The sequence below is a fragment of the Scyliorhinus canicula genome, chromosome 1 (genome assembly GCF_902713615.1).
Source record: "Scyliorhinus canicula chromosome 1, sScyCan1.1, whole genome shotgun sequence".
NCBI classification, from domain to species: domain Eukaryota; kingdom Metazoa; phylum Chordata; class Chondrichthyes; order Carcharhiniformes; family Scyliorhinidae; genus Scyliorhinus; species Scyliorhinus canicula.
In genome coordinates, this window is record NC_052146.1 from 78,051,416 (window position 1) to 78,118,310 (window position 66,895).

General features: G+C 53.7%; 2 protein-coding genes across 2 annotated transcripts; one reads left to right on the forward strand and one right to left on the reverse strand.

Moving 5' to 3' along the window:
- Nucleotides 1-5,139: 5,139 nt before the first annotated feature.
- On the reverse strand, nt 5,140-9,612 carry LOC119968524 (basic proline-rich protein-like). Its single transcript, XM_038801527.1, has 2 exons — nt 9,542-9,612; nt 5,140-6,748 (listed from the first exon to the last, which is right to left on the reverse strand). The coding sequence occupies exons 1-2, from the start codon at nt 9,610-9,612 to the stop codon at nt 5,140-5,142; spliced, it is 1,680 nt and encodes a 559-aa protein (XP_038657455.1).
- A 12,558-nt stretch (nt 9,613-22,170) lies between these two features.
- Nucleotides 22,171-58,103, forward strand: tbx16 (T-box transcription factor 16). Its single transcript, XM_038802782.1, has 6 exons — nt 22,171-22,318; nt 38,928-39,075; nt 39,740-39,842; nt 45,641-45,805; nt 51,438-51,584; nt 58,029-58,103. Exons 1-6 carry the CDS (start codon nt 22,171-22,173, stop codon nt 58,101-58,103), a joined length of 786 nt encoding a protein of 261 aa, XP_038658710.1.
- Nucleotides 58,104-66,895: the final 8,792 nt, after the last annotated feature.

The window sequence follows — 66,895 nt, forward strand, 5'->3', positions numbered from 1 at the left end:
TTTCCAATTAAGGGGCAATTCAGTATGGCCAATCCACCTAACCTGCACACCTTTGGGTTGTGGGGGGCGAAACCTACGCAGACACGGGGAGAATGTGCAAACTCCACACGGCCAGTGACCCAGGGCCGGGATCGAACATGGGACCTCAGCGCCGTGAGGCAGCAATGCTAACCCACTGCACCGCCATGCTGCCCTCTCTGAAAGTACAGTTTATTAAATTGTTGGAGACGGGAATAAAAGACAGGATGATCAACAGACAAGAATCGTCCAATCAGGCATCAAAGATTCGGCTTGCTCTCAATTGGCCTTGGGAAGGTGGGATTACATAGAAACATACTTAGAAAATAGAAGCAGGAGGAGGCCATTCGGCCCTTCAAACTTGTTCCGCCATTCATTATGATCATGGCTGATCATCAAGTTTAATACCCTGATCCCGCCTTCCCCATATCCCTTGATCCCTTTAGCCCCAAGAACACCTCGCTAAGGCCATCCCCACACCTCCACTACTTGTCTTCAAACAATTGCCTAACCTCAAACAGACCATTCTTCGCAGCAAACTATCTAGCCTTCTGGAGAACAGCGGCCACGACACCATACAACCCTGTCACGCCAACCTCTGTGAGACATGTCAGACCATCGATATGGACACTACCATCACGCGTGAGAACACCACGTGTAATGTGTATGCCTCTTCTTTGAATCTAATACTATCTCTAAGTTCTCTTGTAAGCCATGGTTTAGCCACAGTTCCCTTTGTACTCTTGCACCAAATAGAACTTACAGTGCAGGAGGCCATTCGGCCCATCGAGTCTGCACTGACCCACTTAAGCCCTCACTTCCGCCCTAGCCCTGTAACCCAATAACCCCTCCAAACCTTTTTGGTCACTAATGGCAATTTATCATGGCCAATCCACCTAACCTGCACGTCTTTGGACTGTGAGAGGAAACCGGAGCACCCGGAGGAAACCCACGCAGACATGGGGAGAACGTGCAGACTCCGCACAGACAGTGACCCAGGAGGGAATCGAACCTGGGACCCTGGTGCTGTGAAGCCACAGTGCTATAAGCACTGTGCTACCGTGCTGCCCAACTGGGGGGAGTAAATAACTTTTGGAGTTCACCTGTTAGTTCCTGGAATGCCTGTTATTGCCTGTCCACTGTCCTTCCTTTCAGTTACTCGAGGATTGACCAATGAGACTGTGTGGTGGATCAGAATTGGCGACTCTTCCTCAGCTGCCATAGATCCATAAAACCCCAACAGTGCAAAAGAAGGCCATTCGGCCCATCGAGTCTGCACCAACCCTCTGAAAGAGAACCTTACCCAGGCCCACCTCCTGTCCTATCCCCACAACCCTGTAACCCCACCCAACCTGCATGTCCTTGGATGCTAAGGGGCAATTTATCATGGCCAATCCACCTAACTTGCATATCCATGGACTGTGGGAGGAAACCGGAGCTCCCGGAGGAAACCCACGCAGACACGGGGAGAATGTGCAGACTCCGCACAGGCAGTGACTCGAGGTTCAGAATTGAACCCGGGTCCCTGGTGCTGTGAGGCAGCAGTGCTAACCACTGTGCCGCCTGACACCAAGGTCAGAAAATCAGGATGAAGATCTGAATAGGAGGGAGCTCTGAGGGAGTGATTGCAGGGTTAAAAATGTCTCGATCAGAATGCTTGTCCCGACTTCCCTGTCACGAGGTGATGGTCTTGATGGTCAGGGCCGGCTCAAGGTACCGGCAACTCGGGCAGTCGCCCGGGGCGCCATGTGCTAGGGGGCGCCATCAATGAGTGCGTGACCGGCGTCAGAGACCGGCCGACAGAGAGACCGGCCCGCCGATCGGTGAGTCCCGATCATATACCAGGTCACTCCGGCCCCCCCCCCGCCCCCGACCCGACCCCCCCCTGCCCCCGACCCGCCCCCCCCCCGCCCCCGACCCGACCCCCACCCAACCCGACCCCCCCCACCCCGACCCGACCCGACACCCCCCTCACCCCGACCCGGACCCCCCCACGCCCCCGACCCGACCCCCCCCCTGACCACCCTGACACGCGACCCCCCCGCCCCCGACCCCACACCCGACCCGACCCCCACCACCCCGACCCAACCCCCCCTGCACCGACCCGACCCCCCGACCCCCACCCGACACGACCCGACCTCCACACCTGAACCCGACCCCCCCGCCCCCCCGCCCGCCCCCCCCCGCCCCGACCGACACCTCACTGACCCCCCCCGCCCGCCTGACCCCACCCGACCCGACCCCCCCACCCCCGAACCGACAACCCCGCCCCCGGACACGACCCCCCCTGACCCCCTGACACGACCCGACCCCCCCGCCCCCCGACCCGACCCCCCCCCCCCTCCCGACCCCCCCCCCGCCCCCGACCCCACCCCCCCCCCCCCCCCGCCCCCGACCCAACCCCGCCCCCGACCCGACCCCCCCCACCCCCGACCCGACCTCCCCCCCCGCCCCCGACCCAACCCCGCCCCCGACCCGACACCCCCCACCCCCGACCCGACCCCCCCCCACCCCCGACCCGACCCCCCACCGCCCCCGACCCAACACTCCCCGACCCCCACCCGACCAGACCCCCACCTCCCCCCGACCCCCCCCCCGGGTTTGGTTTCAAACCTGGATTTGGGCCCAAGCCTCCCTCCATCACCTGACCCGACTTTGGAATCATCGGCCATGCCGAAAAGGGTACAATGCCTGGGAATCCACTCATTGTCACCTTCCAGCCCCCAACTCAAACCGCCCACCTGTTCAAACTGAGTAACTCTTGTGTTATGTTATTGCTCGTAACATAAGCTGCCACTTGATGTAGGCTCTGCTAAAAGATGCACCAGACTCGGGGATAGGTTTAACATATTTATTGAACGATTAACAATGCTCTTAAATGAGTTTGACACTCTACTAATCTGCCTCTAGTAACTCAGTCAATTCTGCTAACTATACAAACTTGCTCTCGAGCACGTACTAGGGTGTGATGTTGCTGATCATCAACCCTGTCCTGCTCTCTTGGTTTCTGCTGGTGGAAGAGGCAGAGCCTGTGTGCCTGTCCTTTTTATATGGGTCGTGTAGTGCCCCCTTGTGGTAATGCCACCTCTGGGTGTCCTGATTACCCATTGGTTGTGTCCTGTTCTAATGACCCATTGGTTGCATGTCTGCATGTCATGACATCTCTGGTGCTCCCCCTAGTGGTTACTTAGTTGTAGTGTATTTACATTAACCCCTTGTGTATATACAGTGATGCACATCTCTCAGAGGAGAGCGGCGGGTCAGCGCACCCTCATGGCTGTGTGGGCTCCAGTCTGCACACATGGAACAGCAGAGTGCGTGTATCGAAACAAAAGATTCAGGCACAAGAGAAATCCTGGAGAAATGGTGTCCTAGGAAGCTCAGATCTGGGGTGGAATTCTCCGACCCCCCAGGGTCGGGGAATCGCCCGGGGCCTGGCGTAAATCCTCCCCCCGCTGTGGCTGGAATTCTCCGCCACTCGGGAATCGGCGGGGGCGGGAATCACGCTGCGCCAGTCGGCGGCCCCCCCGCTCCGATTGGCATGGCCTCCGCGGCGATTCTCCGACCCGCGATGGGCCCAAGCCCCGTCGCTGACAGGCCTCTCCCGCCGGCATGGTTTAAACCACCTCTGTGCCGGTGGGATTGGCGGCACGAGTGGACCCCACCGATCGGCGGGCAGGCCAGTGCCGTGCGGGCACTCTTTTTCTTCCGCCGCCGCCACAGCCTCCACCATGGCGGAGGTGGAAGAGACCCCCTCCACCGCGCATGCGCCGGTGGTGACATCAGTGGCCGCTGACGCTCCGACGCATGCGCGGACTCACGCCGACCAGCGAAGGCCTTTCGGCCAGCCCCGACGCCGATCGGCGTAGCGCCAAAGGCCGTTGGCGCCAGTCAGCGGAGCGGGAGCCACTCCGGCGCGGGTCTAGCCCCTAAAGGTGCGGAGAATTCCCCACCTTTGCGGAGGCCCGATGCCGGAGTGGTTGGCGCCACTCCGCTACGCTGGGACCCCCCGTCCCACCGGGAGCATTTCGCCCCTGGAATGGAGTACAGAAGTCGGATTCTGGGATAGTCCCAGAAAATCCGGAATGTATTGGTCACATGGGAATACAGACTGAGCTTGGTGCGTCGGTGCCCAGGGGGCTCGGTGCCCAGGGGGCTTGGTGCCCAGGGGGCTTGGTGCGCTCTGTGCCCAGGGGGCTCGGTGCCCAGGGGGCTTGGTGCGCTCTGTGCCCAGGGGGCTCGGTGCCCAGGGGGCTTGGTGCGCTCGGTGCCCAGGGGGCTCGCTGCCCAGGGGGCTCGGTGCCCAGGGGGCTCGCTGCCCAGGGTCTTGGTGCGCTCGGTGCCAAGGGGGCTTGGTGCGCTCGGTGCCCAGGGGGCTTGGTGCCCAGGGGGCTTGGTGCCCAGGGGGATTGGTGCGCTCGGTGCCCAGGGGGCTTGGTGCCCAGGGGGCTTGGTGCCCAGGGGGATTGGTGCGCTCGGTGCCGGGGGCTTGGTGCCCAGGGGGCTCGTTGCCCAGGGGGCTTGGTGCCCAGGGGGTTTGGTGCGCTCGGTGCCCAGGGGGCTTGGTGCCCAGGGGGCTTGGTGCCCAGGAGGTTTGGTGCGCTCGGTGCCCAGGGGGCTTGGTGCCCAGGGGGCTTGGTGCGCTCGGTGCCCAAGGGGCCCGGTGCCCAGGGGGCTTGGTGCCCAGGGGGCTTGGTGCCCAAGGGGCTCGGTGCCCAGGGGGTTTGGTGCGCTCGGTGCCCAAAGGGCTCGGTGCCCAGGGGGTTTGGTGCGCTCGGTGCCCAAAGGGCTCGGTGCCCAGGGGGTTTGGTGCGCTCAGTGCCCAGGGGGCTTGGTGTCCAGGTGGCTTGGTGCTCTCGGTGCCCAGGAGGCTTCGTGCCCAGGGGGCTTGGTGCGCTCGGTGCCCAGGGGGCTCGGTGCCCAGGGGGTTTGGTGCGTCGGTGCCCAGGGGCTCGGTGCCCAGGGGGTTTGGTGCGTCGGTGCCCAGGGGGCTTGGTGCGCTCGGTGCCCAAGGGGCTTGGTGCGCTCGGTGCCCAGGGGGCTCGGTGCCCAGGGGGCTCGGTGTCCAGGGGGCTTGGTGCCCAGGGGGTTTGGTGCGTCGGTGCCCAGGGGGCTTCGTGCTCAGGGGGCTTGGTGCGCTTGGTGCCCAGGGGGCTTGGTGCCCTCGGTGCCCAGGGGGCTCAGTGCCCAGGGGGCTTGGTGCCTAGGGGGCTTGGTGCCCGGGGGCTTGGTGTGCTCGGTGCCCAGGGGGCTTGGTGCCCTCGTTGCCCAGGGGGCTCGGTGTCCAGGGGGCTTGGTGCCCAGGGGGTTTGGTGCCCTCGGTGCCCAGGGGGCTTGGTGCCCAGGGGGTTTGGTGCGCTCGGTGCCCAGGGGGCTTGGTGCCCAGGGGGCTTGGTGCCCTCGGTGCCCAGGGGGCTTGGTGCCCAGGGGGTTTGGTGCGCTCGGTGCCCAGGGGGCTTGGTGCCCAGGGGGCTTGGTGCCCTCGGTGCCCAGGGGGCTCGGTGTCCAGGGGGCTTGGTGCCCGGGGGCTTGGTGCGCTCGGTGCCAAGGGGGCTTGGTGCCCAGGGGGCTTGGTGCCCTCGGTGCCCAGGGGGCTCGGTGTCCAGGGGGCTTGGTGCCCTCGGTGCCCAGGGGGCTCGGTGTCCAGGGGGCTTGGTGCCCGGGGGCTTGGTGCGCTCGGTGCCAAGGGGGCTTGGTGCCCGGGGGGCTTGGTGCCCTCGGTGCCCAGGGGGCTTGGTGCCCTCGGTGCCCAGGGGGCTCAGTGTCCAGGGGGCTTGGTGCCCAGGGGGCTTGGTGCGTCGGTGCCCAGGGGGCTCGGTGTCCAGGGGGCTTGGTGCCCAGGGGGTTTGGTGCGCTCGGTGCCCAGGGGGCTTGGTGCCCAGGGGGTTTGGTGCGCTCGGTGCCCAGGGGGCTTGGTGCCCAGGGGGTTTGGTGCGCTCGGTGCCCAGGGGGCTTGGTGCCCAGGGGGCTTGGTGTGCTCGGTGCCCAGGGGGCTTGGTGCGCTCGGTGCCCAGGGGGCTCGGTGCCCAGGGGCTTGGTGCGCTCGGTGCCCAGGGGGCTTGGTGCGCTCGGTGCCCAGGGGGCTTGGTGCGCTCGGTGCCCAGGGGCTTGGTGCGCTCGGTGCCCAGGGGGCTTGGTGCGCTTGGTGCCCAGGGGGCTTGGTGCGTTCGGTGCCCAGGGGGCTCGGTGCCCAGGGGGCTTGGTGCGCTCGGTGCCCAGGGGGCTTGGTGTGCTCGGTGCCCAGGGGGCTTGGTGCGCTCGGTGCCCAGGGGGCTGGGTGCGTTCGGTGCCCAGGGGGCTTGGTGCGTTCGGTGCCCAGGGGGCTCGGTGCCCAGGGGGCTTGGTGCGCTCGGTGCCCAGGGCGCTTGGTGTGCTCGGTGCCCAGGGGGCTTGGTGCCCAGGGGGCTTGGTGTGCTCGGTGCCCAGGGGGCTTGGTGCGCTCGGTGCCCAGGGGGCTCGGTGCCCAGGGGGCTTGGTGCGCTCGATGCCCAGGGGGCTTGGTGTGCTCAGTGCCCAGGGGGCTTGGTGCGCTCGGTGCCCAGGGGTCTCGGTGCCCAGGGGGCTTGGTGCGCTCGGTGCCCAGGGGGCTTGGTGTGCTCGGTGCCCAGGGGGCTTGGTGTCCAGGGGGCTTGGTGCCCGGGGGCTTGGTGCGCTCGGTGCCCAGGGGGCTCGGTGCCCAGGGGGCTTGGGGCGCTCGGTGCCCAGGGGGCTGGGTGCCCCAATGCCCAAACTATTCCGATATCGCTACCTTTTCAGTTTAAGTCCCAGTTTGTATGTTTGGGCAGGAGGAGGGTTGATCGGCAACAACAGGGAGAAGGTACCAACCCCTGCAGATTTACAATTCATCATTGCACTGCTCCAAGTGGGGCGGGCAGGTGTATTAAAGGGTGAGTTGGTGAGTTCAAAAGGCTGAATCAGTTATCATTGATTAACACCAGGAAATCAGGAATGGTGAAGTCATGAAATGTAAAGAAATTCTCCTTGATGTTTAATTGAAGATTGGCCTCAGCTTTGAGCTTCCAGTTGTTCAGCTCCTCCTTTGTCACACAAAAGGTATAAATATTCGCTGAAGTTCTTTGGAATCTTGAAGCACTCAACTCCTGTCTAGACACAAGAATACACACACAGACTGCGGGGAGAGGGATACTGAGCTCTGCAAACCCAAATCCATCTCTTGCCTCAACACACATTCCCGTTCCGAGGACTGGACAGCTGATTCATTTTCCTTCATTACATTTTCTACCGAGGGCAACACGGTGGCACAGTGGTTAGCTGTCCCCTCACGGCATTGGGGACCCGGGTTTGATCCCGGCTCTGGGTCACTGTCCGTGTGGGGTTTGCACATTCTCCCCCATGTCTGCGTGGGTCTCAACCACACAACCCAAAGATGTACAGGATACGTGGATTGGCCGCGCTAAATTGCCACTCCCTCATTTTCTCCCCTAAACATCAATAGTCCAGCACACCGCTCTGAATTCAGAAAACCTGCCCCTTGAACAAGCTACATCAAAACTCCATGGACCCAGCTGAGTGTGTGAGTTGCACTGCAGAGGGAATGTGTTCTCACAGCTTGTGACGAGAGATATCCACACCTTACTGCTCAACCAGTCCGCCTGCTCAGTGACTCCATCCTCCTCCACCGCACGGTGTGTACACAATCCTCCTCCACCACACGGTGTGTACACCATCCTCCTCCACCACACGGTGTGTACACCATCCCCCTCCACCACACGGTGTGTACACCATCCTCCTCCACCACACGGTGTGTACACCATCCTCCTCCACCACACGGTGTGTACACCATCCTCCTCCACCACACAGTGTGTACACCATCCTCCTCCACCACACGGTGTGTACACCATCCTCCTCCACCACACGGTGTGTACACCATCCTCCTCCACCACACGGTGTGTACACCATCCCCCTCCACCACACGGTGTGTACACCATCCTCCTCCACCACACGGTGTGTACACCATCCTCCTCCACCACACGGTGTGTACACCATCCTCCTCCACCACACTGTGTGTACACCATCCTCCTCCACCACACGGTGTGTACACCATCCTCCTCCACCACACGGTGTGTACACCTTCCTCCTCCACCACACGGTGTGTACACCATCCTCCTCCACCACACGGTGTGTACACCATCCTCCTCCACCACACGGTGTGTACACCATCCTCCTCCACCACACGGTGTGTACACCATCCTCCTCCACCACACAGTGTGTACACCATCCCCCTCCACCACACGGTGTGTACACCATCCTCCTCCACCACACGGTGTGTACACCATCCTCCTCCACCACACGGTGTGTACACCATCCTCCTCCACCACACAGTGTGTACACCATCCTCCTCCACCACACGGTGTGTACACCATCCTCCTCCACCACACGGTGTGTACACCTTCCTCCTCCACCACACAGTGTGTACACCATCCTCCACCACACGGTGTGTACACCTTCCTCCTCCACCACACGGTGTGTACACCATCCTCCTCCACCCCACAGGTGTGTACACACTCCCCTCCACCACACCGGTGTGTACACCATTCCTCCTCCACACCACAGGTGTGTACACCTCCCCCTCCACCACACGGTGTGTACACACATTCCTCCTCCCACCACACGGTGTGTACACCATCCTCCTCCACCACACGGTTGTACACCTTCCTCCTTCCACCACCACGGTGTGTACACCATCCCCTCCACCACACGGTGTGCTACCCCATCCTCCCTCACCACACGGTGGTGTACACCATTCCATCCATCCACCACAGCGGTGTGTACACCATCCTCCTCCACCACACGGTGTGGTACACCGGGTGGCCTCCTCCACACACGGTGGTGTACACCTCCTCCACCACACGGTGTGTACACCATCCTCCTCCACCACACGGTGTGTACACCATCCTCCTCCACCACACGGTGTGTACACCATCCTCCTCCACCACACGGTGTGTACACCTTCCTCCACCACACGGTGTGTACACCATCCTCCTCCTGAAAATGAAGTGAGTGGAACAACAAATTTGCCCCAACGTTGGATGTACTGATGCGCAGAAAAACATTTACAACTCCAATTTGATTGCTATCTGTGGATAAAGCCGTGCGTCAGTGTGTTAGGCTATATTAGGGGTTTCACGGTACCTAGGTGGAATGTACCTTATACTGTAGTATGAGTGGTAGAACCTGCCTGCCTGTTGCTCCCAGCAGATGGAGCATAAGAGTCTATGTGTCACCCACAGCCGTCATTCTGTACCGGAGCTGCTGGGGTAACTACTTGTTTATTAATGCCTTCAATTGGATTACAATCTCGCTTCAGTAGTGATTGATCGTGCATCAGTCCGTTACAACATTCTCGGGCACCTTCTATGAACATGGGGAGAAGACAAGTTGTCTTCTTACGCATCAGCTCATGAAGCAGTCTGCCTCTTGAGAGATCTCTTTGGTTTGGAACAATGAAGGTAACTTGGTTTCAGCTCCTCTCTAGGTTAATGCGGCCCTCAATTCGTATTACCATGAGCCATATGAGCCAGAGCCTCCTCCAAACAGTTTTGGGATGAAGAGTTTTCTAGATGGTCTACACATCCCGGTCATTGAGGAAGGCAGGAGATGGGAATTAGAATTTTTAAAAAGGTTTTCACAGCAGCTCACACCTCTATTATTGGACATGTTACATGTTTAATAGTTCGCTGTCTAGAGGGTCACGACCCCCGACCCTCACTCAGGCCTCACTTTCTTTGCTCCTTCAGGGTGATAGAGACCCAATAGAGTTGGGTCATACTGACTCATTTCATTACTTAACACGGATGGTGAACTGCTGGCTAAGGCCTTGGTATCCTGACTGAAACCCTGTCTCCCAGTTATAGGGCTGGATTCTCTGAGCCTCCGGCTATGTCCACAGGATCGGTCTGGTCTTATGACCGGATAGTCGGCGGCACTCCTGCACCAATTCTCCGCCCGGTGGGGGGCTAGTAGCTGCGCAGAGTAAGGCTGGGCTTTGCCTGCGGATACGGCTGGAGAATGGCCGAGTCCGTGGCCGCGCAGGCGCACAGCAGCGGCCGCACCGAGCAACATGGCGCCGGCCGCTCACGGACCCTGCCTGCCAAAAACTGACCCCTTGTAGCCAGCCTCGCCACCCCCGGACCACTCCCCAACAGTGCCCCCAGCCCCCACCAAAGCCCCCCAAGCCCACGGAACGGTTTCCCCCCCCCCCCAACTGTGGTGGCGCTGGTCTCAGTCCGCAGCCACCATGCGAGGTTCCCGAACGGTGTGAGCACACACACCCCACGCTGTCGCGGACTCAGCCATTGGGGGCGGAGTATTAGGGGAGGGCCTCAGGTGATGTCCTGAGTCTGCCCAGACGGTGTGCGGTGTACTCCGCGAGTACGCCGTTTCTGAGTGGGGGGGGGGGGGGGGTGTGAAGCATCGCAAAAACGGAACCGCCCCCGATTCCACCGTTAACGGATATTCTCCGGCCGATTGCCGAATGCGATTTTTCCATCGACGATCGGAGAATCCCGGCCATAGCGCCTGAGGATCTTTATTAAAGGCTGGCAGTTGTCGGCCAATGATCGTGCCTTGGTCTTTCCCCCTTCACTGCTCTGAAACCTGAAGTCATTGTATCTTTGGATGCAGCAAAGACATTTGACAGGGTGGAATGGAACTACCTCTTTGAGATTTTGGAGAGATTTGATTTTGGCCTTAAATTTACCTCCTGGATTCCTCTGATGTACAACGCCCTTAAAGCCAACATCTGTATGAATACGATGTCTTCAGACTACTTTCCATCAGACAGGGCTGTCCCCTTTCCTCATTTCTCTTTGCATTAGCTTCTAAGCTGCTCTCGATAACATCCAATAGATGGAAAGCTATCTGCCGGGATGGAGTGGAGCATCGGGTATCATTATACACAATCTATTTCTGTCTATTACAGACCTGGCCCCCTCAACAAACAACACGAGGATACTCACAAAATCTGGTCCCTCCTCGGGTTATAAATTTTTTTAAAAATAAAAATTTAGAGTACCCAATTATTCTTTCCAATTAAGGGGTAATTATGGTTAATCCCACAGGAGCGAGGGGGCAGAAGCCCCCCCCACCAGGATAGTCACCTGGAACGTAAGAGGACTCAACGGCCCAGTGAAGAGATCCAGAGTCCTCACCCACCTCAAAAACATGAGGGCCGACATAATCTTCCTCCAAGAGACGCACCTGAGACAGCAGGACCGACTGCGGGTAAGAAAGGGCTGGGTAGGACAGACCTACCATTCCTGCTATGGGACAAGGGCCAGGGGGGGTGGCGATATTGATCGGCAAGAGGACGATGTTTAGGGCGACAAAGATGGTTACGGACCCAGGGGGGCGGTACGTCATGGTCAGCGGAGTCCTGGATGGGGCACCGGTAGTTCTAGTCAACGTGTACGCGCCCAACTGGGACGACACGAGCTTCATCAAAAAGACCATGGCAGAAATCCCGGACATAGCGACGCATCGACTAATCATGGGGGGGGGGGACTTCAACCGTGTACAGGATCCAAAGACGGACAGATCAAACCCCAAAATGGGGAAAACCTCAAGCATGGCAAGGGAACTCGGTCACTTTATGGAGCAGATGGGAGCGGTGGACCCCTGGAGGTCCGCCCACCCAGGGGAGAATGAATTCTCCTTCTTCTCCCCAGTACACAACGTATACACCAGAATTGACTTCTTTGTGGTGGGGAAAACGGTGCTTCCAGGGATAGACAAAGTGGAATACTCCACAATTGTGATATCAGACCACGCTCCACACTACATGGACGTGCGGCTGGAGACGGGAAGGGCCCAGCGCCCCACATGGAGGCTGGACGGTGCCTTACTAGCTGACAAGGCCTTCAGCGAAAGGATAGCGCGGGCCATAGCGGAATACATGGAGAACAACCAGAACGGGGAGGTCTCATCCTCCACGTTCTGGGAAGTGCTTAAGGCCGTACTAAGAGGGTAAATCATTGCTTTCAAAGCGCAAAGAGATAGGGAGGAAAGGGTGGCTAGGCAGCAGCTGGTCGACTCCATACTGGAGGTAGACCGTAAATACTCCGAGGCCACGGCCGTGGAGCTCCTGGCAGAGAGGAAAGAATTACAAAGGAACTTTGACCTGCTCTCCACCAGGAAAGCAGAGCACCAACTCTGCCAGGCACGCGGGGCCCTGTACGAACACGGAGACAAAGCCAGCCGCCTGTTGGCACACCAGCTGAGAAAGCAGGCAGCCAGCAGAGAAATTGCGCAAATCAGAGGTACCAGAGGCACGTGGGAAACAGAACCAGAGAGGATTAACGAAACCTTCAAGGCCTTCTACCAAGAGCTGTACACCTCAGAGCCCCCAACGGGGGGAGTCTGGGATGAAACTGTTCCTTGATGGACTGGACATTCCAGTCATGGGGGGGCAGAAAATGGGGCCTGGAAGCACCACTAGCACTGGGAGAGATTATGGACAGCATTAGCTCCATGCAGACGGGGAAGGCGCCGGGACCGGACAGATTCCCGGCGGACGTCTACAAAAAATGTGCGACAGCGCTGGCCCCGCACCTGCGGGAGATGTTCACAGACTCGCTAGCTAGGGGCACACTGCCACCCACGCTAGCACAGGTCTCAATCTCGCTGATACCTAAGAAAGACAAAAACCCAACGGAATGTGGGTCATACAGACCCATCACACTGCTGAACGCAGACACCAAAATACTGGCCAAAATCCTAGCCAAAAGGCTAGAAGACTGTGTACCTGAGGTGGTCACAGTGGACCAGACGGGCTTCAGTCAAAGGTAGACAGCTTACCTCGAATATCAGGCGCCTGCTGAACGTGATAATGACCCCCTCCGGGGAGAGAACACATGAGGTGATCATCTCCCTGGACGCAGAAAAGGCCTTCGACAGAGTCGAATGGAAATACCTCATAGAGGTACTGGAGCGGTTCGGGCTTGGAACAGGGTTCACCATTTGGGTAAAGCTCCTATACAATGCTCCATGCGAGCGTACGATGAACATCATTCCATACTTCCTGGCACAGGGGCACCAACAGGAGCCCACTGTCCCGCGCTTTCGCCACGATCACACCGCTGCAATTGGGGGGGGGGCAGCAAAAGGGGGGGGGGGACGGGGGGGGGGCAGAAAAGAGTTCACTTCAAACAAGAACTAATTCCTTATATCTCGGGACCCAAAAGCAGCTGGAAAGGAACATGCGGCTCCTGAAAGGAGTTTGGAGCCTTATGGGCTACAAAAACTCAACATCGACGCAAAAGCGAGATCTTCCCGGTACACCCAAGGGGGGGGGGGGGGGGGGTTCCCCAAGGCCTTTGTCAAAGCGCTGGACAAAATACTCATGGTGTTCGTATGGGGGGGTAAAAAATGCTAGGATCCCAAAGAAGGTTATACAAAAAACAAAATCCAGGGGGGGGCTAGCCCTCCCGAATCTACAATTCTACCACTGGGCGGCAACAGCCGAGCGAGTAAGGGGATGGATCCAGGAGCCAGGAGCCGAGTGGGTGCGTGTGGAGGAGGCCTCCTGCATGGGGACCTCCCTCCGGGCCCTCGCCACGGCAGCACTCCCATCCCCACCCAAAAAACACTCCAGCAGCCCAGTGGTGATAGCCACCCTCCAGTCCTGGAACCAACTGCGGCAGCAATTTGGCCTGACCAAAATGTCGGACAAAGCTCCCATCTGCAACAACCATAGGTTCACACCAGCACTGACCGACGCCACCTTCAAAAGGTGGAGACAGGACGGAGGGACCCTGACAGTCAGGGACCAATACACGGACGGCAGGGTCGCAACACTGGACGAACTGACAGAGAAATTTCGGCTAGCTGGGGGGAACGGGCTAAGGTATCTGCAGCTTAAAAACTTCCTACGAAAGCAGACAAGGACGTACCCACAACCGCCACGACAGACATTACTAGAAGAACTACTGGACGCAAGCATACTAGACAAAGGAAACTGTAGTGACATGTACGACCGACTGACAGAAAGGGCCGACACTGTACTGGACGCAACAAGAAAGAAATGGGAGGATGACCTGGGGATTGAGATAGGGTGGGGACTCTGGAGCGAAGCACTGCATAGGGTCAACTCCACCGCCACGTGCGCAAGGCTCAGCCTGACGCAACTAAAAGTGGTACATAGAACCCACTTTAAAAAAAAAAAAAATTTAGAGTACCCAATTATTTTATCCAAGTAAGGGGCAATTTAGCATGGCCAATCCACCTAGCCTGCACATCTTTTGGGTTGTGGGGGTGAAACCCACGCAGACACGGGGAGAATGTGCAAACTCCATACGGACAGTGACCCAGGGCCGGGATTCGAACCCGGGTCCTCAGCGCCGTAGGCAGCAATGCTAACCACTGTGCCACCGTGCTGCCCCGCATAGAGCCCACTTAACAAGAACCCATATGAGTAGGTTCTTCCCAGAGGTGGAGGATAGATGCGAACGGTGCCAAGTTGGCCCGGCCAACCACGCCCACATGTCTGGTCTTGCCCCAGACTTGCGGGGTACTGGACAGCCTTCTTTGAGGCAATGTCCAAAGTGGTGGGGGTGAGGGTGGAGCAACAAATTAAATGAAAGTGAGTGTTTCTGATGACCTCCACCTTCCAGAAAGGCTCAACGAAGTTCATTGCCATATCATGTGAGAGTACCTTTAAGAAACGGGTGTTTATAAATGGGTGTGTATATAAATATCTGTAGTGAGAGTACCTTTAAGAAATGGGTGTTTATTATTGCAGTGATGTCCGAGTGGGCGGAGCTGGGCTGTCTGTCAGCTTTTTACTTTCGCTTTAGGCTTTTTGCTGCAGGGTGAGTTTGGTTTCATTGTAGTTTTGAAGAAGCTGCAATCACAGCAGGATGTGTGTGAATCTCTGCAAGTTTATGAATGTTCATTTGGGATTTTCAAAGTGGTAAATGTTCTCAATCGTGAATTTAAACCTCATCTTTGTGTTAAAAGGGTCTTCTGAATGTTGTTTGGGAAGTTATTAAGGATTAATTAGTGTTGTATTCTTTGGGGGTTGAATTTGAATTAATGGTTGCTAAGATGTTCACTGTATGTTTTTAAAAAGGCTAACTTGAGTTCATAGAATAAACATCGTTTTGCTTTAAAAAATACTTTTCAATTTCTGCTGTACCACACCTGTAGAGCGGGCCGTGTGCTCCCCATTTCACAATCTAGTAAAAGTTGTGGGTCAGGTGAACTCCATGATATACTTTGGGGTTCTCTAAACCCTGGCCCATAACAGCCATTTTGTCTCTCGCTTTCTAATTTCCGATACCTGGGGATCTGCGTGGCCCATATCTGGTCATTATTTCACAAACTGAACTATTCAAGCCTCATTGATAATGTTAAAGTAGAATTGCAGAGGTGGAGTAAACATTCTTTATCTTTTGTAGGCAGGACCCAAACTATTAAGATGAATGTGCTTTCAAGATTTCTATTTTTATTTCAATGTATCTACATTTTTTTTTGTCCAAATCATTTTTAATTACGGTTAACAAATTGATTTTGAGGCTTTTATCTGGGCGGTCGAGTGCCCCAGAGTCTGCAGCATTCTGCTTCATAGAGACAGAGGATCAGGAGGCTTGGGCCTCCCGAATTTTCTGTTTTATTATTGGGCTGCCAACAAACAGAAAATCTGGCAGTGGCTCAGTGACCCTGACTTGATTGAGGGTATAATGGAGGCTCAGTCGTGCCCCACCACATCCTCGTGTCGCGCCATAATTACTGCGCCGCTGCTCTATTCCCCTGCAGATTGTTCCTCGTGTCCTGTGGTGATTTCTTCCCTCAAGATTGGAAACAGTTGACTTCGGTGGCAGCCATGGAGTGCGCAGTCGCACTTTTGGTAACTCCCACTCAAGGTGGAGTGTGGAGGAAGCCGCAGTTGAGTGAGCCGCTGAGGGCGATGGTGGTGCGGTTGCACCGCTTCTTGGACAAAGAGAAGATTCTTCAGTGGGCGAGCAGATGAGGGAGTGCACCTGGGAAGTGCTGCAGGTGTACCAGAACCTGGAAGCAGAACTGGTGAAGAGGTGGACTGGGTTCAATTGGGTCAAGGCTGCCCTCTTCAAGAAGGGGGTGAAGTTTGGAGTGTTGTACCCGGCCCACCTCTGGGTGACTGTCCAGAATCGAGAATATTATTTTGGTAGGCCAGGGGAGGCAATGGTGTTTTTTTCTTAAATTTAGAGGACCCAATTCATTTTTTCCAATTAAGGGGCAATTTAGCATGGCCAATCCACCTATCCTGCACATCTTTGGGTTGTGGGGGTGAAACCCACGCAGACATGAGGAGAATGTGCAAACTCCACACAGGCAGTGACCCAGGGCCAGGAACGAATCTGGGATCTCGATGCCGTGAGTGCTAACCATTGCGCCACCGTGCTGCCTTTCTTGGGGCTGCAAGATAAAGTGTTATTGCGGTAGGGGAGGGAAAGGTGTTCGAGGTCCACGAGGAGTTGATGGATTGGGAGGGGGACCCGGTGGGGGTCATTAAGCAGAAGTGGGCGGAGGACCTGGGGGGTGGGGGTGCGGAGGTGGAGGCCGGAAGGTTGGAGGAGGACCTGCGGAGGCTGAATACCTCCTCGTCGTGTGCGAGGCTCAGTCTTATTTAGCACGTGACGGTGGCTAGAATGAGTAGGTTCTTTGAGGGAGTAGAGGACAGATCTGGGCAGTGCGCGGGGAGGCCCACAAATCATGTCCACATGTTTTGGGCGTGTCTGAAACTGAAGGGGTTCTGGCAGGGGTTCATGGACATAATGTTCGAGGTGTTGGGAGTGAAGGTGGTCTCGGGTCCAGAAGTGGTGATATTTGGAGTGTCAGAAGACCTGGGAGTCCAGGGGGCGAGAGAGGCCGATGTTTTGACCTTTGCCTCTCTGGAAGCCCAGAGATGGATTTTGTGGAAAGATCCGGAGCTGCCAAAAGCGGGGTGAGTGACCTGGCGGAATTCCTGAGGCTAGAGAAGGTCAAGTCCGTCCTAAGGGGGTGGGTTGAAAACTGTAACAAATTACTCTTTCTTCAATTTCTGTAGTTTCCTGAAGTTCCAGAGCATGGAGTGTTGGATAAAAGTTCTGCAGCAAAATGCAGCGCTGACTTTGAAATTGGTTGCCTCCTGCATGAATACATAATTCCATGTGCAATCTTGTACTTTCCAGGAGAAGCCATTCAAAATGATAGTGACTCCGATGATGAATACTACGATGACATTTACGAAGACCATGAGTACGATGAGGAAAGTGGAGACTCAGATGGTGACCTAGATGAGGACAAGAACAAAACGCTATTGACCACGCAGTCATCCAAAAGTTTGCCCACACTGGACGTTTTACCAGGTGATAGGTATGCAACTCAGCGTGTGGACACAACCATGGATCAACCAAAACTCATCAGTCCAGCTCAGGTTCTGAAAGCGGCTATGGTGGATGAAGAGCCAGGATCAACCTGCACAGCAGACGATTCACAAACAAATAGTCCAATGGCATGACGGATGCCACCAAAGCTAAAAAAAAGAGTGTGGTTAAACGATCCCTCCCATGAAAAGGAGGAAGAAGAGAAGGAAAGTGGAGGATACCGTGGGTGGCAACCCGTGGTACTGAAGAAGGCATCGGCAACGTGGTCGACAGGCCAGAAAGCGCACGACGATGCAGCAAGAAGCATTGCAGTAAAAAGAGACCAGCAAGAAAACCGGGCTTCCGGACGCATTCCGTCAAAAGGCCAAACAAGCTGATAGTACACAACTATAATAAAATATAAGCTAAAATATAAACAGGCATGGGCGCGAAACACCACAGGAAGAGGCATTTACTCAAGTAAAAAGACAATTGACTTCACCCGGCACTATGATCCTGCCAAACCGCTGGTAGTCACAACCAATGCCTCGCCCTATGGCATTGGCGCCTTGTTGTCACACCACATGGATGAAGACAGAGAGCGGCCGATTGCATTTACCTCTGGAACTCTGGCCCCAGCAGAGAGAAACTGCACAAATTGAAAAAGAAGGATTGGCCGTAGAGTTCGCAGTCAAAAAGTTCCATCAAAACGTGTATAGGTGTCGCTTTACAATACAGACAGACACAGATACAGACAGTTCAGCATCAAAGACAGCATCCTTCTAGGGGAAACTCACATAGTGGGCCCACACACAAGGGTCAGGACTTTATACTGCGTGATCTGCATAATGGGCACCCGGGCGTATCAATAAGAAAAATGCTCGTCCAAAGTTACACCTGGTGGCCAGGCCTGGATGGGGAGATAGAGTGGTTGGCTTGGCAGTGCAGCATTTGCCAGGAGCAGCAGAAGTTCCCACCTGTTGCCTCTTCCCCCAGGGATCCATGTTTTTAGCTGTTGTGGATGTCCATTCGAAGTGGCCAGAGGTCCACAGGATGGCGTCCACTACTTTGAAGGTGACAAGTGAAAAACTGTGACTCTCGTTCAGTATACATGGTACCCAGTGTTGGTCACTGACAACTGCATGCCTTTTACTAACAAAGAGTTTGGGTGTTTCATAAAGTCAAACGGGGTGTGGCACAGACGCACAGTCTGGTACCGCCCAGCTTCTAATGGGCTGGCCAAAAGGGTGGTGCAAACATTTAAAAGAGGCTTGAAGAAGCAGACTCGGGGTCTCTCGACACATGGCTGGTCAGATTTTTATTTTGTTACCGTACCACCCCACATGCCACGATCGGCATAGTGCCAGCACGGCAGAATTTTTAATGGGCCAAAGACCTGCTTCAGCCTCATATTCCCAGATATTGGCGGGAAAGTACACCATAGTCAGGAGCAGCAGGGTATTGATCAGACAGGCAGACGCAGACCAGACAGTTCAGACCAGGTGATGCAAAGTACATTCAAAACTTTGGTGACTGCGCCAAGTGGGTCCTGGGAACGGCAATTCAACAAGCAGGGCCTGTTTCTGACCAGGTATGTGCACAGGACTGAGTTATATCGAAGCATATAGACCACTTCAGAAACAGGAGCCCAGCTCTACGTGAGACTCCTCCAGAGGAACCAGCTTCTCATCAGACAGCAACGGCACCAATGGATTCAAAGGCATTACCCCCTGGGAGACCCAATATGCAGATGCAGGAGGTTGAGGACTCGGACTCCGATATGGAGACCCCAGCGTTCGTCGTCCAGATCTACACCTCCTGATCTGGCCCCGCAGTCGCAAGAGGCGCAATCATGAGCGAAAAAGAGCCGGTGTCCTCCTGCTCCACCTTCCTCTGATGGCACTTTGTTGGGGAAGGATGTTATAACCCACACAAGACCTATAGAGACAGACCAATTAGCCTCCCCGTGAGCCTCATAGAATACAAGCTTATCTACTGAGGGTGGGGCCCATCATCGGAGTAATGGACTCTTGTAATAAAAGCCGACCCAGGTGGGAGCCGAGGATGTGTAGTCTCGGCTGGGAATGGAGTGGACTGTTTATATAGTTTACTTTGCAATAAAATAAGTTCTTTACGCCTCTCATTTTGGGCTGCTCTGTGGCCAATAATTCCATGAAATCACCAAACATGTCGGGAGCCTTTGTCAGGAACATGCAGAGGTGAAGTCGAGCTGGATTGAGCACACAAACCTTCAAACAACCCATCTACCGAACCCTTCAAACTCCACCTGCACTATGAGTGTGGCGGAGTCTGGAAATTGGGCATTGGGATAATCAGCTATCTCTTCACCCATCAAATCAGAGTGGAAACAGCTCAGCCTCGATCCTGACTGCCTAAGAGGAAGACGTTCACAGCAATAACTTGCTCACGGAAGCTCAGTTTGGGTTCCGCCAGTTTCACTCAGATCCTAACCTCATTACGTCGGTTCAATGAGCTGAACTCCAGAGGTGAGAGTGACAGCCCATAACATCAAGGAGGCATTTCACCGAGAGTGGCATCAAGCCGCCCTCACAAGTAACATTCGCCAAACATGTACCAGGCAATGACCATCTCCAACAAGAGAGTGTCTAATCACAGCCACCTCAACATTCAATGGCATTACCATCACGGAACTCTGTCTTTTCCGGCACTCTACCAACTAGATTTCTCTACTAACCGGAATGTCCTCAATGTGAATCGTACTTTTACTAACAGAAGCCATTGCGAAGTTACCTGGATCATGTACCTGTAGACAGTATTCTTTTATACTTTCATTTCTGTTTTTTTTTTTTTTTTCTTTTTTTTAAAATTTAGAGTACCCAATTATTTTTTCCAATTTAGGGGCAATTTAGCGTGGCCAATCCACCTATCCTGCACATCTTTTGGGTTGTGGGGGTGAAACCCACGCAGACACGGGGAGAATGTGCAAACTCCTCACGGACAGTGACCCAGAGCCGGGATTCGAACCCAGGTCCTCAGCGCCATAGGCAGCAATGCTAACCACTGCGCCACCGTGCTGCCCCTTTTCATTTCTGTTTTAACGTATTGGCGATGATTAAAAATAAAAAGAGTACAGTTCTTTACTTCCTGAATACTTGCAGATAATTCAGGCTATTGGGGCAGCACGGTAGCATAGTGGTTAGCATCAATGCTTCACAGCTCCAGGGTCCCAGGTTCGGTTCCCGGCTGGGTCACTGTCTGTGCGGAGTCTGCACGTCCTCCCCGTGTGTGCGTGGGTTTCCTCCGGGTGCTCCGGTTTCCTCCCACAGTCCAAAGATGTGCGGGTTAGGTGGATTGGCCATGCTAAATTGCCCGTAGTGTCCTAAAAAGTAAGGTTAAGGGGGAGTTGTTGGGTTACGGGTATAGGGTGGATACGTGGGTTTGAGTGGGGTGATCATTGCTCGGCACAACATCGAGGGCCGAAGGGCCTGTTCTGTGCTGTACTGTTCTAAAATTCTAAATTCTAAATTATTGCTCTGTATTCCATGGCAAATGGATCTCTCTATTATCCGGCAATTTAGCGTGGCTAATCCACCTACCCTGCACATCTTTGGGTTACGGAGGTGGGACCCACGCACACACGGGGAGAATGTGCAAACTCCACACGGATTACCTGGGGCCGGGATCGAACCGGGTCCTCAGTCCCGTGAGGCAGCAATGCTAACCACTGCGCTTCCCCTGCACTGTCCATTCTTTACACGTGCTGGATAATAACATTTTTTACTGCTGCTGCTTCACTGTCGCTGGGTCAAAATCCTGGAACTCCTTCCCTAACAGCACTGTGGGTGTACCTACATCTCAACAACTGCAGCAGCTCAAGAAGGCAGCTCACCACCACCTTCTCAAGGGGCAATAAATGCTGACCCAGCCAGTGACGCCCACATCCCATAAATGATTAAATAAAGACCAGTTCAATGGGAGCTCGGTCTCACAGAAAACCTGGGTTACATCCATCAACAGGAATGTTCTCGCGAGCAGAGGTGTGGGTGTTGAGGTGGGTTTTATGAGCAGCTTTCAGCTCTCCAGGTACAAAAACAGAGAGCTGGAGCTTGGCCTCGCTGGCTTTCAGCTGAGTGAGTTGTGAGGGTGGGAGCTCAATCAGGAGTGGCTGGGGAATGGGTAGATCAGGAGGGGAGGTGGGTGCCGGGTGAGCCACTGTTGCTTGGACAACCCAGGGTTGGTCTTGATGTTGGTACGATGTCATACGGCACAGTCAAAGTTGGAATGACCCAGACTGCAGTCGCTCGTGCCTTACTTAGTCAATACACATCGAGCCTGATCAAATGGAGTTAGTAATTTCTACTGTGGAAGTGGGCCTGGAGCTGTCCCCATTTCCTGTGGAGCTGTGCCTTGGTCATGCTAATTCCCTTTGATATCTCGCACTCTGTAGAGGATGTGCCCTCCCATTGTCTGCAAGGCAGGCCCACTTCAAAGGGAGAGACAGACACCAAACTCCTCGAGCTCCACCCCAGCCTTTTACCCCAGGATGTTGTCAATAAATGACAGCAGCCCTGCCAACAAACCATCAACACATCATTCAGTGCAGGACTCACTCCTCCTGTCCCTCACCACACTCTGCATCCTTTCTCTCGCTGTGGCTTCAGTGGATTGTTTTACTCAAAGAGCAGGAGAGTGTTTGTGCTGGAGAGAATGGAGCAGGCATCTCCGGGTGAGTTCAAACTTGGGTGATCTATAACTCCGCTTCTATGTGTTGCACTTTTCCCCCCTTGACCCTGTGCCTATATCTCTGAGGATGAGGTCATTTTGACAAATGACCACTGTCTTTGCTGTACCTGTACGTCAAAGTCAGTCACAAATCCAAACTATTGAACTGCAGGAAAGGGCAAAAGAGTGGCAGATGCCAATTAATACAGAGAAATGTGAAGAGGTACAATTTGATGTGAAGAATGTTTTACACAGTGAGTGGTTAGGGTGTGGAAAGCGCTCCCTGAGAGTGTGGTGGAGTGTGGTTCAGTCGAGGCTTTGAAAGGGAAATTCGAGGGCAGCGCGGTGGCGCAGTGGTTAGCCCTGCTGTCTTACGGCACCGAGGTCCCACGTTCGATCCTGGCCCCGGGTCACCGTCCATGTGGAGTTTGCACATTCTCCCCGTCTCTGCGTGGGTTTCACTCCTGCAACTCAAAGATGTGCAGGTTAGGTGGATTGGCCATGCTAAATTGCCTCTTAATTGGAAAAAAATTAATTGGGTACTCTAAATTTATTTATTTTTAAAAATTGAAAGGCAAATTTGATCATCTGAGAAGGAAGAATCTGCGACGTTGCAGGCAGAAGGATGGGGAATGGTACTGGGTGAGTGGCTCGTATGGGGGACTGGCACAGATATGATGGGCTGAATGGTCTCCTGTGCTGTAACCAATTTGGAAAAGGCATTATAAAATGGAAAAGTTTGCATTTTAAATTCAGTGCAGTTCTGCATGGTCAGTGTCTGTCTTCCCGGTTTCTCCAATTTATAACCAATTCCCTTATCTTTATCAATAGCCACCTCACGGCCTTGCATTGTCAAGTGTGATGCACAGATTTGGAATTACTTTGACTTTGTGCTCCATTTCTGTTTTATAAAGCCAATGATTACAACTGCATATTTTAAACAATCCTTCTTCCACTGAAAGCAGCTTCTTTATATTGATTCTATAAAACATCATTTGTATTTTAAACAGCTTGTTTTTTTAAACAAGCTTTTCCAACTTGCCTTTGAAGGTAACAGGGCAAGTTGAGAAAACTTGTTTAAAAAATCAAGCTGTTTAAAATACAAAAGATGTTTTATAGAATCAATATAAAGAAGCTGTTTCAGTGGAAGAAGGATTTGATAAATCAAAGTATACAAATAATAATAATTAATAATAATCTTTTGGAGGAGCCAGAGTGGGAGATGGGAATGTTTTCTGACCCAGTGTGTTGTGATCTGGAACGATGTCTGGAAGGGCGTCAGAAGCAGTATCCCACATTTACTGCGTCTGTGGGAAAGAGCAAGTAAAACGAAGGTGATTTAACCCCCAAAAATGAGAGCTCCCAATGTTCACATTATCCAGCATTCACTTCATTCATTTGAAAGGAAGCCACATGCAGTTACCAGGTGCATGCTTCAACCACAGAATGTCACATAGCTCATTACCCTGCACTTAAACTAAATGTTTATGTCCAACTGAGGGAGGGAAATGGGCCTTAGTTTAGTGTCTCATCTGGAAAAACTCTTAACAGTGCTCACTCCCTCAGTACTGACCCTCTGACAGTGCAGCAATCCCTCAGTACTGACCCTCTGACAGTGCAGCACTCCCTCAGTACTGACCCTCTGACAGTGCGGCACTCCCTCAGTACTGACCCTCTGACAGTGCGGCACTCCCTCAGTACTGACCCTCTGACAGTGCAGCACTCCCTCAGTGCTGACCCTCTGACAGTGCGGCACTCCCTCAGTGCTGACCCTCTGACAGTGCAACACTCCCTCAGCACTGACCCTCTGACAGTGCAGCACTCCCTCAGTACTGACCCTCTGACAGTGCAACACTCCCTCAGTACTGACCCTCTGACAGTGCAGCATTCCCTCAGTACTGACACTCTGACAGTGCAGCACTCCCTCAGCACTGACCCTCAGACAGCGCAGCACTCCCTCAGTACTGACCCTCTGACAGCATAGCACTTCCTCAGTACTGACCCTCTGACAGTGCAGCACTTCCTCAGTACTGACCCTCTGACAGTGCAGCACTCCCTCAGTACTGACCCTCTGACAGTGCAGCACTTCCTCAGTACTGACCCTCTGACAGTGCAGCATTCCGTCAGTACTGACCCTCTGACAGTGTAGCACTCCCTCAGTACTGACCCTCTGACAGCTTAGCACTTCCTCAGTACTGACCCTCTGACAGCATAGCACTTCCTCAGTGCTGACCCTCAGTCAGTGCAGCACTCCCTCAGTACTGACCCTCTGACAGTGCAGCACTCTCTCAGTACTGACCCTCTGACAGTGCAGCACTCCCTCAGTACTGACCCTCTGACAGTGCTACACTCCCTCAGTACTGACCCTCTGACAGTGCAGCATTCCCTCAGTACTGACCCTCTGACAGTGCAGCACTCCCTCAGTACTGACCCTCTGACAGCATAGCACTTCCTCAGTACTGACCCTCTGACAGTGCAGCACTTCCTCAGTACTGACCCTCTGACAGTGCAGCACTCCCTCAGTACTGACCCTCTGACAGTGCAGCACTCCCTCAGTACTGACCCTCTGACAGTGCAGCACTTCCTCAGTACTGACCCTCTGACAGTGCAGCATTCCGTCAGTACTGACCCTCTGACAGTGTAGCACTCCCTCAGTACTGACCCTCTGACAGCTTAGCACTTCCTCAGTACTGACCCTCTGACAGCATAGCACTTCCTCAGTGCTGACCCTCAGTCAGTGCAGCACTCCCTCAGTACTGACCCTCTGACAGTGCAGCACTCTCTCAGTACTGACCCTCTGACAGTGCAGCACTCCCTCAGTACTGACCCTCTGACAGTGCTACACTCCCTCAGTACTGACCCTCTGACAGTGCAGCATTCCCTCAGTACTGACCCTCTGACAGTGCAGCACTCCCTCAGTACTGACCCTCTGACAGCATAGCACTTCCTCAGTACTGACCCTCTGACAGTGCAGCACTTCCTCAGTACTGACCCTCTGACAGTGCAGCACTCCCTCAGTACTGACCCTCTGACAGTGCAGCACTTCCTCAGTACTGACCCTCTGACAGTGCAGCATTCCGTCAGTACTGACCCTCTGACAGTGCAGCACTCCCTCAGTACTGACCCTCTGACAGCTCAGCACTTCCTCAGTACTGACCCTCTGACAGCATAGCACTTCCTCAGTACTGACCCTCTGACAGTGCAGCACTCCCTCAGTACTGACCCTCTGACAGCTTAGCACTCCCTCAGTTCTGACCCTCTGATAGTGCAGCACTCCCTCAGTTCTGACCCTCTGACAGTGCAGCACTCCCTCAGTTCTGACCGTCTGACAGTGCAGCACCAGCTCAGTGCTGACCCTCTGACAGTGCAGCACTCCCTCAGTACTGACCCTCAGTCAGTGCAGCACTCCCTCAGTACTGACCATCTGATGGTGCAGCATTCCTCAGTACTGACCCTCTGACAGTGCAGCCCTTCCTCAGTACAGACCCTCTGACAGTGCGGCACTCCCTCAGTACTGACCCTCTGACAGTGCAGCCCTTCCTCAGTACAGACCCTCTAACAGCATAGCACTTCCTCAGAACTGACCCTCTGACAGTGCAGCCCTTCCTCAGTACAGACCCTCTGACAGTGCAGCACTCCCTCAGTTCTGACCCTCTGACAGTGCAGCATTCCTCAGTGCTGACCCTCTGACAGTGCAGCACTCCCTCAGTACTGACCCTCTGACAGTCCAGCACACCCTCAGTACTGACCATCTGATGGTGCAGCATTCCTCAGTACTGACCCTCTGACAGTGCAGCCCTTCCTCAGTACAGACCCTCTGACAGTGCGGCACTCCCTCAGTACTGACCCTCTGACAGTGCAGCACTTCCTCAGTACAGACCCTCTGACAGCATAGCACTTCCTCAGTACTGACCCTCTGACAGTGCAGCCCTTCCTCAGTACAGACCCTCTGACAGTGCGGCACTCCCTCAGTTCTGATCCTCTGACAGTGCAGCATTCCTCAGTGCTGACCCTCTGACAGTGCAGCACTCCCTCAGTACTGACCCTCTGACAGTGCTGCTCTCCCTCAGTACAGATCTTCTGACAGCATAGCACTCCCTCAGTACTGACCCTCTGACAGTGCAGCACTCCCTCGCTTCTGACCCTCTGACAGTGCAGCACTCCCTTAGTTCTGACCTTCTGACAGTGCAGCACTCCCTCAGTTCTGACCTTCTGACAGTGCAGCACCAGCTCAGTGCTGACCCTCTGACAGTGCAGCACTCCCTCAGTACTGACCCTCAGTCAGTGCAGCACTCCCTCACTACTGACCCTCTGTCAGTGCTCACTCCCTCAGTACTGACCCTCTGACAGTGCAGCACTCCCTCAGTACTGACCCTCTGACAATGCAGCACTCCCTCAGTACTGACCCTCTCACAGTGCAGCTCCCTCAGTACTGGCCCTCTGACAGTGCAGCACTCACTCAGTACTGACCCTCTGACAGGGCAGCACTCCCTCAGTTCAGACCCTCTGACAATGCAGCACTCCCTCAGTTCTGACCCTCTGACAGTGCAGCACTCACTCAGTTCTGACCTTCTGACAGTGCAGCACCAGCTCAGTGCTGACCCTCTGACAGTGCAGCACTCCCTCAGTACTGACCCTCAGTCAGTGCAGCACTCCCTCACTACTGACCCTCTGTCAGTGCTCACTCCCTCAGTACTGACCCTCTGACAGTGCAGCACTACCTCAGTACTGACCCTCTGACAGTGCGGCACTCCCTCAGTACTGACCCTCTGACAATGCAGCACTCCCTCAGCACTGACCCTCTCACAGTGCAGCTCCCTCAGTACTGGCCCTCTGACAGTGCAGCACTCCCTCAGTACTGACCCTCTGACAGTGCAGCACTCCCTCAATACTGACCCTCTGACAGTGCAGCACTCCCTCAGTACTGACCCTCTGACAGTGCAGCACTCCCTCAGTAATGACCCTCTGACTGTGCTGCTCTACCTCAGTAATGACCCTCTGACAGTGCGGCACTCCCTCAGTACTGACCCTCTGACAGTGCAGCACTCCCTCAGTACTGACCCTCTGACAGTGCAGCACTCCCTCAGTACTGACCCTCTGACAGTGCGGCACTCCCTCAGTACTGACCCTCTGACAGTGCAGCACTCCCTCAGTACTGACCCTCTGACAGTGCAGCACTTCCTCAGTGCTGACCCTCAGTCAGTGCAGCACTCCCTCAGTACTGACCCTCTGACAGTGCTGCTCTCACTCAGTAATGACCCTCTGACTGTGCTGCTCTCCCTCAGTACTGACCCTCTGACAGTGCAGCACTCCCTCAGTACTGACCCTCTGACAGTGCGGCACTCGCTCAGTACTGACCCTCTGACAGTGCAGCACTCCCTCAGTACTGACCCTCTGACAGTACAGCACTCCCTCAATACTGACCCTCTGACAGTGCAGCTCTCCCTCAGTACTGACCCTCTGACAGTGCGGCCCTCCCTCAGTACTGACCCTCTGACAGTGCAGCACTCCCTCAGTACTGACCCTCTGACAGTGCAGCACTCCCTCAATACTGACCCTCTGACAGTGCTGCTCTCACTCAGTACAGACCCACTGACAGCTTAGCACTCCCTCAGTTCTGACCCTCTGACAGTTCAGCACCAGCTCAGCGCTGACCCTCTGACAGTGCAGCACTCCCACAGTACTGACCCTCTGACAGTGCAGCACTCCCTCAGTACTGACCCTCTGACAGTGCAGCACTCCCTCAGTACTGACCCTCTGACAGTGCAGCACTCCCTCAGTACTGACCCTCTCACAGTGCAGCACTCCCTCAGTTCTGACCCTCTGACAGTGCGGCACTCCCTCAGTACTGACCCTCTCACAGTGCAGAACTCCTTCAGTACTGACCCTCTGACAGTGCAGCACTCCCTCAGTACTGACCCTCTGACAGTACAGCACCAGCTCAGTGCTAACCCACTGACAGTGCAGCACTCCCTCAGTACTGACCCTCTGACAGCGCAGCACTCCCTCAGTACTAACCCTCCGACAGTGCAGCACTCCCTCAGTTCTGACCCTCTGACAGTGCAGCACTCCCTCAGTACTGACCCTCTGACAGTGCGGCCCTCCCTCAGTACTGAACCCCTGACAGTGCAGCACTCCCTCAGTACTGACCCTCTGACAGTGCGGCCCTCCCTCAGTACTGACCCTCTGACAGTGCAGCCCTCCCTCAGTACTGACCCTCTGACAGTGCAGCACTCCCTCAGTACTGACCCTCTGTCAGTGCAGCACTTCCTCAGTACTGACCCTCTGACAGTGCAGTACTCCCTCAGTACTGACCCTCTGACAGTGCGGCCCTCCCTCAGTATTGACCCTCTGACAGTGCGGCCCTCCCTCAGTACTGACCTTCTGACAGTGCAGCACTCCCTCAGCACTGACCCTCTGACAGTGCAACGCTCCCTCAGTACTAACCCTCTGACTGTGCTGCTCTCCCTCAGTACTGACCCTCTGACAGTGCAGCACTCCCTCAGTGCTGACCCTCTGACAGTGCGGCACTCCCTCAGTGCTGACCCTCTGACAGTGCAACACTCCCTCAGCACTGACCCTCTGACAGTGCAGCACTCCCTCAGTACTGACCCTCTGACAGTGCAACACTCCCTCAGTACTGACCCTCTGACAGTGCAGCATTCCCTCAGTACTGGCACTCTGACAGTGCAGCACTCCCTCAGCACTGACCCTCAGACAGCGCAGCACTCCCTCAGTACTGACCCTCTGACAGCATAGCACTTCCTCAGTACTGACCCTCTGACAGTGCAGCACTTCCTCAGTACTGACCCTCTGACAGTGCAGCACTCCCTCAGTACTGACCCTCTGACAGTGCAGCACTTCCTCAGTACTGACCCTCTGACAGTGCAGCATTCCGTCAGTACTGACCCTCTGACAGTGTAGCACTCCCTCAGTACTGACCCTCTGACAGCTTAGCACTTCCTCAGTACTGACCCTCTGACAGCATAGCACTTCCTCAGTGCTGACCCTCAGTCAGTGCAGCACTCCCTCAGTACTGACCCTCTGACAGTGCAGCACTCTCTCAGTACTGACCCTCTGACAGTGCAGCACTCCCTCAGTACTGACCCTCTGACAGTGCTACACTCCCTCAGTACTGACCCTCTGACAGTGCAGCATTCCCTCAGTACTGACCCTCTGACAGTGCAGCACTCCCTCAGTACTGACCCTCTGACAGCATAGCACTTCCTCAGTACTGACCCTCTGACAGTGCAGCACTTCCTCAGTACTGACCCTCTGACAGTGCAGCACTCCCTCAGTACTGACCCTCTGACAGTGCAGCACTTCCTCAGTACTGACCCTCTGACAGTGCAGCATTCCGTCAGTACTGACCCTCTGACAGTGCAGCACTCCCTCAGTACTGACCCTCTGACAGCTCAGCACTTCCTCAGTACTGACCCTCTGACAGCATAGCACTTCCTCAGTACTGACCCTCTGACAGTGCAGCACTCCCTCAGTACTGACCCTCTGACAGCTTAGCACTCCCTCAGTTCTGACCCTCTGATAGTGCAGCACTCCCTCAGTTCTGACCCTCTGACAGTGCAGCACTCCCTCAGTTCTGACCGTCTGACAGTGCAGCACCAGCTCAGTGCTGACCCTCTGACAGTGCAGCACTCCCTCAGTACTGACCCTCAGTAAGTGCAGCACTCCCTCAGTACTGACCATCTGATGGTGCAGCATTCCTCAGTACTGACCCTCTGACAGTGCAGCCCTTCCTCAGTACAGACCCTCTGACAGTGCGGCACTCCCTCAGTACTGACCCTCTGACAGTGCAGCCCTTCCTCAGTACAGACCCTCTAACAGCATAGCACTTCCTCAGAACTGACCCTCTGACAGTGCAGCCCTTCCTCAGTACAGACCCTCTGACAGTGCAGCACTCCCTCAGTTCTGACCCTCTGACAGTGCAGCATTCCTCAGTGCTGACCCTCTGACAGTGCAGCACTCCCTCAGTACTGACCCTCTGACAGTCCAGCACACCCTCAGTACTGACCATCTGATGGTGCAGCATTCCTCAGTACTGACCCTCTGACAGTGCAGCCCTTCCTCAGTACAGACCCTCTGACAGTGCGGCACTCCCTCAGTACTGACCCTCTGACAGTGCAGCACTTCCTCAGTACAGACCCTCTGACAGCATAGCACTTCCTCAGTACTGACCCTCTGACAGTGCAGCCCTTCCTCAGTACAGACCCTCTGACAGTGCGGCACTCCCTCAGTTCTGATCCTCTGACAGTGCAGCATTCCTCAGTGCTGACCCTCTGACAGTGCAGCACGCCCTCAGTACTGACCCTCTGACAGTGCTGCTCTCCCTCAGTACAGATCTTCTGACAGCATAGCACTCCCTCAGTACTGACCCTCTGACAGTGCAGCACTCCCTCGCTTCTGACCCTCTGACAGTGCAGCACTCCCTCAGTACTGACCCTCAGTCAGTGCAGCACTCCCTCACTACTGACCCTCTGTCAGTGCTCACTCCCTCAGTACTGACCCTCTGACAGTGCAGCACTCCCTCAGTACTGACCCTCTGACAATGCCGCACTCCCTCAGTACTGACCCTCTCACAGTGCAGCTCCCTCAGTACTGGCCCTCTGACAGTGCAGCACTCACGCAGTACTGACCCTCTGACAGTGCAGCACTCCCTCAGTTCAGACCCTCTGACAATGCAGCACTCCCTCAGTTCTGACCCTCTGACAGTGCAGCACTCACTCAGTTCTGACCTTCTGACAGTGCAGCACCAGCTCAGTGCTGACCCTCTGACAGTGCAGCACTCCCTCAGTACTGACCCTCAGTCAGTGCAGCACTCCCTCACTACTGACCCTCTGTCAGTGCTCACTCCCTCAGTACTGACCCTCTGACAGTGCAGCACTACCTCAGTACTGACCCTCTGACAGTGCGGCACTCCCTCAGTACTGACCCTCTGACAATGCAGCACTCCCTCAGCACTGACCCTCTCACAGTGCAGCTCCCTCAGTACTGGCCCTCTGACAGTGCAGCACTCCCTCAGTACTGACCCTCTGACAGTGCAGCTCCCTCAGTACTGGCCCTCTGACAGTGCAGCACTCACTCAGTACTGACCCTCTGACAGTGCAGCACTCCCTCAGTTCAGACCCTCTGACAATGCAGCACTCCCTCAGTTCTGACCCTCTGACAGTGCAGCACTCCCTCAGTACTGACCCTCTGACAGCTCAGCACTTCCTCAGTACTGACCCTCTGACAGCATAGCACTTCCTCAGTACTGACCCTCTGACAGTGCAGCACTCCCTCAGTTCTGACCCTCTGACAGTGCAGCACTCCCTCAGTTCTGACCGTCTGACAGTGCAGCACCAGCTCAGTGCTGACCCTCTGACAGTGCAGCACTCCCTCAGTACTGACCCTCAGTAAGTGCAGCACTCCCTCAGTACTGACCATCTGATGGTGCAGCATTCCTCAGTACTGACCCTCTGACAGTGCAGCCCTTCCTCAGTACAGACCCTCTGACAGTGCGGCACTCCCTCAGTACTGACCCTCTGACAGTGCAGCCCTTCCTCAGTACAGACCCTCTAACAGCATAGCACTTCCTCAGAACTGACCCTCTGACAGTGCAGCCCTTCCTCAGTACAGACCCTCTGACAGTGCAGCACTCCCTCAGTTCTGACCCTCTGACAGTGCAGCATTCCTCAGTGCTGACCCTCTGACAGTGCAGCACTCCCTCAGTACTGACCCTCTGACAGTCCAGCACACCCTCAGTACTGACCATCTGATGGTGCAGCATTCCTCAGTACTGACCCTCTGACAGTGCAGCCCTTCCTCAGTACAGACCCTCTGACAGTGCGGCACTCCCTCAGTACTGACCCTCTGACAGTGCAGCACTTCCTCAGTACAGACCCTCTGACAGCATAGCACTTCCTCAGTACTGACCCTCTGACAGTGCAGCCCTTCCTCAGTACAGACCCTCTGACAGTGCGGCACTCCCTCAGTTCTGATCCTCTGACAGTGCAGCATTCCTCAGTGCTGACCCTCTGACAGTGCAGCACTCCCTCAGTACTGACCCTCTGACAGTGCTGCTCTCCCTCAGTACAGATCTTCTGACAGCATAGCACTCCCTCAGTACTGACCCTCTGACAGTGCAGCACTCCCTCGCTTCTGACCCTCTGACAGTGCAGCACTCCCTCAGTTCTGACCTTCTGACAGTGCAGCACTCCCTCAGTTCTGTCCTTCTGACAGTGCAGCACCAGCTCAGTGCTGACCCTCTGACAGTGCAGCACTCCCTCAGTACTGACCCTCAGTCAGTGCAGCACTCCCTCACTACTGACCCTCTGTCAGTGCTCACTCCCTCAGTACTGACCCTCTGACAGTGCAGCACTCCCTCAGTACTGACCCTCTGACAATGCCGCACTCCCTCAGTACTGACCCTCTCACAGTGCAGCTCCCTCAGTACTGGCCCTCTGACAGTGCAGCACTCACTCAGTACTGACCCTCTGACAGTGCAGCACTCCCTCAGTTCAGACCCCCTGACAATGCAGCACTCCCTCAGTTCTGACCCTCTGACAGTGCAGCACTCACTCAGTTCTGACCTTCTGACAGTGCAGCACCAGCTCAGTGCTGACCCTCTGACAGTGCAGCACTCCCTCAGTACTGACCCTCAGTCAGTGCAGCACTCCCTCACTACTGACCCTCTGTCAGTGCTCACTCCCTCAGTACTGACCCTCTGACAGTGCAGCACTACCTCAGTACTGACCCTCTGACAGTGCGGCACTCCCTCAGTACTGACCCTCTGACAATGCAGCACTCCCTCAGCACTGACCCTCTCACAGTGCAGCTCCCTCAGTACTGGCCCTCTGACAGTGCAGCACTCCCTCAGTACTGACCCTCTGACAGTGCAGCACTCCCTCAATACTGACCCTCTGACAGTGCAGCACTCCCTCAGTACTGACCCTCTGACAGTGCAGCACTCCCTCAGTAATGACCCTCTGACTGTGCTGCTCTACCTCAGTAATGATCCTCTGACAGTGCGGCACTCCCTCAGTACTGACCCTCTGACAGTGAAGCACTCCCTCAGTACTGACCCTCTGACAGTGCAGCACTCCCTCAGTACTGACCCTCTGACAGTGCGGCACTCCCTCAGTACTGACCCTCTGACAGTGCAGCACTCCCTCAGTACTGACCCTCTGACAGTGCAGCACTTCCTCAGTGCTGACCCTCAGTCAGTGCAGCACTCCCTCAGTACTGACCCTCTGACAGTGCTGCTCTCACTCAGTAATGACCCTCTGACTGTGCTGCTCTCCCTCAGTACTGACCCTCTGACAGTGCAGCACTCCCTCAGTACTGACCCTCTGACAGTGCGGCACTCCCTCAGTACTGACCCTCTGACAGTGCAGCACTCCCTCAATACTGACCCTCTGACAGTACAGCACTCCCTCAATACTGACCCTCTGACAGTGCAGCTCTCCCTCAGTACTGACCCTCTGACAGTGCGGCCCTCCCTCAGTACTGACCCTCTGACAGTGCAGCACTCCCTCAGTACTGACCCTCTGACAGTGCAGCACTCCCTCAATACTGACCCTCTGACAGTGCTGCTCTCACTCAGTACAGACCCACTGACAGCTTAGCACTCCCTCAGTTCTGACCCTCTGACAGTTCAGCACCAGCTCAGCGCTGACCCTCTGACAGTGCAGCACTCCCACAGTACTGACCCTCTGACAGTGCAGCACTCCCTCAGTACTGACCCTCTGACAGTGCAGCACTCCCTCAGTACTGACCCTCTGACAGTGCAGCACTCCCTCAGTACTGACCCTCTCACAGTGCAGCACTCCCTCAGTTCTGACCCTCTGACAGTGCGGCACTCCCTCAGTACTGACCCTCTCACAGTGCAGAACTCCTTCAGTACTGACCCTCTGACAGTGCAGCACTCCCTCAGTACTGACCCTCTGACAGTACAGCACCAGCTCAGTGCTAACCCACTGACAGTGCAGCACTCCCTCAGTAGTGACCCTCTGACAGCGCAGCACTCCCTCAGTACTAACCCTCCGACAGTGCAGCACTCCCTCAGTTCTGACCCTCTGACAGTGCAGCACTCCCTCAGTACTGACCCTCTGACAGTGCGGCCCTCCCTCAGTACTGAACCCCTGACAGTGCAGCACTCCCTCAGTACTGACCCTCTGACAGTGCGGCCCTCCCTCAGTACTGACCCTCTGACAGTGCAGCCCTCCCTCAGTACTGACCCTCTGACAGTGCAGCACTCCCTCAGTACTGACCCTCTGTCAGTGCAGCACTTCCTCAGTACTGACCCTCTGACAGTGCAGTACTCCCTCAGTACTGACCCTCTGACACTGCGGCCCTCCCTCAGTATTGACCCTCTGACAGTGCGGCCCTCCCTCAGTACTGACCTTCTGACAGTGCAGCACTCCCTCAGCACTGACCCTCTGACAGTGCAACGCTCCCTCAGTACTGACCCTCTGACAGTGCGGCACTCCCTCAGTACTGACCCTCTGACAGTGCAGCACTCCCTCAGTACTGACCCTCTGACAGTGCAACACTCCCTCAGTACTGCCCCTCTGACAGTGCGGCACTCCCTCAATACTGATCCTCTGACAGTGCAGCACTCCCTCAGAACTGACCCTCCGACAGTGCAACGCTCCCTCAGTACTGACCCTCTGACAGTGCAGCACTCCCTTAGTACTGACCCTCTGGCAGTGCAGCACCAGCTCAGTATTAACCCTCTGACAGTGCAGCACCAGCTCAGTACTGACCCTCTGATAGTGCAGTACTCCCTCAGTATTGACCCTCTGACAGTGCAGCACTCCCTCAGTACTGACCCTCTGACAGTGCTCACTCCCTCAGTACTGACCCTCTGACAGTGCAGCACTCCCTCAGTACTGACCCTCTGAAAGTGCTCACTCCCTCACTACTGACCCTCAGTCAGTGCAGCACTCCCTCAGTACTGACCCTCTGACAGTGCTCACTCCCTCACTACTGACCCTCTGACAGTGCAGCACCAGCTCAGTACTGACGCTCTGACAGTGCGGCACTCCCTCAGTACTGACCCTCTGACAGTGCGGCACTCCCTCAGTACTGACCCTCTGACAGTGCAGCACTACGTCAGTAATGACCCTCTGACAGTGCCGCACTCCCTCAGTACTGACCCTCTGACAGTGCCGCACTCCCTCAGTACTGACCCTCTGACAGTGCAGCACTCCCTCAGTACTGACCCTCTGACAGTGCAGCGCTCCCTCAATACTGACCCTCTGACAGTGCTGCTCTCACTCAGTAATGACCCTCTGACAGTGCAGCACTCCCTCAGTACTAACCCTCTGACTGTGCTGCTCTCCCTCAGTACTGACCCTCTGACAGTGCAGCACTCCCTCAGTACTGACCCTCTGACAGTACAGCACTCCCTCAGTACTGACCCTCTGACAGTGCGGCCCTCCCTCAGTACTGACCCTCTGACAGTGCTGCTCTCACTCAGTAGAGACCCACTGACAGCTTAGCACTCCCTCAGTGCTGACCCTCTGACAGTGCAGCACTCCCACAGTACTGACCCTCTGACAGTGCAGCACTCCCTCAGTAATGACCCTCTGACAGTGCGGCCCTCCCTCAGTACTGGCCCTCTGACAGTGCAGCACTCCCTCAGTACTGACCCTCTCACAGTGCAGCACCCCCTCAGTTCTGACCCTCTGACAGTGCAGAACTCCCTCAGTACTGACCCTCTGACAGTGCAGCACTCCCTCAGTACTGACCCTGTGACAGTACAGCACCAGCTCAGTGCTAACCCACTGACAGTGCAGCACTCCCTCAGTACTGACCCTCTGACAGCGCAGCACTCCCTCAGTACTAACCCTCCGACAGTGCAGCACTCCCTCAGTTCTGACCCTCTGACAGTGCAGCACCAGCTCAGTACTGACCCTCTGACAGTGTGGCCCTCCCTCAGTACTGAACCCCTGACAGTGCAGCACTCCCTCAGTACTGACCCTCTGACAGTGCGGCCCTCCCTCAGTACTGACCCTCTGACAGTGCAGCCCTCCCTCAGTACTGACCCTCTGACAGTGCAGCACTCCCTCAGTACTGACCCTCTGTCAGTGCAGCACTTCCTCAGTACTGACCCTCTGACAGTGCAGTACTCCCTCAGTACTGACCCTCTGACAGTGCGGCCCTCCCTCAGTATTGACCCTCTGACAGTGCGGCCCTCCCTCAGTACTGACCTTCTGACAGTGCAGCACTCCCTCAGCACTGACCCTCTGACAGTGCAACGCTCCCTCAGTACTGACCCTCTGACAGTGCGGCACTCCCTCAGTACTGACCCTCTGACAGTGCGGCACTCCCTCAATACTGATCCTCTGACAGTGCAGCACTCCCTCAGAACTGACCCTCCGACAGTGCAACGCTCCCTCAGTACTGACCCTCTGACAGTGCAGCACTCCCTTAGTACTGACCCTCTGGCAGTGCAGCACAGGCTCAGTATTAACCCTCTGACAGTGCAGCACCAGCTCAGTACTGACCCTCTGACAGTGCAGTACTCCCTCAGTATTGACCCTCTGACAGTGCAGCACTCCCTCAGTACTGACCCTCTGACAGTGCTCACTCCCTCAGTACTGACCCTCTGACAGTGCAGCACCAGCTCAGTACTGACGCTCTGACAGTGCGGCACTCCCTCAGTACTGACCCTCTGACAGTGCAGCACTCCCTCAGTACTGACCCTCTGACAGTGCAGCACTCCCTCAGTACTGACCCTCTGACAGTGCAGCACTCCCTCAGCACTGACCCTCTGACAGCGCAGCACTCCCTCAGTACTGACCCTCTGACAGTGCAGCACCAGCTCATTGCTAACCCTCTGTCAGTGCAGCACTCCCTCAGTAATGACCCTCTGACAGTGCGGACCTCCCTCAGTAATGACCCTCTGACAGTGCTCACTCCCTTAGTACTGACCCTCTGACAGTGCAACGCTCCCTCAGTACTGACCCTCTGACAGTGCAGCACTCCCTCAGTACTGACCCTCTGACAGTGCGGCACTCCCTCAGTACTTACCCTCTGACAGTGCAGCACCAGCTCATTGCTAACCCTCTGTCAGTGCCGCACTCCCTCAGTAATGACCCTCTGACAGTGCGGACCTCCCTCAGTAATGACCCTCTGACAGTGCTCACTCCCTTAGTACTGACCCTCTGACAGTGCAACGCTCCCTCAGTACTGACCCTCTGACAGTGCAGCACTCCCTCAGTACTGGCCCTCTGACAGTGCGGCACTCCCTCAGTACTGACCCTCTGACAGTGCTCACTCCCTCAGTACTGACCCTCTGACAGTGCAGCACCAGCTCAGTACTGACGCTCTGACAGTGCGGCACTCCCTCAGTACTGACCCTCTGACAGTGCAGCACTCCCTCAGTACTGACCCTCTGACAGTGCAGCACTCCCTCAGTACTGACCCTCTGACAGTGCAGCACTCCCTCAGCACTGACCCTCTGACAGCGCAGCACTCCCTCAGTACTGACCCTCTGACAGTGCAGCACCAGCTCATTGCTAACCCTCTGTCAGTGCAGCACTCCCTCAGTAATGACCCTCTGACAGTGCGGACCTCCCTCAGTAATGACCCTCTGACAGTGCTCACTCCCTTAGTACTGACCCTCTGACAGTGCAACGCTCCCTCAGTACTGACCCTCTGACAGTGCAGCACTCCCTCAGTACTGACCCTCTGACAGTGCGGCACTCCCTCAGTACTTACCCTCTGACAGTGCAGCACCAGCTCATTGCTAACCCTCTGTCAGTGCAGCACTCCCTCAGTAATGACCCTCTGACAGTGCGGACCTCCCTCAGTAATGACCCTCTGACAGTGCTCACTCCCTTAGTACTGACCCTCTGACAGTGCAACGCTCCCTCAGTACTGACCCTCTGACAGTGCAGCACTCCCTCAGTACTGACCCTCTGACAGTGCGGCCCTCCCTCAGTACTGACCCCCTGACAGTGCTCACTCCCTTAGTACTGACCCTCTGACAGTGCAACGCTCCCTCAGTACTGACCCTCTGACAGTGCAGCACTCCCTCAGTACTGACCCTCTGACAGTGCGGCACTCCCTCAGTACTGACCCTCTGACAGTGCAGCACCAGCTCAGTATTGACCCTCTGACAGTGCAGCACCAGCTCAGTACTGACCCTCTGACAGTGCGGCCCTCCCTCAGTACTGACCCTCTGACAGTGCAGCACTCCCTCAGTAATGACCCTCTGACAGTGCGGACCTCCCTCAGTAATGACCCTCTGACAGTGCTCACTCCCTTAGTACTGACCCTCTGACAGTGCAACGCTCCCTCAGTACTGACCCCCTGACAGTGCAGCACTCCCCCAGCACTGACCCTCTGACAGTGCGGCACTCCCTCAGTACTGACGTTCTGACAGTGCAGCACTCCCTCAGTACTGACCCTCTGACAGTGCAGCACCAGCTCAGTATTGACCCTCTGACAGTGCAGCACCAGCTCAGTACTGACCCTCTGACAGTGCGGCACTCCCTCAGTACTGACCCCCTGACAGTGCAGCACTCCCTCAGTACTGACCCTCTGACAGTGCAGCACCAGCTCAGTATTGACCCTCTGACAGTGCGGCCCTCCCTCAGTACTGACTCTCTGACAGTGCGGCACTCCCTCATTACGTCACTGCTGCATCACTCTGTCCAATTTTGTAATTTTCCCTCAATTTGGAACAAAGATCTCGGTTACAATTAGTTTTCTTGGTGAGATTATTTCTGCTGCTGGTGTATTTAGAAGTGCGGCTGTGTTTAGGGTGAGGATTATTGTGGTGCTGATGTTTGGGAGCGGGTGGGGATGTGTCCTGGCTGCTGATTCATTCTCGCTGAATCGTTTTGTTTTGCCCAGTGCCAAAGTGTGAGGCCTCGCCATCGCGGAGAATCCTTGCCAGTCAGACAGACTCTTGGAGCAATGTCAGGGTGACTCTGGAAGACCAACAGCTATGGCAGAAATTTAATGAGATTGGCACGGAAATGATCATCAGCAAATCAGGCAGGTAAGATGTCTCAGCAGCCTCGGCCTGTGCAGAGAGGCAGGGGTATACGGGGGTGGGTGAAAGCCAAGGCCAAGGACACAGCTTGTGATGTCAATCAGGATGAGAGCTAACTTCACACCTCATGTTAAAAGGACAGCCATTTCTTTGATATGTTGGAGCCTGAGTTTGTTTGGCCATCTTCCATCGGTCGATGTGTGGGATCGGGTTCCTAAACTCACTGTCGGGCAAAGGTATGTGAGGAATGAAACTTTCCCAGCAGAATTTCCCAACTAATTCTGTGGCTGTAGTGGCCAATGGTAACCCCCTGATCGTCCAGGGCCTGTGTGCATTGAGTTACTGAGCCTCGTCGACCCAGAGACCCAAAGGCCCCTGGCCTTTGCTATCACAGAGTGACTGCAACTGGACGAAGAGTCCCTGCAGCTGAGAGTTCAAATCCCACCAATGCAGCATTCCGTTATTTGGATGTAGGGTTGAATGTGATGCTCTCTCGAGTGGAATATCTCAGTAATGATTGTTCTCTAACACCAGGAATGGTCAGTTGGAGAGGAGAGAAAACTGTGGGAGGGTGTGGGAAGAATGCGGAGATTCTGAAGAGGAAGGGAAGTTGTCAGTCTGGAAAGAAAATAGTGATTGATTTGTTTGTTAATGGTCTGTGTTCTTTCAGGAGGATGTTCCCTCAGTGTAAGATCAGCATTTCGGGGCTAATGCCATTCTCCCGTTATATGATCATGCTTGACTTGGTCCCAGCTGATGGAATGCATTACAAGGTGAGGACTACAGTGAGTCGGAAGTTCAGGGTACATTGGAGAGTTGTCTTTGCACCTTGCCTTCTTTTTAAAAAAATATTTTACTGGAGGTATTTTCAAATATACACAGGGCAGCACGGTAGCACACGTGGCTAGCACTGTGGCTTCACAGCGCCAGGGTCCCAGGTTCGATTCCCCGCTGGGTCACTGTCTGTGTGGAGTCTGCACGTTCTCCCCGTGTCTGCGTGGGTTTCCTCCCGCAGTCCAAAGATGTGCAGCTTAGGTGGATTGGCCATGCTAAATTGCCCTTGGTGTCCAAAAAAAGGTTAGGAGGAGTTATTTGGTTCTGGGGATAGGGTGGAAGTGAGGGCTTAAGTGGGTCGGTGCAGACTCGATGGGCTGAATAGCCTCCTTCTGCAGTGTATGTTCTATGTTCTATGTAACAGAAATGAGCAAACAATAGCAGGAACAGCAAACCATACACAATCAACACTATTCCCCCCCTAGCCCCCCTCTACTCCCTCTTTATGCACCCACCCACCCCAAAACCAACCAAAACACAAAGAACGCAACCCCCCATCTGCCGACATTTAATGCCCCTTAAAGAAGTCAATGAACAGCCTCCACCTTGTGCAGATCCTTTCATCTACCGCTCTTATGGTGAACTTAATTTTCCTAGATGGAGGAACTCTGCCAAGTCGCTCAGCCACGCCCCAGCGTCCTGCCAGCACGGCAAGATTCACCTCCAGGTTATCAGGGAGGCAAAGGTGACCACATCGGCTTCTCTCCTTATCTGCACACCCACATCCTCCAACACCCAAAATATCGACACCCATAGGCTCGGCACCACCTCCACTCCCAAAATCTTCAACATTACATTCACAAACTTTTCCAGAACCCCTCCAACTTCAGACATCTCCAAAACATGGACATGGTTGGCCAGGCTTCTTGCACACCACCCACACCTATTTTCCACACTGGGAAAAACGGATTCATCCTAGACCCTGTCTATGAGCCCTACGGACCATCTTAAACTATATGAGACTCAGTCTTGCACACGACGAGAACAAGTTTATCCTCCGCAGACCTTGACTCCACACCCCAGCTTGCATTGCCCCTCCCAACTCCTTCTCCCAATCACGCTGGACCTCTTCCACCAGGACGCCCTCCCTCTCCATCAGCCCCCCGTATATATCTGACACCTTGCTCTCGCCTATCTCATCCTCGGACAGCAGCTTGTCCTGTAGCTCTGGAGGCGGCAGCCGTGGGGACAAACCCAACTCCTTCCTCAAGATGTCCCTCACCTGCAGGCACCTGAACCCATTCCCCTTCAGCAGCAAGTACACCTCCTCAAGCTCCTCCAATTCCACAAACTTACCCCCCACAAGCAGGTCCCGAAAACACTCTATCCCCAACTCCCCCACCCACGATCCCTCGCATCCAGCCTCACCGGAACAAACCTGTGATTGCCACAAATTGCCGCCCACATGACCATGCCCTCCATCCTACAGTGCTGCCGACATGGATTCCACACCCTCAACGCTGATACCACTACCGAGCTCGTGGAGTACCTGGCCAGTGAGAACGGAAGTGGCGCCAACAATAGTGCCTTCTGACTGGTCCCTTTACCGAGGCTTCCTCCATCTGTCATTACACTGACCTCTCCTCCACCACCGACTTCCGAACCGTAGATATGTACGTAGATAGAACCGTCCAATAACATTCAGCAGATTCAGCTTATAAAGAGACTCGGTGCTCCACCCCCACCCCAATGCCTCGCCACCCCCTCCAAGCCCTAAGCCAATGGTTCAATCACCAGCCAAAAGAGCAAAGGGGTGAGTGGTCACGCCTGCTGTGCCCCCTGGTGCAACCCAAAATACTCCGATTTGGCACTCTTGGTCCGCACACTGGCCTTAGAAGCCCTACACAACACCCCATTTACCTCCCCTGTCTCCGCTACCAGCTTGCCCTCCTATCCCTCATCTGCCCCATCTCCCTCGCCACCACCTGCCTCTTCAGCTGATGTGCAAGTACTTGCTCTCTTTCTCCCCATACTCATACACTGTCCCTCTGGCTCTTTGCAGTTGTCCCACCACCTTCCCCTTTGACATCAGCCAAAAGTCCATTTGGAGCTTCTGCCTCTCCTTCAGCACCGCTCCCTCAGGCATCGCTGAGTACCTCCGGTCCACCGCCAGAATGGCCTCCATCGGGCGGCACGGTGGCACAGTGGTTAGCATTGCTGCCTACAGCGCTGGGTTCCCAGGTTCGAATCCCAGCCCTGGGTCACTGTCCGTGAGGAGTTTGCACATTCTCCTCGTGTCTGCCTGGGTTTCGCCCCCACAACCCAAAGATGTGCAGGACAGGTGGATTGGCTATGCTAAATTGCCCCTTAATTGGAAAAAATAATTGGGTAATCTAAATTTATTTTAAAAAAGAATGGCCTCCATCAGCCTCAGCCTCTCTGCCCTCACCTTCACCTTATGCGCCATAATCAAAATAAACTTCCTTCTAGCCACTGCCTTCAACACCTCTCACAACACCACCGTCTTGGGCGGCGTGGTGGCGCAGTGGTTAGCACTGCTGCCTCATGGCGCTGAGGACCCAGGTTCGATCCCGGCCCTGGGTCACTGTCCGTGTGGAGTTTGCACATTCTCCCCGTGTCTGCGTGGGTCTCACCCCCACAACCCAAAGGTGTGCAGGTTAGGTGGATTGGCCATGCTAAATTGCCCCTCAATTGGAAAAAAATTAATTGGGTACACTAAATTTATTTATTTAAAAAACTTGAAAGGCAAATTCGATTATCTGAGAAGGAAGAATCTGCGACGTTACAGGCAGAAGGATGGGGAATGGTACTGGGTGAGTTGCTCGTATGGGGGACTGGCACAGATATGATGGGCTGAATGGTCTCCTTCTGTGCTGTAACCAATTTGGAAAAGGCATTATAAAATGGAAAAGTTGGCATTGTTACCCAAAGATTATTTTTAAAAAAAAATACCACCATCGTTCTTATTATGCTCCACATAGTTCTGGATAGCCACCCCAATCTCACAGACCTCCTTATCGGCCAATAACCCCACCTCTAACCTTCACTGGGCCTCTGGAAGCTCGCCCACTCCATCCACAAGTCTACCCATTGCGGCGTGTGGTCAGACGTCACAATCACTGAATACCGGGTCCCAACCACTCTCACCATTAGTGCCTTGCTCAGGACCAAATAAATCAATCCGGGTGTACTCCCTGTGGACGTGCGAAAAGAATGAAAATTCCTTCGCCCTCGGCCCTTAAAACCACCACGGGTCCGCTGCTCCTATTCCCTCCATAAATCCCAACAACTCCTTTGCCATTGCCATCATAGACCTGGGTTATATCCGGTTCAGCCTAGGGTCCAGCGCCATATTAAAATCCACCCCCCAATGATCAGCCGGTGTGTGTCCAGGTCCCGGATCTAAGCCAGGACTTGCCTCATAGACTCCACGTCATCCCAATTTGGAACATAAATGTTCACCAGCACAACAGGCACCCCCTCCAATCTCCCGGTCACCATCACAAACCCACCCCCAGGGTCCACACTTTGCTCCTCACTGCAAAGGACACCCTCTTATTAACCAGCACTGCCACCCCCTCATCTTCATATCCAGCCCTGAGTGAAACACCTAACCCACCCACCCCTTCCTCAGCCTCATCTGATCTACCATCTTTAAATAAGTTTCTTGCAAAAACACAATGTCACCCATCAAACTCATCAAATGTGCAAACACGCGTGACCGCTTAATAATCCCCAAACATTCCATGAAATCTGCCGGGTTTGGGGGGGTGAGGCTGTCCCTCCCATCCCTCCCCTCCGATCAGCTATATCTCTACTTTTTTTTTTTTATAAATTTAGATTACCCAATTATTTTTTCCAATTAAGGGGCAATTTAGCATGGCCAATCCACCTACTCTGCACGTTTTTTGGTTGTGGGGGTGAAACCCACGCAGACACGGGGAGAATGTGCAAACTCCACACGGACAGTGACCCAGAGCCGGGATCGAACCTGGGACCTCAGCGCCGTGAGGCGGTTGTGCTAACCACTAGGCCACCGTGCTGCCCTTATATCTCTACTTTAACCAGCTCTCCCAGGTCCACGCCCCACGCCCCTGGGGCCTCCCCAAGATGTCCGCCGCCATGAATCCCTAAGCAATTGCGGCACACCAACTCTGTCCACATCAGCAACCCACTCCTCTCCCCCCCCCCCCCCCCTCCCCCCACCCACCTCCCTCCCTGCCGCCCCTAAAAGAAAAAAAAGAGAAAGAAAACCACCCAACAACCCCCCCTCAACAACAGGTCTGGCCCCCACTTCACTCATATCCACTAGTATGGTGGCCCCCACTCAAGGCAACTGCCTTCCCCCAATTACCCCCGAATCAGTCATACCCACTCCACCACATTCCCACTTATACCCACAAACCCCACTAACCCACATGACACAACATTCAACAAGGCTGACTAGCGCCAACATCTCCATAGTCCAAAGTTCTTACAAGTCTCCAAGTCCATGGTCTCACAAAACCTACTGTCCTCCTCTGTCGTGTCCATGTAGAACTGCTGGCCCTGGTATATGGCCCACAACCGGGCTGGGTACAGCACCCCAAATGTCACTCCTTCCTTGAACCTGTTGAACCCAGCCCGGCGCTTAGCCAGCCTCTGCACCCAGATCTTGGTAGATCCAAATCACATTGCCTTCCCAGGTGCACTTTATCATCTACTTCGCCCACCACAGAATCTTCTCCTCGCCCAGATATCTGTGCCATCATACCACCATCGTCCTCGGCTGCTCCCTCGCCTTTGGCCTCCTCCTCAGTGATGTGTGCGCTCAATCTACCTCAGGGAGTTGGTCAAAAAAACGTTCCCCCACCAGCTTCCCAAGCCTGCTTGCTCCATACTTGGCAACCTGCATACCCGCAATATTTTTGGGCAACCCTACAATCCGGAGATTCTGCCTCCTTGACCGGTTCTCCAAATCGTCCACCTTTTCCCTCAGCTTCCTTTGGCCCTCCTCCACCAGCCTGACCTCTGCCTCCAACGAAGCCAACCAGTCCTCGTGGTCCACCACTGACTCTTCCATTTTTTGGAGCAATGCACTATGTGCCTCCAACTTGTTCTTCTTTTCGATGGCTGCCCAAATTGAGTCTGCTACTTTAGCCAGGTCTTCCGAGGCCTCCTGCCTTTACTGCCGGGACTTGGCTGTCAAAACATCCACCAAGAGTTCCATGGACCACCGAGGGGACAGCGAGACCACAGAGCTCTCTGCCATCTTTCCTTGACTTTGAGAAAGCTCCTGGTCTGACTGTTACCCCTTTACAGTTGCACTCCTTGTTTGATGGGGTTGAGACATGTCCACCTGAAGTAGAATCTTTAGCTCTATCTGTGCCTGTACTTTGAGCCAGCAAACACTCCTGTGAATGGGTAACAAGAACCAAACAATTCTGCCTCAAGCATCAGCCACAAATGGCTGCCACCGGATGTCGCCATCTTGCTTTCGTTAAATTGACCGCAGCCTTTCCTCTCACTGTAACCTGGGTAAAAGGGACAGGCCGAAAACACCCTTTGTCTTTGATCTGTGTGAGGCCCAGGGGCTCAACTATTGGGATCTAAATCTCCAAACTCCACCTGAACCACCCCCTCCTGCAGCTGCTCAGTGCTGGGGTTGGAGTGGAGCCTGGGAGCTGTGTGGTGACGTTCTGGGTCAATCTCTCCAAGGTCAGAGTGGAGGCTAGGGTTTGTGAGGTGAAGGCCTCTCTCTCACCCCTGTATAATGTTTCTCTGTTTCTCTCTGCAGTGGTACAAGGACCAGTGGGGGGTGTGTGGGAAGTCGGAACCACAGCCTCGGTGTGTGACCTACATCCATCCAGAATCACCAGCTCTCGGCACTCACTGGATGAAGCAGATAGTCCACTTCCGCAAGTTGAAACTCACCAATAACATGCTCGATCAGTCTGGACATGTATGTGACCACGACCCCTGACCTTTAGTCTTATTTATATCGCATTCCCTGCCCACATGAGGCCATTTTACATCAGCCAAGGTTCCTGCCCTTTACCGTTCAGTCCAGACCCTCACTCCCTCAGCCCCATCACTTACTCTCAGCCCAGACCCTCTCAGCCCAGACCCTCACCAACGGCTCAGTGCCTCAGCCCCATCACTTACTCTCAGCCCAGACCCTCTCAGCCCAGACCCTCACCAACGGCCCACTGCCTCAGCCCCATCACTTACTCTCAGCCCAGACCCTCTCAGCCCAGACCCTCACCAACGGCCCACTGCCTCAGCACCATCACTTACTCTCAGCCCAGACCCTCTCAGCCCAGACCCTCACCAACGGCTCAGTGCCTCAGCCCCATCACTTACTCTCAGCCCAGACCCTCTCAGCCCAGACCCTCACCAACGGCCCACTGCCTCAGCACCATCACTTACTCTCAGCCCAGACCCTCTCAGCCCAGACCCTCACCAACGGCCCACTGCCTCAGCACCATCACTTACTCTCAGCCCAGACCCTCTCAGCCCAGACCCTCACCAACGGCTCAGTGCCTCAGCCCCATCACTTACTCTCAGCCCAGACCCTCACCAACAGCCCACACCCTCTCTCCCTCAACCCAGACCCTCACCCACAGCCCAGACCCTCACCATCTGCCCAGTCCCTCTCTCCCTCAGCCCAGACCCTCACCCACAGCCCAGACCCTCACCATCCGCCCAGTCCCTCTCTCCCTCAGCCCAGACCCTCACCCACAGCCCAGACCCTTACCATCCGCCCAGTCCCTCTCTCCCTCAGCCCAGACCCTCACCCACAGCCCAGACCCCATCCGCCCAGTCCCTCTCTCCCTCAGCCCAGACCCTCACCCACAGCCCAGACCCCATCCGCCCAGTCCCTCTCTCCCTCAGCCCAGACCCTCACCCACAGCCCAGACCCCATCCGCCCAGTCCCTCTCTCCCTCAGCTCAGACCCTCACTATTGACCCAGTCCCTCTCTCCCTCAGCTCAGACCCTCACTATTGACCCAGTCCCTCTCTCCCTCAGCTCAGACCCTCACCCACAGCCCAGACCCTCAGCCCCATCACTTACTCTCAGCCCAGACCCTCACCAACGGCCCAGTCCCTCCATCCCTCAGTCCAGACCCTCTCAGCCCAGACCCTCACCAACGGCCCAGTCCCTCTCTCCCTCAGCCCCGTCACTTACTCTCAGCCCAGACCCTCTCAGCCCAGACCCTCACCATCCGCCCAGTCCCTCTCTCCCTCAGCTCAGACCCTCACTATTGGCCCAGTCCCTCTCTCCCTCAGCTCAGACCCTCACCCACAGCCCAGACCCTCACCATCCGCCCAGTCCCTCTCTCCCTCAGCCCAGACCCTCACTATTGGCCCAGTCCCTCTCTCCCTCAGCTCAGACCCTCACCCACAACCCAGACCCTCACCATCCGCCCAGTCCCTCTCTCCCTCAGCCCAGACCCTCACCCACAGCCCAGACCCTGACCATTGGCCCAGTCCCTCTCTCCCTCAGCCCAGACCCTCAGCCACAGTCCAGTCCCTCACTCCCTCAGCCCAGACCCTCAGCCACAGTCCAGTCCCTCACTCCCTCAGCACAGTCACTTACTCTCAGCCCAGACCCTCTCAGCCCAGACTCTCATCAACGGCCCAGTCCCTCCATCCCTCAGCCCAGACCCTCTCAGCCCAGACCCTCACCAACGGCCCAGTCCCTCTCTCCCTCAGCCCAGACCCTCAGCCACAGTCCAGTCCCTCACTCCCTCAGCCCAGTGACTTACTCTCAGCCCAGATAGACCCCCACCAACGGCCCAGTCCCTCCATCCCTCAGCAAAAATCCCTCTCTCTCCCTGAGCCCAGACCCTCAACCTCAGCTCAATCCCGCCATCCCTCAGTCCAGCCCCTCAAACTCAGCTCGATTCCTCTCTCCCTCAGCCCAGACGCTCAACCTCAACCCAATCCCTCACGTTCGGCCCAGTCTCTCCGTCCCTAAACCCAGACCCTCAGCCTCAGCTCGATCCCTCCCTCCCTCAGCCCAGCCCCACAACCTCAGATCGATCCCTCTCTCCCTCCACCCAGACCGTAAACCTCAGTCCAGTACACCTATCCTTCAGCTCATTTCCTACCCTCAGCTCAGTCCCTCAACCCAGTCCCTCACCCTCAGCCCAGTCCCTCACCCCCAGCCCAGTCCCTCACCCCTAGCCCAGTCCCTCACCCCCAGCCCAGTCCCTCACCCTCAGCCCAGTCCCTCCCCTCAGCCCAGTCCCTCACCCTCAGCTCAGTCCCTCCCCTCAGCCCAGTCACTCCCCTCAGCCCAGTCCCTCCCCTCAGCCCAGTCCCTCATCCTCAGTCCATGCTCTCACCCTCAGCCCAGTCCCTCCCTTGGCCCAGTCCCTCACCTCAGCCCAGTCCCTCCCCTCAGCCCAGTCCCTCACCCTGAGCCCAGTCCCTCATCCTCAGCCCAGTCTCTCACCCTCAGCCCAGTCCCTCAACCTCAGCCCAGTCCCTCACCCTCAGCCCAGTCTCCCACCTTCAGCCCAGTCCCTCACCCTCAGCCCAGTCCCTCACCCTCAGCCTAGTCCCTCACCCTCAGCCCAGTCACTCCCTTCAGCCCAGTCCCTCCCCTCAGGCCAGTCTCCCACCCTCAGCCCAGTCCCTCACCCTCAGCCCAGTCCCTCACCCTCAACCCAGTCCCTCTCCTCAGCCTTGTCCCTCACATCAGCCCAGTCCCTCCCCTCAGCCCAGTCCTTCCCCTCAGCCCAGTCCCTCCCTTCAGCCCAGTCCCTCGCCCTCAACCCAGTCCCTCTCCTCAGCCTTGTCCCTCACATCAGCCCAGTCCCTCCCCTCAGCCCATCCTTCCCCTCAGCCCAGTCCCTTGCCCTCAACCCAGTTCCTCTCCGCAGCCCAGTCCCTCTCTCCCTCAGCCCAGTCCCTCGCCCTCAACCCAGTCCCTCTCCTCGGCCTAGTCCCTCTCTCCCTCAGCCCAGTACCTCGCCCTCAGCCCAGCCCCTCTCCCTCAGCCCAGTCACTCCGCTCAGCCCAGTCCCTCCCCTCAGCCCAATCCCTCCCCTCAGCCCAGTCCCCCTCTCCCTCAACCCAATCCCTCTCCTCAGCCTTGTCCCTCACATCAGCCCAGTCCCTCCCCTCAGCCCAGTCCTTCCCCTCAGCCTAGTCCCTCTCATCAGCCCAGTCCCTCCCCTCAGCCAAGTCCCTCCCCTCAGCCCAGTTCCCCTCTCCCTCAGCCCAGTCCCTCGTCCTCAATCCAGTCCCTCTCCTCAGCCTAGTCCCTCCCCTCAGCCCAGTTCCTCCCCTCAGCCCAGTCCCTCTCTCCCACAGCCCAGTCCCTCCCTCCCTCAGCCTATCCCCTCCCTCCCCCAACCCAACTCCATTGTCCTCAGCCCAGTCCCTCATTTCCTGAGCCTCAGCACTGTGTGTTCCTCCTCCAGCAGCTGCTGGGCTACACTCTCTTCAACTGCCTCGAATCTCCGACAACAGCTTGTTGGTCTTCATTGCTGATCCCACAATGATCATTATTCCACCACGTGTCCTCGGACTTTAACTCTGGATTCCTTCCGATTATCTCCAAACTATTTCCCATTTACTATCAGGTAACCAGGCCAATGTAATTTGAGTTTTCCCCGGGTCCACAGTGCCTCTTGGGTGTCCAGTCTTGAGCTGCTTGATCTGTTCCAAGTCATCCACATTTAGCACGACGGTAAAGTCATAGAGTTTTTGCAATACAGAAAGCGGTCTTTTGGCCCATCGTGTCTGTGCTAGCCATCAAGTACCTGTCTATTCTAAATCCATTTTCCAGCACTTGGTCAATAGCCTTGAACGCTGTGGGGTTTAAAGTGTTCATCTAAATGCTTCTTAAATGTTGCAAAGGTCCTGCCTCTACCACCCTTTCAGGCAGCGAGTTCCAGATTCCCACCACCCTCTGGATGAAAAAACTTGTCCTCAAATCCCCTCTAAACCTCCTGTCCCTTACCTTAAATCTATGCCCCTGGTTATTGACCCATCTGCTTGGGAGAAAAGTTTATCCCTATCTACCCTACCTATGTCTCTCATAATCTTCTCCACCTCAATCAGGAATCCCCTCAGCCTTCTCTGCTCTGATGGAAACAACCCCAGCCCATCCAGCCTCCCTTCATCGCCGAAACGCTCCAGCCCAGGCAACTTCCTTGTCAGGTTTCTCTACACGCTTTCTTTTTTTTTTTAATTTTAAAAATAAATTTAGAGTACCCGATTTTATTTTCCAATTAAGGGCGAATTAGAGTGGCCAACCCTGCACATCTTTGGGTTGTGGGGGTGAAATCCATGCAGACACAGGGAGAATGTGCAAACTCCACAGAGGACAGTGACTTGGGCTGGGATTCAAATCCAGGTCCTCAGCGCTGTGGGCAGCAGTGCTAACCACTATGCCACGTGACGCCCCCCCCCACTCTACACCCTTTCTAGTGCAATCACATCTTTCCTATAGCGTGATGACCAGAATTGCACACAGTACTCTAGCTTCATCATAACCTCACTGCTCTTCTATGCATCGGTAATAAAGGCAAGTATCCCATGTGTTTTTTTAACCAACTTATCTACCTGTCCTGCTGCCTTCAGGAATCTTTGGACATGAACCTCAAGGTCCCTCTGGTCCTCTGTACTTCCCAGCATCCTACCATTCATTGTGTGATTCATTGCCTTGTTAGTCCTCTCTAAATGCATCATCTCACACTTTTCATGGTTAAATTACATTTTCCCAATTTTCTGCCCATCTGACCAGTCCATCTATATCACACAGTAACCTCAGGCTTTCCTCCTCGCTACTTACCACACCACCAACTTTTGTGTAATCTTCAAATTTACAGATCATACTGCCACATGCACGTCTAGATCATTAATGTACACTGCAAACAACAAATTACCCTGCAGTACACTACAAGAAACAGGCTTCCAGTCACAAAAACAACCTTGGATCATCACCCTCGCCCTCCTGCCACAAAGCTCATTGTGGATCCAATTTACCAAATTGCCCTGGATCCCATGGGCTTACATTCTTGATCAGTCTCCCATCCGGGATCTTGTCAAAACTCTTACTGAAGTCTATGTAAACTACGTCAACTGCACTACCCTCATCTACATACCTCGTCAACTCCTTCACAAATTCAATCAAATTTGTTAACAATGAATTCCCCTTGACAGAGCCATGCTAACTATCCTTGATTAAACCTTGCCTGAGAATCCTTGCTGGAGAACCATGTCCGTAGTGTTCCCATTAACCCTCTCAGAACAAGTACAGCATGGGGCCAGACACAGAGTGAAGTGCCCTCTACTGCCCTCCATCAAACATTCGTAGGACTGATATGGCACAGGGTTATCTACAGTAAAGCATGGGGTTAGATACATCTTTTATATAAGTCCTGTCCGAGAGACATTGAGGCCAAAAGCCAGCTGCTTATTGAAATGAGCTAGTCAGTAGGAGGTGGTTTGTAGTTGGAACCTTGTGCTCTCTATACCCCCTGCCTGGTTGATGTCCTGTTGTAGTGAGTTTGCGAGGTGTGTGCATGATTATCGGCAGTCACAGACACTGACCATTTCATCCCTGTTGGGTTTCAGATTATTCTGCACTCAATGCATCGCTACCAACCTCGCTTTCACATTGTACAGGAAGAGAACCCATTCGGAGCTCGATGGAGTGTTGTCCAAACCTTCACCTTCCCTGAGACTGTTTTCATGGCAGTCACTGCGTACCAGAATGAGAAGGTGAGGCACCATCTGATAACTCAATGAAGCCTGGTACTTGCCATGTGCTGATACCCCAACTATTGTCAAAGTGCATGCCCTGATTTATCAAGAGACAAGGGTAGGGGAAGAGGAGGGAGGCCTAAGTTAGAGGGTCCAGCTTGAGGACAACAAGGGGCAGGGAGTTCACTCTGTGGAGCGGTGTGATTGGTGTTCCTCGAACAGTTCCTGGATATTGGTCGTCATTGACAATACCAGTATTTACAACCAAAGTCCTGAGTGACTTGTGAGCCCATTTCAGAGGTTAGTTAACAGCGAAGCATGCTGGGGTGGGACTGGAGTCACCTATAGACACGATCGCATATGGATGGCAGGTGTCTCTCCCTCAAGGACATTCCTGAAAGTTGGGTTTTACGAAAATCCAATTGCTGATGTGGAAATCATACTTCAATCAGTGCTCCCTTCTCCAGGGTCATTAGTCACAGCTTTCTGGATGGTGAGTACAATACAGAGAGGGAGATAGGAACCAGGAAGTGCAGAAAATCAAAACCTACGGGCAGAATTCTCCGGTCTCTGACACCGAAATCGCATTTGGCGATTGGCCGGAGAATCCCCGTTTGTGCTGAAATCAGAGGCGGTGCTGCCTTTGCGATGCTCTGCCTCCTCCAACCGCACGCCGGATGGACGGCCTCAGGACGTTACCTGAGGTCGCCTCAGATGGGCCGAGTTTCCGATGGCGTGGGTCACTCATGCCATTTATTTTTGTGAACCTGGCGTGGAGGCTGCGGACTGAGTCCAGTGCCTCCACAATCGGGTGGGTGCCGTGGGCAGAAGGGGCATGGCGGGGGCTGGGGGAACTGGTGGGGGGTAGTCCGGCGGTGGCAAGCCTGGCCAAAGGGGGGCACTATTTGGCAGGCTGGGCCCGCATGCGTCCAGCGCCATGTTGCACGGCGTGGCCGCTGCAGGCCGTCACTGTGCGCTTGTGCGGCCAAGGACCCGGCAATTCTTCGGCCGTATCCAAAGATAAAGCCAGGGGCTTTATGTTGTGTGCCTGCTAGCCCCCCCCACCCGACAGTGGATCGGGGCCGCTTTTGCGCCGTTTTTTTCGGGCATAAAACGCCCCTGTCCCACGCCGGCGTCAGCACTTAGTCTTCAAATCGGAGAATCCAGCCCAATGTTCTCAGGTTCAATTATTATTATTTTAAATTAATAGTGCCCAATTTTTTTTTCCCAATTAAAGGTCAATTTATTGTGTCCAGTACACCTACCAACTTTGGGTTGTGGGAGGGCGGCACATGACACAGTGGTTAGCACTGCTGCCTACAGCACTGTGAACCCGGGTTCGAATCCCGGCTCTGGGTCACTGGCCGTGCGGAGTTTGCACATTCTCCCCGCGTTTGTGTGGGTTTCACATCCACAACCCAAAGATGTGCAGGTTAGGTGGATTGGCCACACTAAATTGCCCCTTAATTGGAAAAAAAAATAATTGGGCACTCCTAAATTTAAAAAAAAGCTTTGGGCTGTGGGAGTGAGACCCACGGAGACACGGGGAGAATGTGGAAACTTCACACGGACAGTGACCCAGGTGGCGTCTTGGGAAATCATTCCGATACGAGAGAGGGGGGTGAGTTGGCTTCGGCCCTGGAGAAGGTGAATAGAGTGTTTGAGGTGTTTTACAGCTCGGAACCTTCAGAGGACAATGCGGACATGGTTGATTTATTTGGAGCTGTTGGAGTGTCCAAGGGTGGAGGAGGAGAACTTGGAGGGATTGGAGGAGCCACTGGGGGTAGAGGAAGTCAGGAAGGCAATTGGGAATATGCAGACAGTAAGGCACCCTGGCCGGATTGGTTCCCGATGAAGGTTTATAAAACGTTCACAGACAGGTTGGTCCCGCTGTTGGTGGAAGCATTTTGAGGATGCGGTGGCTCAGGGAGTGCTCCTAGAAATACTGAGTCAGGCCTCCATTCCACTACTTCTGAAGAAGGATTGGGACCCAGTGGAATGTGTGTCATACTGACCAATCTCATGTTGAATGTGGATGCAAAGATTTAAGCGAAGGTATTGGCACTCAGGTTGGAGGGGGGTGTCCCGCAGGTCATTGGGGAGGATCAGACGGGATTTGTGAAGGGTCGGCAATTGTCTTCCAATGGGTGGTGCCTGTTGAATGTGGTGCTGTCTCAGGCAGAGGGGGATGAGCAGGAAGTGACTGTGGTGCTGGATGCAGAGAATGCCTTTGATAGGTGGAGCTGGGGTATCTGTTCATGGTGCCGGAACGATTCAAAGTTTGTATCGTGGGATAAGTTGTTGTACCATGAGCCAAAGGCTAGTGTCTGGACAAATAATGTCTGGACAAATTACTAATCAGACCAGTTACATTTTCCTCCAAATCATTGGGTTTGTTCCGCAGTGGTGTTCCGCAGGGATCAGTGCTGGGACCTTTGCTGTCCGTAGTATATATAAATGATTTGGAGGAAAATGTAACTGGTCTGATTAGTAAGTTTGCAGACAACACAAAGGTTGGTGGAATTGCGGATAGCGATGAGGACTGTCAGAGGATACAGCAGGATTTAGATCGTTTGGAGACTTGGGCGGAGAGATGGCAGATGGAGTTTAATCCGGACAAATGTGAGGTAATGCATTTTAGAAGGTCTAATACAGGTAGGCAATATACAGTAAATGGTAGAACCCTCAAGAGTATTGACAGTCAGAGAGATCAAGGTGTAGATCCACAGGTCACTGAAAGGGGCAACACAGATGGAGAAGGTAGTCAAGAAAGCATAAGGCATGGTTCCCTTCATTGGCCGGGGCATTGAGTACAAAAATTGGCAAGTCATGTTGCAGCTGTATAGAACCTTAGTTAGGCCACACTTGGAGTATAGTGTTCAATTCTGGTCACCACACTACCAGAAGGATGTGGAGGCATTAGAGAGGATGCAGAAGAGATTTACCAGGATGTTGCCTGGTAAGGAGGGCATTAGCTATGAGAAGAGGTTGAATAAACTCGGTTTGTTCTCACTGGAACGACGGAGGTTGAGGGGTTACCTGATAGAGGTCTACAAAATTATGAGGGGCATAGACAGAGTGGATAGTAAGAGGCTTTTTCCCAGGTAGAGGGGTCAATTACTAGGGGGCATAGGTTTAAGGTGCGAGGGGCAAGGTTTTGAGGAGATGTACGAGGCAAGTTTTTTACACAGAGGGTAGTGGGTGCCTGGAACTCTCTGCCGGAAGAGGTGGTGGAAGCAGGGACGATAGTGACATCTAAGGGACATATTGACAAATACATGAATAGGATGGGAATAGAGGGATACGGACCCAGGAAGTGTAGAAGTTTTTAGTTCAGATGGGCAGCATGGTCGGCACAGGCTTGGAGGGTCGAGGGCTTGTTCCTGTGCTGTACTTTTCTTTGTTCTTTGTAACTCGGCTACTTCCAGCTGCATAGGGGTATGAGGCAGCAGTTCCCTATTCGTGTTGGCAATTGAGCCTTTGGCATCGCCTTGAGGAGTTTAGATAAGTGGTGGGGTAATGAAACAGGAGGGGCTGGTGGAGAGGAGCATAGGGTGTTCCTGTATGCTGATGACGTGTTATGGTATGTCACTGATCCGGTCCCGACGTTGGGGACATAATGGGGATATTAAAATGTTTTGGAGCTCTTTCCGTGAATAAACTGAATTGAGACAAAAGTGAATGCAAGGAGCGGAACTAATTTGGGAGGTTTCCGTTCAAGCTGACAAACTAGCATCTCTGGTACTTAGTGGCACAGGTGGCAAGGGATTGGGCAGTTTCAGAAGTTACATTTTACAAGCTTGGTGAGCAATGTGAAAGCTGACCTACACATGGGATAGTCTCCCACTGTCATTAGCTGGGCGAGTGCAATCGGTGAAGATGAATATCTTGCCACAGTTCTTGTTCCTGTTTCAATACCTGCCTGTGTTTCGACCAAAGGCCTTTGTAGGAATGGAAAGCATGATTTTGTCATTTATATTGTGGGCAGCAAGGTAGTACAAGTGGCTAGCACTGTGGCTTCACAGCGCCAGGGTCCCAGGTTCGATTCCCCGCTGGGTCAGTGACAGTGCGGACTCTGTACCTTCTCCCCGTGTCTGCGTGGGTTTCCTCAGGGTGCTCCGGTTTCCTCTCACAGTCCAAAGACGGGCAGATTAGGTGGATTGGCCATGATAAATTGCCCTTAGTGACCAAAAAGGTTAGGAAGGGTTATTGGGTTATGGGGATAGTGAGGGCTTAAGTGGGTTGGTGCAGACTTGATGGGCCGAATGGTCTCCTTCTGCATTGTATGTTCGATGTTCTATGTTCCATGTTCTATATGGGCAGGGAAGGTTGCAAGGATCCAAAGAGCGGTCCTTCAGAGGGACCGGCTGTCAGTGGGGTGGGGCTGTCGAACCTGCATTACTAGTTTTCAGCGGTGAATGAGGAGAAGGTTTTGGGTTGGTGGGGGATCAGGAGTCCGTTTGGGTAAAGAAGGAGGTCAGGTCATGTGAGGGGACAGGTTTGCGGGCACTGGTGATGGCCCTGTCCCCTCCAAGGAAGTTTTCCGGGAACCCAGTGGTGGCTACGCTAAAAGTATGGAGGCAGAGTGGCGCAGTGATTAGCACAGCTGCCTCACAGTGCCGGGGACCTGGGTTCGATCCCAGCCCGGGTCACTGTCCGTGTGGAGTTTACACATTCTCCCCGTTTCTGCGTGGGTGTCACCCCCACAACCCAAAGATGTACAGGTTAGGGCAGCATGGTGACGCAGTGGGTTAGCCCCGATGCCTCATGGCGCCGAGGTCCCAGGTTCGATCCCGGCCCTGGGTCGCTGTCCGTGTGGAGTTTGCACATTCTCCCCGTGTCTGCGTGAGTCTCACCCCCACAATCCAAAGATGTGCAGGGTAGGTGGATTGGCCACACTAAATTACCCCTTAATTGGATAAAATTAATTGAGTACTCTAAATTTATATTAAAAAAAAGATGTGCAGGTTAGGTGGATTGGCCGCGCTAAATTGCCTCTTATTTGGAAAAAAAATAATTGGATACTCTTAAAAAAAATTTTTTCTTTTAAATGGAAGCAATTACGGTAGCACTTTAAAGCAGGGGTGGGTCGAGGATGATTCCGATCAGGGATGAGCATATGTTTGAGCTGGCTAGGATGGTCGCCAGGTTTAGGGGATGGGAGGATAAGAGCATGTCAGTAATGGGGTATTTGTTCCTGGAGGGGCAGCTTGCGGGTTTGGGGGAGTTGGTGGAGAAGTTCAGGCTCCTGCAGTCGGAGGCGTTCAGATACTTGCAAGTCTGGAACTTTGCGAGGAAGGTTCATTTGACCGTTGCAGTTGTGCCACTGGCGTTGTTGGTGGCAAGGGTATTGTCGGTGGCCGGGTTGGAGGAGGGTAAAACTTCAGGTATGGAAGGCTGCTGGCAGAAGACAGGGCCTCATTGGAGGGGATTAAGGCGAAATGGGAAGGCGAGGCGGTGAAGTGGAGGAGGGGGTGTGCCGTGAGGCTTTACAGAGGGTGAATACCACGGCGCATTGTGCAAGATTCGGGCTCATACAACTGAAGGTGGCACATTGGGCACACTTAACGAGGACAAGGATGAGTGTTTGAGGGGGTGGATGTGGGAGGGGCCCAGCTAATCACGTACGTATCACGTACCAACCTCCCCGAACAGGCGCCAGAATGTGGCGACTAGGGGCTTTTCACAGTAACTTCATTTGAAGCCTACTTGTGACAATAAGCGATTTACATTTTCATGTTCTGGCCATGTCCTAAGCTCGTAAGTGTTTGGGGCTGTTTCTTCAGCATCACGTCGGCGACCTTAGCCCGGGTCCCCCAGGCGCCATATTCGGGATGTCAGACCTGCCGGAGTCGCAGGTGGGAGCGGGACAGATGTTTTAGCCTTTGCCTCGCTGATTTCACTCAGTGGGGGGTTGTGCTGGAGTGGAGGTCATCATCTCCTCTCAGTGCCTGGGTGAAGCCAGGGGACCTCCTGTCATTTTTGAATTTGGAGAAAGTCAAATACACATGGAGGGGGTCGTTTGGGAAGATCGATCTAAGTTGATTTGTTATGTATTTTAAAGAGACGGTCACTGTCAGCTGTTGGGAATGGGTAGGGGTTTGGAGGCTGTTCCTGCTTTGTGTTATGTTTTTTTTTATAAATTTAGATTAGCCAATTGCTTTTTCTAATTAAGGGGCAATTTAGCGTGGCCAATCCACCTACCCTGCACATTTTTGGGTTGTGGGGGCGAAACCCACGCAGACACGGGGAGAATGTGCAAACTCCACACGGACAGTGACCCAGAGCCGGGATCGAACCTGGACCTCAGCGCCGTGAGGCGGTTGTGCTAACCACTAGGCCACCGTGCTGCCTCCCCTCTTTGTGTTATGTTTTTGTATTTGTATAGAAATTTAAAAATGTTCAATAAAAACATTTATAAAAAAAATCAAAGCCTGACTCTGTTGTTCAACATTATTCCAGATTACGAAACTGAAGATTGACCATAACCCATTTGCGAAAGGATTTAGAGAAGCCTCATTGAACAAAGAAAGGTAAATTCATGTCCGATGTTTGTCATGTATGTTGTGTGCTGTGGTGAAGCCACTCGATCCTGACTGTAGTACTGAAGGCTTGTACTCCTGAACTAGCCGCAGCTTTAGCCAAGATGCTCCAGAAGAGCTATATTGGCATCTGCCTGATTCAGTGGAAGGTTGCCCAGCTGTGTCCTGTTCACAAAGAAAGTTCAAATCCAATCCAGCCAGTTACTGCCCCAGCAGTCTACTCTCGATCATCAGCAAAGTGATGGAAGGAGTCATCATCAGTTCTATCAAGCAGCACTTACTCAGCAGTAACCTGCTCACTGACACTGGGTTCCAGCAGGATCACTCAGCTCCTGACCTCATTACAGCCTTGGTTCAAACATGGACAAAGAGCTGTATACCAGAGGAGAGGTGAGAGTGACTGCCCTGACATCAAGGCAGCATTTGACCGAGTTATGGCCATCAAGGGGTCCTAGCTAAACTGGAGTTAATGGAAATCAGCGGGGGAAACTCTTTGCTGGTGGAGTCATACCTGACACAAGGAAGATGGTTGTGATGGTTAGTGGTCAATCATCTCAGCTCCAGGATATCACTGCAGGAGTTCCTCAGGGGAGTGTCCTCGGCCCAACCAACATCAGCTGCTTCATCAGTGACCTCCCTTCCAAAAAGGTCAGAAGGTGGGGATGTTTGCGGGTGACCTGCACAATATTCAACACCATTCGCGACTCCTCAGATAATGAAGCAGTCCATGTCCAAATGCAGCAAACCTGGACAATATCCAGGCTCGGCTGACAAGTGACAAGTTACACTCATGCCACACAAGTGCCAGGCAATGACCATCTCCTACAAGAGAGGGATCTAACCACCGGCCCCGTGTCATTCAATGACATTACCATTGCTGAATTCCCCACAATCAACATCCTGGGTGTTACCATTGATCAGAAACTGAACTGGACTAGTCATATCAATACTGGCTGGAATTCTCCGGTTGTCGGGATTCACTTTTCCTGCTGGCAGCTCTGCCCCGCCAGGGTGTTCTTGGCAGTGTGAGGTGGTTTCAATGGGAAATCCCATTGACAAGCGGCAGGAGAATAGATTCCCGCTGTCAGTGAACAGTGCGCTGCCAAGAAAGATGTGGCTGGGGAACGGAGAATCCGCCCACTGTTGCTGCAAGAGCAGGTCAGAGACTAGGAACCCTACAGTGAGTAACTCACCTCCTGACCCACCCCCCCAACGTCTGCCCACCATCTGCAAGGCACAAGTCGGAGTGTAATGGAATACTTCCCCACTTACCTGGGTGAGTGCAGCTCCAACAACACTCAGGCAGCTCAACACCATCCAGGATAAAGCAGCCCCGCTTGATTGGCACCCCAACTACAAACACTCACTCCCTCCACCACCGACGCACAGTGGCAGCCGTGTGTACCACAAGTTTGCACTGCAGGAACTCACCAAGGTTCTTTATGCAGCACCCTCCAAACCCATTACCGCCACCATCTATAAGGACAAGGGCAGCAGATACCTGGGAACCCCACCTGGAGAATCCCCTCCAAGTCACTCACCACCTCGACTTGGAACTCCTTCCCTAACAGCACTGTGGGTGTACCTACACCACATTGATTGCAGCGGTTCAAGAAGGCAACTCAAGGGTATTTTAGGATGTGAAATAAATGGTGGCATAGTCAGTGACACCCAGATCTCTAGAATGAAAGAAATGGTATATTGCATGTGTTCATGGACTATCTGGGTTGTGACTGTATTCACTGTCTATTGTAGGTAACAGTTTTGTTGAAAAAAGGGGCGGGTTTTATGAAGTCTGCTGAAGGACAATGAGAGAAGAGCAGAAGGTTTATGATGTAAATGTGGATTTTGGGCTGAGACAGCGTAGACATGACCACCAATTGAGAGGAAAAGAAAATTGGGTATTTGTTGGTTTTGGAAGAGTGCAGAGATTTGGGGTGGGAGGGAGTGGGCGGTGGGGGGGGGGGGGGGGGGGGGGGTGCTGTGGCGCTGGAAGGGAATATAGAGATGGAGAGGGTATTTAAAATCAAGGCAATGGAATGGGAGCCAGTGATTACACGGGTGATTAGTGAATGGGATGAGTTAGACACTGGCAAAGGACTTTTGGAATTACCTGAAGTTTGAGTATAGGAGACTGGAGATTGGCCAGGTAGTGTTGGAATGTTTGAGTCGTGAGGTAAAGGGCAAGATGAAGGAAAATGGGGAAAAGTGCACAATCCATTATTTGTCATGTGATTTTCACAGGGAGCAGTTAGCAAGACCTCAATTATGCCAGAACTCCACATTCAAAGGAGAAGAATGGAACAAGCCAGACCTAATCAAAGCAGCACTCACCAGAGCTGGACCGAGGCAGCACAAACCAGGCCAGGCCTGATCGTGGCAGCACAGACGAGATCAGCCCACTCAAGACAGCACAGAGAAGATCAGGCCTGATCAAAGCAGCGCAGACAGATCAGGCCTGACCGAGGCAGCACAGACCAGGCCCGGCCTTGATCGGGCAGCACAGACCAGACCCGACCTGATCGAGGCAGCACAGACCAGGCCCGGCCTGGCCGGCAGCACAGACCAGGCCCGGCCTGGCCGAGGGCAGCACTGATCAGTCTGGGCAGGACGAAGACGAAGCATACCAGGCTGGGCCTGACCGAGACAACAAGGGTGAGAGAATGAGCTAGTCGATTATCAGCTTTACACCTGGTGTGGTGCTTGGTAATCTAGAGGCCTGCACTGTTGATCTTCAAGCAGAAGTTCAAAATCCTACCAAAGCAGCTGAGAGAATCATAATTCAGTTATTCCGATTCATCTGGAACAGGAGGAGGCCTTTGAGCCCCGACACCATTCTTTTTTTTTCTATAAATTTAGAGCACCCAATTCATTTTTTCAAATTAAGGGGCAATTTAGCGTGGCCAAGTCCACCTACTCTACACATCTTTGTGTTGTGGGGCGAAAACTATCTGGTCCTGGGGCTTTGTCACTCAATAGTTTCAATTATTTTCCTTCATTATTGTTATTTTGTTCACATTATTTTGGTAACCGTGTCCCTGATTCAGTGTAAGTTTCATCAGAATATCTGGCATGTTGACCTCTTCCTTGGCGTAGTGGTTAGCACTGCTGCCTCACGGCGCTGAGGTCCCAGTTCGATACTGGCTCTGGGTCACTGTCCATGTGGAGTTTGCACATTCTCCTCGTGTTTGCGTGGGTTTAGCTCCCACAACCCAAAGATTTGTAGAGTAGTTAATGGGAATTGGCAGTCTAAGAGACAAATATTGACCTCTTCCTGTTTGTAAAGAACGATAACCTGCTGCATTTAAAGTAATCATTGAGCATGTCCACCATTTCTGTATTTTTATTAATAACGTCACTGTATTAGTTTCCAATGAACACACAATGGCAATGAGTGCCATCCGATTCTATTGAATTGGAAACATATTGGCGTTGATATTTTGATTTTCTGTGTATGTTACCTTTCGTGCATCTGTTCTGTAGCTCTTATTGCTTTCTGACTGTCCTTTCCATTCATCAGGATCTGCCTTAGATTAGTATTTTTAGTTTGATGTGTCTCTTACCATCTTCAGTTATCCATTTCTGTATTTTTGCCAAGTGTGTGTACTCTTGCCCCTTATGGGTATAAATTGGTCTGCATCAGAGGCAAATCCTTTTTCAACACCTCCCATGATCTTCTGTTGTTACCCCGTTTACAGACTTTCTCTGTTTCCTGTGAGGACAGCCTCGGTGTGTGGCAATAATTAAGGGAAATCAGCATTGGATTCACTTGAAGTGAAATATGTCAGATGTGATCCAGTCTCAGTTTCACTTCCGCTTTGAGCAGAGCTCTCACTTACTGCTCAGCGGCCTTCAAGCTTTATACACACATTTTACTGCTCCCGTGAGTGTTGGTGCTTTGTGTCTAGTACAGTGGATCATTTCAATGTATCTTATCTTACAATAACACAATAACCAGCATGAGAGCCTATTTTGTTCTCCACCCTCAATATCCCAATGTACTGTTTACACTTAGATCCCAAAAAGTCCTTTGGGGGAGTGAGAAAAGCGGGAATGACCAGAGATCTGGAGAGCACATTTGTCAATGAGCAGCCTGCACAATGGTACGTACAACAGGATCCGGAGCGAAAGGAATGTCCAGTGGCGCAACGCTGTACCCAATTCCAGAGAAGGGGACGATGCCTGCACAGCCGATCAGCCCCATTCCACCCAGGGTCCCAATTTTATTATACAGGTAAGGAACTATTGGAAAATCACAAGGGGTTTCTGCTCCCTGTAGGTCTCCCAGTGGGAAAAGCTGTGTGTGTATTAACCCAAACATGTCAGCACACTAGAGATCCAATATTGGTAAAATCCTGGTGGAAAAACGATTTTGTCAGTACAATGGTACCAGTCACCTCCTCTGCCTGAGCATCTTTATGTCCAAGACTTGTTGCCCCTACAGCTCAATAGCTGTTACCTATCAACAGTGTAGGGCAGCCAGTGGCGCAGTGGTTTGCACTGCTGCCTCAGTGGCGCCGAGGTCCCAGGTTCGATCCCTGCTCTGTGTTACAGTCCGGGTGGAGTTTGCACATTCGCCCCGTGTTTGCGGGGTTTCACCCCCACAACACCAAAGATGTGCAGGCTAGGTGGATTGGCCACGCTAAATTGCCCTTATTGGAAAGAATGAATTGGTACTCTAAATTTATTGTTAAAAACTATACAATAGTGTACCTATGGGCTTATTTTAATGCGCAGGTGATTAGAGAGTAGTAGTTGGGAATCCAGTTTGTTTAACTTCAAATCATCCCTTTATGAATTAGATAATACCCTACATCACTGGGAATTAATAACTTCACCCAGTCAACTGAGTGGATCTGACCAGTTGTGGGGCTCTGAGAGAGTTTCCCTGCTAGGCCTGATCCCCGGCCAAAGAAGTAGCTCAACTGACTGGCTCAGGACATGGGTTTAAGTAACTCCTGCCCACAGGATGTGACGTGCCTCTCCTCCAGCCATGGAACGAAACCTGATGAATGAGGTCATGAACAATGGGGTTGCACAGAGGGATTTGATGTTGAGTGGCTGTTAGCCATGAATCAGTGGACATCACTCTCCATTCTGAATCAGGAGGTTGTGGAGTTACACACTCCAGACATTTTGTTTTGTTCCTTTTTTATAAATTTACTGTATCCCAATTATTTTATTTCCAATTAAGGTACCATTTAGCGTTGCCAATCCCCTACCCTGCACATCTTTGGGTTGTGGGGGTGACCCACGCAGACACGGGGAGAATGGCAAACTCCACACGGACGTGACCCAGGCCGGGATCGAACCTGGGAACCACAGCGCCGTGAGGCAGCAGTGCTAACCGCTGCGCCACTGTGCCGCCCACACTCCAGACACTGAACGCAAAATCCAACTGGGCACTCCAGTGCGTTACTGAAGGAGTGCTGCACTGTTGGAAGGTGCTGGTTTTTATTTGAGACATTAAAACCAGGGTAGATCTACCCTCACTAGATGTAAAAAGTCCCAAGACCCTATTTTGAAGAATGGGCAATGGCTAGTTCGCAGCGTAGCATGGCGCTGCCTTTATGCGCCAACGGACGGCACAAAAAACAGAGGATCCTGTCAAGATTGCATTGATGCTGTAGATCTGCTGTGCACAAATTGACTGCTGTATTTCCCATGATACAAAGTGACGACACTTCTAAATTATTAAATTGGCTGTAAAATACATCGGAACATCCTGAGTCTGTGGCAGGCACTATAGAATCTTTCTTAAAGTGGGTTGGGAAATCTCTCCTCAGTCAGAGTTGTTTCCCGATGGGGTGTCCATGGAGATGGGCAGAGGGAAGGGTCGGGAGACAGTTATTGTGCTCTGGATTGTGAACTAACTCCTTTTCCATTTCCCTTCATTCAGCAGCAATGACCCATCAGCCACACGCAGAGATTGAGTTCAGAGCCAGGCTTTGCTCCAGTACCTGGCCTGCTGTGGCCGATGATGCGTGGAGATCCACCTAGAAACGCTAAGGCAGCACCAATCACAGATCTCTCGAGTGACTTACTGCCCACTTGCCACCTGTTCCAGGACTACCCTGGGGTCTTCAATGTGCCAGTCAATGGTGCCGGGAAAGCTTGCCACATCTACAGCCAACCTGCTGGTCCTCTGGAGCCCCTGGAACTCCACTGGCAGCAACTGAATGGGTTTAACCCCAATGGAACCCCCTCGCATCTTGGCACTGACTTTTGGGAACCGTGGGGTGCCCACTACCGCCGCTGGTGCTGGGGTAATGGAATGGAGCCCCTATCCCCTCCTCCCATATCCATGTTGGTGAGAAGGATGAGATTCTTAACTGTGGGGTGTGAGCAGGGAGTATATCTTACCCGATTGGTGTATTCTCTCATCTCTCCTGAAGGCACTGACTGTTTGGGTTCTGCCAGTGTTCCCGCGCACCACCCCCTCCCCCCAACACCCCGCTCCACTGGTATCTTGTCTAATATCCAACTGTGTGAACATCTGCCCAGGATTGACACCAATGTTCACAGCAGCTCCCAGCCAGTATTAATGCTCAGGGCAGTGGAACCCTGGCTCATTGATCGCCTTCCTAACCCCATCCCCAGGGTTCTGGGGTAAGTGTACAAACTCTCCCCATCCATCCCCTTCTCCCCCACCTGCCCACACCTGAACTCAGCTGATTCAGTTACAGACTAGGCTTCAGAATAAACAGGTGTCTACTCAAAATACAGCCAGCACAGAACAGTCAGGCAGAATGGTGTCGCCTCACACAATGAGGGATTTCAGGGGCAGGAATGTACTTCAAAATACTCAAGCTCTCCACACCCCTCATGAGTTGAGTGCAACTGTTCAACCACAGCAGAGCAGTACCAGGTTACATGTCCCGGTGCTGGACTACTTACCGCAGAACAAAGAACAAAGAAAAAGTTAACAAGGCACAGGACACGGCCCTTCGGCCCTCCCAGACTGCGCCGATCCAGATTCTTCTATCTAAAACCTGTTCGCCTAGTTTCTAAGGGTCCTGGATCCCTCTGTCTCCCCGCCCATTCATGTATCTGTCTAGATACATCTTAAATGACGCTAGCGTGCCCCGCCTCTACCACCAGTCCGCCGCATATGTGTTCTAGGCACCCACCACCCTCTGCGTAAAGAACTTTCCCCGCATAGCCTCCCTAAAACTTTTCCCCTCTCATCTTGAACTCGTGACCCCTAGTAATTTAGTCCCCACTCTGGAAAAAGCTTGTTGCTATCCCCCTGTCTATAGCCTCTCATGATTTTGTAGACCTCATTGAGGTCCCCCCTCAACCTCCGTCTTTCGAATGAAAATAATCCTAATCTACTCACCTCTCTTCATAGCTAGCGCCCTCCATACCAGGCAACATCCTGGTGAACCTCCTCTGCAACCTTCTCCAAAGCATCCACATCCTTTGGTAACGTGGCGACCAGAACTGCACGCAGTATTCCAATGTGGCCGAACCAAAGTCCTTACAACTGTAACATGACCTGCCGACTCTTGTACCAATACCCCGTCTGATGAAGGAAAGAATGCTGTATGCCTTCTTGACCACTCTATCGACCTGCACAGCCACCTTCAGGGTACAATGGACCTGAACACCCAGATCTCTCTGTACATCATTTTCCCCAGGGCTTTTTCATTTACCGTATAGTTTGCTCTTGAATTGGATCCTCCAAAATGCATCACCTCGCATTTGCCCGGATTGAACTCCATCTGCCATTTCTCTGCCCAACTCTCCAATCTATCTATATTCTGCTGTATACTCTGTCGGTCCCCTTCACTATCTGCTACTCCACCAAATAGTGTAATCTGCAAATTGCTAATCAGACCACCTATACCTTCCTCAGATCATTTATTATATCACAAACAACAGTGGTCCCAGCACAGATCCCTGTGGACACCACTGGTCACAGTTCTCTATTTCGAGAAACTCCCTTCCACTACTACTCTCTGTCTCCTGTTGCCCAGTCAGTTCTTTATCCATCTAGCTAGTACACCCTGGACCCCATGAGACTTCACTTTCTCCATCAGCCTACCACGGGGAACCTTATCAAATGCCTTACTGAAGTCCATGTATATGACATCTACAGCCCTTCCCTCATCAATCAACTTGTCACTTCCTCAAAGAATTCTATTAGTTGGTAAGACGTGACCTTCCCTGCACAAAACCATGTTGCCTATCACTGATAAGCCCATTTTCTTCCAAATGGGAATAGATCCTATCCCTCAATATATTCTCCAGCAGCTTCCCTACCACGGACGTCAGGCTCACCGGTCTATAATTACCTGGATTATCCCTGCTACCTTTCTTAAACAAGGGGACAACTTAGCATTCACCAGTCCTCCGGTACCTCACCCGTGTTCAAGGATGCTGGCAAAGATATCTGTTAAGGCCCCAGCTATTTCCTCTCTCACTTCCCTCAGTAACCTGGGATAGATCCCATTTGGACCTGGGGTCTTGTCCACCTTAATGCCTTTTAGAATACCCAACACATCCTCCCTTCTTATGCTGACTTGACTTAGAGTAATCAAACATCTAGTCCCTAACCTCAACATCCGTCATGTCCCTCTCCTCGGTGAATACCGATGCAAAGTACTCGTTAAGAATCTCATCCATTTTCTCTGACTCCACGCATAACTTTCCTCCTTTGTCCTTGAGTGCGCCAACCCTTTCTCTTGTTACCCTCTTGCTCCTTATATATGAAATAAAAGGCTTTGGGATTTTCCTTAACCCTGTTTGCAAAAGATATTTCATGACCACTTTTAGCCCTCTTGA

What these genes read in the sequence shown, in the direction of transcription:
- LOC119968524 (XM_038801527.1), bottom strand. Translation starts at nt 9,612, where the DNA reads ATGTGTAGACCATCTAGAAAACTCTTCATCCCAAAACTGTTTGGAGGA. An exon ending in TCTGGCTCATATGGCTCATG is followed by an intron (nt 6,749 to 9,541) that starts GTAATACGAATT and finishes ATATCGGAATAG; the next exon opens with TTTGGGCATTGGGGCACCCA.
- tbx16 (XM_038802782.1), top strand. Translation starts at nt 22,171, where the DNA reads ATGACCACTGTCTTTGCTGTACCTGTACGTCAAAGTCAGTCACAAATC. An exon ending in CTGATGGAATGCATTACAAG is followed by an intron (nt 39,843 to 45,640) that starts GTGAGGACTACA and finishes TTCTCTCTGCAG; the next exon opens with TGGTACAAGGACCAGTGGGG. An exon ending in TGCTCGATCAGTCTGGACAT is followed by an intron (nt 45,806 to 51,437) that starts GTATGTGACCAC and finishes GTTGGGTTTCAG; the next exon opens with ATTATTCTGCACTCAATGCA.